A 72,089-nucleotide genomic window follows, 5' to 3' on the forward strand; every position below is an offset into this window, starting at 1 on the left:
CTCTCTATAACATGACCCAGCTGTAATGTCAGCGGTCGCATTGGTTTCATTTTTGGTTTGCTTTTAGGGCGCTTGCACCCACAATCAGTGACCCTAAAAATTTGGCACTACTGTGAATAGTTTAGTCGCAAAGTGATGAATCACGGGTAAAAAGCCCCAAACTTCTAGATAGGTTCTTTTTCAGCTTTCAGCAGCCCTGGGCGAGTTATTTAGAGAAATGTGGCTCTTTTTCATGGTGCTATTTTCTATGTCCAGCTAACCAACGAGATGAGGATGGTCATTGTCATTTTCTAAGCTGCGAACGTGCAGAAAGGTGAGAAAATGGCTGAATTTGACCATTTGTGCTGACCTTCCAATTTCAACGTACCTCTCTATAACATGACCCAGCTGTAATGTCAACGGTCGCATTGGTTTCATATTTGGTTTGCTTGTAGGGCGCTGGCACCCTCAATCAGTGACCCTAAAAATTTGGCACTGCTGTGAATAGTTTAGTCGCAAAGTGAAGATTCACGGGTAAAAAGCCCCAAACTTCTAGATAGGTTCTTTTTCAGCTTTCAGCAGCCCTGGGCGAGTTCTTTAGAGAAATGTGACTCTTTTTCATGGTGCTCTTGTCTATGTCCAGCTAACCACAAGATGATGATGGTCATTGTCATTTTTTAAGCTGCGAACGGGCAAAAAGGTGAGAAAATGTCGGATTTTGACCATTTGTGCTGACCTTCCAATTTCAACGTACCTCTCTATAACATGACCCAGCTGTAATGTCAGCGGTCGCATTGGTTTCATTTTTGGTTTGCTTGTAGGGCGCTGGCAGGCACAATCAGTTACCCAGAGAATTTGGCACTGCTGTGAATAGTTTAGTCGCAAAGTGAAGATTCACGGGTAAAAAGCCCCAAACTTCTAGATAGGTTCTTTTTCAGCTTTCAGCAGCCCTGGGCGAGTTCTTTAGAGAAATGTGACTCTTTTTCATGGTGCTCTTGTCTATGTCCAGCTACACAACGAGATGAGGATGGTCATTGTCATTTTCTAAGCTGCGAACGGGCAGAAAGGAGAGAAAGTGTCGGATTTTGACCATTTGTGCTGAACTTTCAATTTCAACGTACCTCTCTATAACATGACCCAGCGGTAATTTCAGTGGTCGCATTGGTGTCATTTTTGGTTTGCTTGTAGGGCGCTGGCACCTGCATTCAGTGACCCAGAAAATTTGGCACTGCTGTGAGTAGTTTAGTCGCAAAGTCAAGATTCACGGGTAAAAAGCCCCAAACTTCTAGATAGGTTCTTTTTCAGCTTTCAGCAGCCCTGGGCGAGTTCTTTACGGAAATGCGACTCTTTTTCATGGTGCTCTTGTCTATGTCCAGCTACACAACGAGATGAGGATGGTCATTGTCATTTTCTAAGCTGCAAACGTGCAGAAAGGTGAGAAAATGTCGGATTTTGACCATTTGTGCTGACCTTTCAATTTCCTCTCTATAACATGACCCAGCTGTAATTTATGTGGTCGCATTGGTTTCATTTTTGGTTTGCTTGTAGGGCGCTGGCACCCGCATTCAGTGACCTAGAAAATTTGGCACTGCTGTGAATAGTTTAGTCGCAAAGTGAAGATTCACGGGTAAAAAGCCCCAAACTTCTAGATAGGTTCTTTTTCAGCTTTCAGCAGCCCTGGGCGAGTTCTTTACGGAAATGTGGGACTTTTTCTTGGTGCTATTTTCTATGTCCAGCTACACAACGAGATGAGGATGGTCATTGTCATTATCTGAGCGTCGAACGGGCAGAAATGTGAGAAAATGTCGGATTTTGACCATTTGTGCTGACCTTTCAATTTCAACGTACCTCTCTATAACATGACCCAGCTGTAATTTTAGTGGTCGCATTGGTTTCATTTTTGGTTTGCTTGTAGGGCGCTGGCACCCGCATTCAGTGACCCAGAAAATTTGGCACTGCTGTGAATAGTTTAGTCGCAAAGTGAAGATTCACGGGTAAAAAGCCCCAAACTTCTAGATAGGTTCTTTTTCAGCTTTCAGCAGCCCTGGGCGAGTTATTTGGAGAAATGTGAGTCTTTTTCGTGGTGCTCTTGTCTATGTCCAGCTACACAACGAGATGAGGATGGTCATTGTCATTTTTTGAGCTGCGAACGGGCAGAACGGTGAGAAAATGTCGGATTTTGACCATTTGTGCTGACCTTTCAATTTCAACGTACCTCTCTATAACATGACCCAGCTGTAATTTCAGTGGTCGCATTGGTTTCATTTTTGGTTTGCTTGTAGGGCGCTGGCACCCGCATTCAGTGACCTAGAAAATTTGGCAATGCTGTGAATAGTTTAGTCGCAAAGTGAAGATTCACGGGTAAAAAGCCCCAAACTTCTAGATAGGTTCTTTTTCAGCTTTCAGCAGCCTTGGGCGAGTTCTTTAGAGAAATGTGGGTCTTTTTCTTGGTGCTCATGTCTATTTCCAGTCACACAACGAGATGAGGATGGTCATTGTCCTTTTCTGAGCTGCGAACGGGCAGAAAGGTGAGAAAATGTCGGATTTTGACCATTTGTGCTGACCTTTCAATTTCAACGTACCTCTCTATAACATGACCCGGCTGTAATTTCAGTGGTCGCATTGGTTTCATTTTTGGTTTCCTCGTAGGGCGCTGGCACCCGCATTCAGTGACCCAGAAAATTTGTCACTGCTGTGAATAGTTTAGTCGCAAAGTGAAGATTCACGGGTAAAAAGCCCCAAACTTCTAGATAGGTGCTTTTTCAGCTTTCAGCAGCCCTGGGCGAGTTCTTTAGAGAAATGTGAGTCTTTTTCATGGTGCTCTTGTCTATGTCCAGCTAACCAACGAGATGAGGATGGTCATTGTCATTTTTTAAGCTGCGAACGGGCAGAAAGGTGAGAAAATGTCGGATTTTGACCATTTGTGCTGACCTTTCAATTTCAACGTACCTCTCTATAACATGACCCAGCTGTAATGTCAGCGGTCGCATTGGTTTCATTTTTGGTTTGCTTTTAGGGCGCTTGCACCCACAATCAGTGACCCTAAAAATTTGGCACTACTGTGAATAGTTTAGTCGCAAAGTGAAGATTCACGGGTCAAAAGCCTCAAACTTCTAGATAGGTTCTTTTTCAGCTTTCAGCAGCCCTGGGCTAGTTATTTAGAGAAATGTGGGTCTTTTTCTTGATGCTATTGTATATGTCCAGCTACACAACGAGATGAGGATGGTCATTGTCATTTTCTGAGCTGCGAACGGGCAGAAAGGTGAGAAAATGTCGGATTTTGACCATTTGTGCTGACCTTTCAATTTCAACGTACCTCTCTATAACATGACCGAGCTGTAATTTCAGTGTTCGCATTTGGTTTCATTTTAGGTTTGCTTGTAGGGCGCTAGCACCCGCATTCAGTGACCCAGAAAATTTGGCATTGCTGTGAATAGTTTAGTCGCAAAGTGAAGATTCACTCGTAAAAAGCCTCAAACTTTTAGATAGGAGAAATGTGACTCTTTTTCATGAAGCTCTTGTCTATGTCCAGCAAACCAAGGAGATGAGGATGGTCATTGTCATTTTCTAAGCTGCGAACGGGCAGAAAGGTGAGAAAATGTGAAGATTGAAGATTCACGGGTAAAAACCCCAAACTTCTAGATAGGAGAAATGTGACTCTTTTTCATGAAGCTCTTGTCTATGTCCAGCTACACAACGAGATGAGAATGGTCATTGTCATTTTCTGAGCTGCGAACGGGCAGAAAGGTGAGAAAATGTCGGATTTTGACCATTTGTGCTGGCCTTTCAATTTCAACGTACCTCTCTATAACATGACCCAGCTGTAATTTCAGTGGTCGCATTGGTTTCATTTTTGGTTTGCTTGTAGGGCGCTGGCACCCGCATTCAGGGACCCAGAAACTTTGGCACTGCTGTGAATAGTTTAGTCGCAAAGTGAAGATTCACGGGTAAAAAGCCCTGGGCGAGTTCTTTAGAGAAATGTGACTCTTTTTCATGGTGCTAATTTCTATGTCCAGCTACACAACGAGATGAGGATGGTCATTGTCATTTTCTGAGCTGCGAACGGGCAGAAAGGTGAGAAAATGTCGGATTTTGACCATTTGTGCTGACCTTTCAATTTCAACGTACCTCTGTATAACCTGACCCAGCTGTAATTTCAGTGGTCGCATTGGTTTCATTTTTGGTTTGCTTGTAGGGCGCTGGCAACCGCATTCAGTGACCCCTAAAATTTGGCACTGCTGTGAATAGTCGCAAAGTGAAGATTCACGGGTAAAAAGCCCCAAACTTCTAGATAGGTTCTTTTTCAGCTTTCAGCAGCCCTGGGCGAGTTCTTTAGAGAAATGTGGGTCTTTTTCTTGGTGCCCATGTCTATGTCCAGCTACACAACGAGATGAGGATGGTCATTGTCCTTTCCTGAGCTGCGAACGGGCAGAAAGGTGCGAAAATGTTGGATTTTGACCATTTGTGCTGACCTTTCAATTTCAACGTACCTCTCTATAACATGACCTAGCTGTAATTTCAGTAGTCGCATTGGTTTCATTTTTGGTTTGCTTGTAGGACGCTGGCACCCGCATTCAGTGACCCAGAAAATTTGGCGCTGCTGTGAATAGTTTAGTCGCAAAGTGAAGATTCACGGGTAAAAAGCCCCGAACTTCTAGATAGGTTCTTTTTCAGCTTTCAGCAGCCCTGGGCGAGTTCTTTAGAGAAATGTGACTCTTTTTCATGGTGCTCTTGTCTATGTCCAGCTAACCAACGAGATGAGGATGGTCATTGTCATTTTTTAAGCTGCGAACTTGCAGAAAGGTGAGAAAATGTCGGATTTTGACCATTTGTGCTGACCTTTCAATTTCAACGTACCTCTCTATAACATGACCCAGCTGTAATGTCAGCGGTCGCATTCGTTTCATTTTTGGTTTGCTTGTAGGGCGATGGCATTCACAATCAGTGACCCTAAAAATTTGGCACTGCTGTGAATAGTTTAGTCGCAAAGTGAAGATTCACGGGTAAAAAGCCCCAAACTTCTAGATAGGTTCTTTTTCAGCTTTCAGCAGCCCTGGGCGAGTTCTTTAGAGAAATGTGCGCCTTTTTCTTGGTGCTCTTGTCTATGTCCAGCTAACCAACGAGATGAGGATGGTCATTGTCATATTCTGAACTGCGAACGGGCAGAAAGGTGAGAAAATGTCGGATTTTGACCATTTGTGCTGACCTTTCAATTTCAACGTACCTCTCTATAACATGACCCAGCTGTAATTTCAGTGGGCGCATTGGTGTCATTTTTGGTTTGCTTGTAGGGCGCTAGCACCCGCATTCAGTGACCCAGAAAATTTGGCACTGCTGTGAATAGTTTAGTCGAAAAGTGAAGATTCACGGGTAAAAAGCCCCAAACTTCTAGATAGGTTCTTTTTCAGCTTTCAGCAGCACTGGGTGAGTTCTTTAGAGAAATGTGGCTCTTTTTCATAGTGCTATTTTCTATGTCCAGCTACACAACGAGATGAGGATGGTCATTGTCATTAATTTTTCTGAGCTGCGAACGGGCAGAAAGGTGAGAAAATGTCGGATTTTGACCATTTGTGCTGACCTTTCAATTTCAACGTACCTCTCTATAACATGACCCAGCTGTAATTTCAGTGGTCGCATTGGTTTGATTTTTGGTTTGCTTGTAGGGCACTGGCACCGGCATTCAGTGAACCAGAAAATTTGGCTCTGCTGTGAATAGTTTAGTCGCAAGGTGAAGATTCACGGGTAAAAAGCCCCAAACTTCTAGATAGGTTCTTTTCAGCTTTCAGCAGCCCTGGGTGAGTTCTTTATAGAAATGTGGCTCTTTTTCATGGTGCTATTTTCTATGTCCAGCTACACAACGAGATGAGGATGGTCATTGTCATTTTCTGACCTGCGAACGGGCAGAAAGGTGAGAAAATGTCGGATTTTGACCATTTGTGCTGACCTTCCAATTTCAACGTACCTCTCTATAACATGACCCAGCTGTAATTTCAGTGGTCGCATTGGTTTCATTTTTGGTTTGCTTGTAGGGTGCTGGCACCCGCATTCAGTGACCCAGAAAATTTGGCACTGCTGTGAATAGTTTAGTCGCAAAGTGAAGATTCACGGGTAAAAAGCCCCAAACTTCTAGATAGGTTCTTTTTCAGCTTTCAGCAGCCCTGGGCGAGTTCTTTTGAGAAATGTGGGTCTTTTTCTTGGTGCTCTTGTCTATGTCCAGCTACACAACGAGATGAGGATGGTCATTGTCATTTTCTGAGCTGCGAACGGGCAGAAAGGTGAGAAAATGTCGGATTTTGACCATTTGTGCTGACCTTTCAATTTCAACGTACCTCTCTATAACATGACCCAGCTGTAATTTCAGTGGTCGCATTGGTTTCATTTTTGGTTTGCTGTTAGGGCGCTGGCACCCGCATTCAGTGACCCAGAAAAGTTGGCACTGCTGTGAATAGTTTAGTCGCAAAGTGAAGATTCACGGGTAAAAAGCCCCTAACTTCTAGATAGGTTCTTTTTCAGCTTTCAGCAGCCCTGGGTGAGTTCTTTAGAGAAATGTTGCTCTTTTTCATGGTGCAATTTTCTATGTCCAGCTACACAACGAGATGAGGATGGTCATTGTCATTTTCTGAGCTGCGAACGGGCAGAAAGGCGAGAAAATGTCGGATTTTGACCATTTGTGCTGACCTTTCAATTTCAACGTACCTCTCTATAACATGACCCAGCTGTAATTTCATTGGTCGCATTAGTTTCATTTTTGGTTTGCTTGTAGTGCGCGGGCACTCGCATTCAGCGACCCAGAAAATTAAGCACTGCTGTGAATAATTTAGTCGCAAAGTGAAGATTCACGGGTAAAAAGTCCCAAACTTTTAGATAGGTTCTTTTTCAGCTTTCAGCAGCCCTGGGCAAGTTCTTTAGAGAAATGTGAGTCTTTTTCATGGTGCTCTTGTCTATGTCCAGCTACACAACGAGATGAGGATGGTCATTGTCATTTTCTAAGCTGCGAACGGGCAGAAAGGTGAGAAAATGTCGGATTTTGACCATTTGTGCTGACTTTTCAATTTCAACGTACCTCTCTATAACATGACCCAGCTGTAATTTCAGTGGTCGCATTGGTTTCATTTTTGGTTTGCTTGTAGGGCGCTGCCACACGCATTCAGTGACCCAGAAAATTTGGCACTCCTGTGAATAGTTTAGTCGCAAAGTTAAGATTCACGGGTAAAAAGCCCCAAACTTCTAGATAGGTTCTTTTTCAGCTTTCAGCAGCCCTGGGTGAGCTCTTTAGAGAAATGTGAGTCTTTTTCATGGTGCTATTTTCTATGTCCAGCTACACAACCAGATGAGGATGGTCATTGTCATTTTCTGAGCTGCGAACGGGGAGAAAGGTGAGAAAATGTCGGATTTTGACCATTTGTGCTGACGTTTCAATTTCAACGTACCTCTCTATAACATGACCTAGCTGTAATTTCAGTGGTCGCATTGGTTTGATTTTTGGTTTGCTTGTAGGGCACTGGCACCGGCATTCAGTGAACCAGAAAATTTGGCTCTGCTGTGAATAGTTTAGTCGCAAGGTGAAGATTCACGGGTAAAAAGCCCCAAACTTCTAGATAGGTTCTTTTCAGCTTTCAGCAGCCCTGGGTGAGTTCTTTATAGAAATGTGGCTCTTTTTCATGGTGCTATTTTCTATGTCCAGCTACACAACGAGATGAGGATGGTCATTGTCATTTTCTGACCTGCGAACGGGCAGAAAGGTGAGAAAATGTCGGATTTTGACCATTTGCGCTGACCTTCCAATTTCAACGTACCTCTCTATAACATGACCCAGCTGTAATTTCAGTGGTCGCATTGGTTTCATTTTTGGTTTGCTTGTAGGGTGCTGGCACCCGCATTCAGTGACCCAGAAAATTTGGCACTGCTGTGAATAGTTTAGTCGCAAAGTGAAGATTCACGGGTAAAAAGCCCCAAACTTCTAGATAGGTTCTTTTTCAGCTTTCAGCAGCCCTGGGCGAGTTCTTTTGAGAAATGTGGGTCTTTTTCTTGGTGCTCTTGTCTATGTCCAGCTACACAACGAGATGAGGATGGTCATTGTCATTTTCTGAGCTGCGAACGGGCAGAAAGGTGAGAAAATGTCGGATTTTGACCATTTGTGCTGACCTTTCAATTTCAACGTACCTCTCTATAACATGACCCAGCTGTAATTTCAGTGGTCGCATTGGTTTCATTTTTGGTTTGCTTGTAGGGCGCTGGCAGGCACAATCAGTGACCCAGAAAATTTGGCACTGCTGTGAATAGTTTAGTCGCAAAGTGAAGATTCACGGGTAAAAAGCCCCAAACTTCTAGATAGGTTCTTTTTCAGCTTTCAGCAGCCCTTGGTGAGTTCTTTAGAGAAATGTGTGTCTTTTTCATGGTGCTAATTTCTATGTCCAGCTATACAACGAGATGAGGATGGTCATTGTCATTTTCTGAGCTGCGAACGGGCAGAAAGGTGAGAAAATGTCGGATTTTGACCATTTGTGCTGACCTTTCAATTTCAACGTACCTCTCTATAACAAGACCCAGCTGTAATTTCAGTGGTCGGTTTGGTTTCATTTTATGTTTGCTTGTAGGGCGCTGGCACCCGCATTCAGTGACCCCGAAAATTTGGCACTGCTGTGAATAGTTTAGTCGCAAAGTGAAGATTCACGGGTAAAAAGCCCCAAACTTCTAGATAGGTTCTTTTTCAGCTTTCAGCAGCCCTGGGCGAGTTCTTTAGAGAAATTCGACTCTTTTTCATGGTGCTCTTGTCTATGTCCAGCTACACAACGAGATGAGGATGGTCATTGTCATTTTCTAAGCTGCGAACGGGCAGAAAGGAGAGAAAATGTCGGATTTTTGACCATTTGTGCTGACCTTTCAATTTCAACGTACCTCTCTATAACATGACCCAGCTGTAATTTCAGTGGTCGCATTGGTTTCATTTTTTGTTTGCTTGTAGGGCGCTGGCACCCGCATTCAGTGACCCAGAAAATTTGGCACTGCTGTGAATAGTTTAGTCGCAAAGTGAAGATTCACGGGTTAAAAGCCCCAAACTTCTAGATAGGTTCTTTTTCAGCTTTCAGCAGCCCTGGGTGAGTTCTTTAGAGAAATCTGAGTGTTTTTCATGGTGCTATTTTCTATGTCCATCTACACAACGAGATGAGGATGGTCATTGTCATTTTCTGAGCTGCGAACGGGCAGAAAGGTGAGAAAATGTCGGATTTTGACCATTTGTGCAGACCTTTCAATGTCAATGTACCTCTCTATAACAAGACCCAGCTGCAATTTCAGTGGTCGCATTGGTTTCATTTTTGGTTTGCTTGTAGGGCGCTGGCACCCGCATTCAGTGACCCAGAAAATTTGGCACTGCTGTGAATAGTTTAGTCGCAAAGTGAAGATTCACGGGTTAAAAGCCCCAAACTTCTAGATAGGTTCTTTTTCAGCTTTCAGCAGCCCTGGGCGAGTTCTTTAGAGAAATGTGGCTCTTTTTCATGGTGCTATTTTTTATGTCCAGCTACACAACGAGATGAGGATGGTCATTGTCATTTTCTGAGCTGCGAACGGGCAGAAAGGTGAGAAAATGTCGGATTTTGACCATTTGTGCTGACCTTCCAATTTCAGCGTACCTCTCTATAACATGACCCAGCCGTATTTTCAGTGGTCGCATTGGTTTCATTTTTAGTTTGCTTGTAGGGCGCTGGCACCCGCATTCAGTGACCCAGAAAATTTGGCACTGCTGTGAACAGTTTAGTCGCAAAGTGAAGATTCACGGGTAAAAAGCCCCAAACTTCTAGATAGGTTCTTTTTCAGCTTTCAGCAGCCCTGGGTGAGTTCTTTAGAGAAATGTGGCTCTTTTTCATGGTGCTATTTTCTATGTCCAGCTAACCAACGCGATGAGGATGGTCATTGTCATTTTCTAAGCTGCGAACGGGCAGAAAGGTGAGAAAATGTCGGATTTTGACCATTTGTGCTGACCTTCAAATATCAACGTACCTCTCTATAACATGACCCAGCTGTAATGTCAGCGGTCGCATTGGTTTCATATTTGGTTTGCTTGTAGGGCGCTGGCAGCCACAATCATTGACCCAGAAAATTTGGCACTGCTGTGAATAGTTTAGTCGCAAAGTGAAGATTCACGGGTAAAAAGCCCCAAACTTCTAGATAGGTTCTTTTTCAGCTTTCAGCAGCCCTGGGCGAGTTCTTTAGAGAAATGTGACTCTTTTTCATGGTGCTCTTGTCTATGTCCACCTACACAACGAGATGAGGATGGTCATTGTCATTTTCTAAGCTGCGAACGGGCAGAAAGGAGAGAAAATGTCGGATTTTGACCATTTGTGCTGACCTTTCAATTTCAACGTACCTCTCTATAACATGACCCAGCGGTAATTTCAGTGGTCGCATTGGTTTCATTTTTGTTTTGCTTGTAGGGCGCTGGCACCCGCATTCAGTGACCCAGAAAATTTGGCACTGCTGTGAATAGTTTAGTCGCAAAGTGAAGATTCACGGGTAAAAAGCCCCAAACTTCTAGATAGGTTCTTTTTCAGCTTTCAGCAGCCCTGGGCGAGTTCTTTACGGAAATGTGGGTCTTTTTCTTGGTGCTCTTGTCTATGTCCAGCTACACAACGAGATGAGGATGGTCATTGTCCTTTTCTGAGCTGCGAACGGGCAGAACGGTGAGAAAATGTCGGATTTTGACCATTTGTACTGATCTTTCAATTTCAACGTACCTCTCTATAACATGACCCAGCTGCAATTTCAGTGGTCGCATTGGTTTCATTTTTGGTTTGCTTGTAGGGCGCTGGCACCCGCATTCAGTGACCTAGAAAATTTGGCACTGCTGTGAATAGTTTAGTCGCAAAGTGAAGATTCACGGGTAAAATGCCCCAAACTTCTAGATAGGTTCTTTTTCAGCTTTCAGCAGCCCTGGGCGAGTTCTTTAGAGAAATGTGGCTCTTTTTCATGGTGCTATTTTCTATGTCCAGCTACACAACGAGATGAGGATGGTCATTGTCATTTTCTCAGGTGCGAACGGGCAGAAAGGTGAGAAAATGTCGGATTTTGACCATTTGTGCTGACCTTCCAATTTCAACGTACCTCTCTATAACATGACCCAGCCGTATTTTCAGTGGTCGCATTGGTTTCATTTTTAGTTTGCTTGTAGGGCGCTGGCACCCGCATTCAGTGACCCAGAAAATTTGGCACTGCTGTGAACAGTTTAGTCGCAAAGTGAAGATTCACGGGTAAAAAGCCCCAAACTTCTAGATAGGTTCTTTTTCAGCTTTCAGCAGCCCTGGGTGAGTTCTTTAGAGAAATGTGGCTCTTTTTCATGGTGCTATTTTCTATGTCCAGCTAACCAACGCGATGAGGATGGTCATTGTCATTTTCTAAGCTGCGAACGGGCAGAAAGGTGAGAAAATGTCGGATTTTGACCATTTGTGCTGACCTTCAAATATCAACGTACCTCTCTATAACATGACCCAGCTGTAATGTCAGCGGTCGCATTGGTTTCATATTTGGTTTGCTTGTAGGGCGCTGGCAGCCAAAATCAGTGACCCAGAAAATTTGGCAATGCTGTGAATAGTTTAGTCGCAAAGTAAAGATTCACGGGTAAAAAGCCCCAAACTTCTAGATAGGTTCTTTTTCAGCTTTCAGCAGCCCTGGGCGAGTTCTTTAGAGAAATGTGACACTTTTTCATGGTGCTTTTGTCTATGTCCAGCTACACAACGAGATGAGGATGGTCAATGTCATTTTCTAAGCTGCGAACGGGCAGAAAGGAGAGAAAATGTCGGATTTTGACCATTTGTGCTGACCTTTCAATTTCAACGTACCTCTCTATAACATGACCCAGCTGTAATGTCAGCGGTCGCATTGGTTTCATTTTTGGTTTGCTTGTAGGGCGCTGGCAGCCACAATCATTGACCCAGAAAATTTGGCACTGCTGTGAATAGTTTAGTCGCAAAGTGAAGATTAACGGGTAAAAAGCCCCTAACTTCTAGATAGGTTCTTTTTCAGCTTTCAGCAGCCCTGGGTGAGTTCTTTAGAGAAATGTGGCTCTTTTTCATGGTGCTATTTTATATGTCCAGCTAACTAACGAGATGAGGATGGTCATTGTCATTTTCTAAGCTGCGAACGTGCAGAAAGGTGAGAAAATGTCGGATTTTGACCATTTGTGCTGACCTTCCAATTTCAACGTACCTCTCTATAACATGACCCAGCTGTAATGTCAGCGGTCGCATTGGTTTCATATTTGGTTTGCTTGTAGGGCGCTGGCACCCTCAATCAGTGACCGTAAAAATTTGGCACTGCTGTGAATAGTTTAGTCGCAAAGTGAAGATTCACGGGTAAAAAGCCCCAAACTTCTAGATAGGTTCTTTTTCAGCTTTCAGCAGCCCTGGGCGAGTTCTTTAGAGAAATGTGACTCTTTTTCATGGTGCTCTTGTCTATGTCCAGCTAACCAACGAGATGATGATGGTCATTATCATTTTCTAAGCTGCGAACGGGCAAAAAGGTGAGAAAATGTCGGATTTTGACCATTTGTGCTGACCTTCCAATTTCAACGTACCTCTCTATAACATGACCCAGCTGTAATGTCAGCGGTCGCATTGGTTTCATTTTTGGTTTGCTTGTAGGTCGCTGGCAGGCACAATCAGTGACCCAGAAAATTTGGCACTGCTGTGAATAGTTTAGTCGCAAAGTGAAGATTCACAGGTAAAAAGCCCCAAACTTCTAGATAGGTTCTTTTTCAGCTTTCAGCAGCCCTGGGCGAGTTCTTTAGAGAAATGTGACTCTTTTTCATGGTGCTCTTGTCTATGTCCAGCTACACAACGAGATAAGGATGGTCATTGTCATTTTCTAAGCTGCAAACGGGCAGAAAGGAGAGAAAGTGTCGGATTTTGACCATTTGTGCTGAACTTTCAATTTCAACGTACCTCTCTATAACATGACCCAGCGGTAATTTCAGTGGTCGCATTGGTTTCATTTTTGGTTTGATAGTAGGCCGCTGGCACCGGCATTCAGTGACCCAGAAAATTTGGCACTGCTGTGAGTAGTTTAGTCGCAAAGTCAAGATTCACGGGTAAAAAGCCCCAAACTTCTAGATAGGTTCTTTTTCAGCTTTCAGCAGCCCTGGGCGAGTTCTTTAGAGAAATGTGGCTCTTTTTCATGGTGCTCTTGTCTATGTCCAACTAGACAACGAGATGAGGATGGTCATTGTCATTTTCTAAGCTGCAAACGTGCAGAAAGGTGAGAAAATGTCGGATTTTGACCATTTGTGCTGACCTTCCAATTTCAACGTACCTCTCTATAACATGACCCAGCTGTAAAGTCAGCGGTCGCATTGGTTTCATATTTGGTTTGCTTGTAGGGCGCTGGCACCCACAATCAGTGACCCTAAAAATTTGGCACTGCTGTGAATAGTTTAGTCGCAAAGTGAAGATTCACGGGTAAAAAGCCCCAAACTTCTAGATAGGTTCTTTTTCAGCTTTCAGCAGCCCTGGGCGAGTTCTTTACGGAAATGTGGGTCTTTTTCTTGGTGCTATTTTCTATGTCCAGCTACACAACGAGATGAGGATGGTCATTGTCATTTTCTGAGCTGCGAACGGGCAGAAAGGTGAGAAAATGTCGGATTTTGACCATTTGTGCTGACCTTTCAATTTCAACGTACCTCTCTATAACATGACCCAGCTGTAATTTTAGTGGTCGCATTGGTTTCATTTTTGGTTTCCTTGTAGGGCGCTGGCACCCGCATTCAGTGACCCAGAAAAATTGGCACTGCTGTGAATAGTTTAGTCGCAAAGTGAAGATTCACGGGTAAAAAGCCCCAAACTTCTAGATAGGTTCTTTTTCAGCTTTCAGCAGCCCTGGGCGAGTTCTTTGGAGAAATGTGAGTCTTTTTTTGGTGCTCTTGTCCATGTCCAGCTACACAACGAGATGAGGATGGTCATTGTTATTTTTTGAGCTGCGAAATGGCAGAAAGGTGAGAAAATGTCGGATTTTGACCATTTGTGCTGACCTTTCAATTTCAACGTACCTCTCTATAACATGACCCAGCAGTAATTTCAGTGGTCGCATTGGTTTCATTTTTGGTTTGCATGTAGGGCGCTGCCACTCGCATTCAGTAACCCAGAAAATTTGGCACTGCTGTGAATAGTTTAGTCGCAAAGTGAAGATTCACGGGTAAAAAGCCCCAAACTTCTAGATAGGTTCTTTTTCAGCTTTCCAAAATGAAACCAATACGACCACTGAAATTACAGCTGGGTAATGTTATAGAGAGGTACGTTGAAATTGAAATGTCAGCACAAATGGTCAAAATCCGACATTTTCTCACCTTTCTGCCCGTTCGCAGCTCAGAAAAGGACAATGACCATCCTCATCTCGTTGTATGGCTTGACATAGACATGAGCACCAAGAAAAAGACCCACATTTCTCTAAAGAACTCGCCCAAGGCGAGTCGCAAAGTCGCAAAGTGAAGATTCACGGGTAAAAAGCCCCAAACTTCTAGATAGGTTCTTTTTCAGCTTTCAGCAGCCCTGGGCGAGTTCTTTAGAGAAATATGGTGCTTTTTCATGGTGCTCTTGTCTATGTCCGGCTAACCAACGAGATGAGGATGGTCATTGTCATTTTGTAAGGTGCGAACGTGCAGAAAGGTGAGAAAATGTCGGATTTTGACCATTTGTGCTGACCTTCCAATTTCAACGTACCTCTCTATAACATGACCCAGCTGTAATGTCAGCAGTCGCATTGGTTTCATATCTGGTTTGCTTGTTGGGCGCTGGCACCCACAATCAGTGACCCTAAAAATTTGGCACTCCTGTGAATAGTTTAGTCGCAAAGTGAAGATTCACGGGTAAAAAGCCCCAAACTTCTAGATAGGTTCTTTTTCAGCTTTCAGCAGCCCTGGGCGAGTTCTTGAGAGAAATGTGGCGCTTTTTCATGGTGCTCTTGCCTATGTCCAGCTACACAACGAGATGAGAATTGTCATTGTCATTTTCTAAGCTGCGAACGGGCAGAAAGGTGAGAAAAATCGGATTTTGACCATTTGTGCTGACCTTCCAATTTCAACGTACCTCTCTATAACATGACCCAGCTGTAATTTCAGTGGTCGCATTGGTTTCATTTTTGGTTTGCTTGTAGGGCGCTGGCACCCACATTCAGTGACCCAGATAATTTGGCACTGTTGTGAATAGTTTAGTCGCAAAGTGAAGATTCACGGGTAAAAAGCCCCAAACTTCTAGATAGGTTCTTTTTCAGCTTTCAGCAGCCCTGGGTGAGTTCTTTAGAGAAATGCGGCTCTTTTTCATGGTGCTATTTTCTATGTCCAGCTAACTAACGAGATGAGGATGGCCATTGTTATTTTCTAAGCTGCGAACGTGCAGAAAGGTGAGAAAATGTCTGATTTTGACCATTTGTGCTGACCTTCCAATTTCAACGTACCTCTCTATAACATGACCCAGCTGTAATGTCAGCGGTCGCATTGGTTTCATATTTGGTTTGCTTGTAGGGCGCTGGCACCCTCAATCAGTGACCCTAAAAATTTGGCACTGCTGTGAATAGTTTAGTCGCAAAGTGAAGATTCACGGGTAAAAAGCCCCAAACTCCTAGATAGGTTCTTTTTCAGCTTTCAGCAGCCCTGGGCGAGTTCTTTAGAGAAATGTGACTCTTTTTCATGGTGCTCTTGTCTATGTCCAGCTAACCAACGAGATGATGATGGTCATTGTCATTTTCTAAGCTGCGAAAGGCCAAAAAGGTGAGAAAATGTCGGATTTTGACCATTTGTGCTGACCTTCCAATTTCAACGTACCTCTCTATAACATGACCCAGCTGTAATGTCAGCGGTCGCATTGGTTTCATTTTTGGTTTGCTTGTAGGGCGCCGGCAGGCACAATCAGTGACCCAGAAAATTTGGCACTGCTGTGAATAGTTTAGTCGCAAAGTGAAGATTCACGGGTAAAAAGCCCCAAACTTCTAGATAGGTTCTTTTTCAGCTTTCAGCAGCCCTGGGCGAGTTCTTTAGAGAAATGTGACTCTTTTTCATGGTGCTCTTGTCTATGTCCAGCTACACAACGAGATAAGGGTGGTCATTGTCATTTTCTAAGGTGCGAACGGGCAGAAAGGAGAGAAAGTGTGGGATTTTGACCATTTGTGCTGACCTTCCAATTTCAACGCATCTCTCTATACCATGACCCAGCTGTAATGTCAGCGGTCGCATTGGTTCCATATTTGGTTTGCTTGTAGGGCGCTGGCACCCACAATCAGTGACCTTAAAAATTTGGCACTGCTGTGAATAGTTTAGTCGCAAAGTGAAGATTCACGGGTAAAAAGCCCCAAACTTCTAGATAGGTTCTTTTTCAGCTTTCAGCAGCCCTGGGCGAGTTCTTTAGAGAAATGTGACTCTTTTTCATGGTGCTCTTGTCTATGTCCAGCTAACCAACGAGATGAGGATGGTCATTGTCATTTTCTAAGCTGCGAACGGGCAAAAGGTGAGAAAATGTCGGATTTTGACCATTTGTGCTGACCTTTCAACTTCAACGTACCTCTCTATAACATGACCCAGCTGTAATTTCAGTGGTCGCATTGGTTTCATTTTTGATTTGCTTGTAGGGCGCTGGCAAGCGCATTCCGTGACCCAGAAAATTTGGCACTGTTGTTAATACTTTAGTCGCAAAGTGAAGATTCACGGGTGAAAAGCCCCAAACTTCTAAATAGGTTCTTTTTCAGCTTTCAGCAGCCCTGGGCGAGTTCTTTACGGAAATGTGGGTCTTTTTCTTGTTGCTCTTGTCTATGTCCAGCTACACAACGAGACGAGGATGGTCATTGTCATTTACTGAGCTGCGAACGGGCAGAACGGTGAGAAAATGTCGGATTTTGACCATTTGTGCTGACCTTTCAATTTCAACGTACCTCTCTATAACATGACCCAGCTGTAATTTCAGTGGTCGCATTGGTTTCATTTTTGGTTTGCTTGTAGGGCGCTGGCACCCGCATTCAGTGACCTAGAAAATTTGGCACTGCTGTGAATAGTTTAGTCGCAAAGTGAAGATTCACGGGTAAAAAGCCCCAAACTTCTAGATAGGTTCTTTTTCAGCTTTCAGCAGCCCTGGGTGAGTTCTTTAGAGAAATGTGGCTCTTTTTCATGGTGCTATTTTTTATGTCCCGCTAACCAACGAGATGAGGATGGTCATTGTCATTTTCTAAGCTGCGAACGTGCAGAAAGGTGAGAAAATGTCTGATTTTGACCATTTGTGCTGACCTTTCAATTTCAACGTACCTCTCTATAACATGACCCAGCTGTAATTTTAGTGGTCGCATTGGTTTCATTTTTGGTTTCCTTGTAGGGCGCTGGCACCCGCATTCAGTGACCCAGAAAAATTGGCACTGCTGTGAATAGTTTAGTCGCAAAGTGAAGATTCACGGGTAAAAAGCCCCAAACTTCTAGATAGGTTCTTTTTCAGCTTTCAGCAGCCCTGGGCGAGTTCTTTGGAGAAATGTGAGTCTTTTTTTGGTGCTCTTGTCCATGTCCAGCTACACAACGAGATGAGGATGGTCATTGTTATTTTTTGAGCTGCGAAATGGCAGAAAGGTGAGAAAATGTCGGATTTTGACCATTTGTGCTGACCTTTCAATTTCAACGTACCTCTCTATAACATGACCCAGCTGTAATTTCAGTGGTCGCATTGGTTTCATTTTTGGTTTGCATGTAGGGCGCTGCCACGCGCATTCAGTAACCCAGAAATTTGGCACTGCTGTGAACAGTTTAGTCGCAAAGTGAAGATTCACGGGTAAAAAGCCCCAAACTTCTAGATAGGTTCTTTTTCAGCTTTCAGCAGCCTTGGGCGAGTTCTTTAGAGAAATGTGGGTCTTTTTCTTGGTGCTCATGTCTATGTCAAGCCACACAACGAGATGAGGATGGTCATTGTCCTTTTCTGAGCTGCGAACGGGCAGAAAGGTGAGAAAATGTCGGATTTTGACCATTTGTGCAGACATTTCAATTTCAACGTACCTCTCTATAACATTACCCAGCTGTAATTTCAGTGGTCGTATTGGTTTCATTTTTGGTTTGCTTGTAGGGCGCTGGCACCCGCATTCAGTGACCCAGAAAATTTGTCACTGCTGTGAATAGTTTAGTCGCAAAGTGAAGATTCACGGGTAAAAAGCCCCAAACTTCTAGATAGGTTCTTTTTCAGCTTTCAGCAGCCCTGGGCGAGTTCTTTAGAGAAATATGGTGCTTTTTCATGGTGCTCTTGTCTATGTCCGGCTAACCAACGAGATGAGGATGGTCATTGTCATTTTCTAAGCTGCGAACGTGCAGAAAGGTGAGAAAATGTCGGATTTTGACCATTTGTCCTGACCTTCCAATTTCAACGTACCTCTCTATAACATGACCCAGCTGTAATGTCAGCAGTCTCATTGGTTTCATATTTGGTTTGCTTGTTGGGCGCTGGCACCCACAATCAGTGACCCTAAAAATTTGGCACTCCTGTGAATAGTTTAGTCGCAAAGTGAAGATTCACGGGTAAAAAGCCCCAAACTTCTAGATAGGTTCTTTTTCAGCTTTCAGCAGCCCTGGGCGAGTTCTTTAGAGAAATGTGGCGCTTTTTCATGGTGCTCTTGCCTATGTCCAGCTACACAACGAGATGAGAATTGTCATTGTCATTTTCTAAGCTGCGAACGGGCAGAAAGGTGAGAAAAATCGGATTTTGACCATTTGTGCTGACCTTCCAATTTCAACGTACCTCTCTATAACATGACCCAGCTGTAATTTCAGTGGTCGCATTGGTTTCATTTTTGGTTTGCTTGTAGGGCGCTGGCACCCGCATTCAGTGACCCAGATAATTTGGCACTGCTGTGAATAGTTTAGTCGCAAAGTGAAGATTCACGGGTAAAAAAGCCCCAAACTTCTAGATAGGTTCTTTTTCAGCTTTCAGCAGCCCTGGGTGAGTTCTTTAGAGAAATGCGGCTCATTTTCATGGTGCTATTTTCTATGTCCAGCTAACCAACGAGATGAGGATGGTCATTGTCATTTTCTAAGCTGCGAACGTGCAGAAAGGTGAGAAAATGTCTGATTTTGACCATTTGTGCTGACCTTCCAATTTCAACGTACCTCTCTATAACATGACCCAGCGGTAATGTCAGCGGTCGCATTGGTTTCATATTTGGTTTGCTTGTAGGGCGCTGGCACCCTCAATCAGTGACCCTAAAAATTTGGCACTGCTGTGAATAGTATAGTCGCAAAGTGAAGATTCACGGGTAAAAAGCCCCAAACTCCTAGATAGGTTCTTTTTCAGCTTTCAGCAGCCCTGGGCGAGTTCTTTAGAGAAATGTGACTCTTTTTCATGGTGCTCTTGTCTATGTCCAGCTAACCAACGAGATGATGATGGTCATTGTCATTTTCTAAGCTGCGAAAGGGCAAAAAGGTGAGAAAATGGCGGATTTTGACCATTTGTGCTGACCTTCCAATTTCAACGTACCTCTCTATAACATGACCCAGCTGTAATGTCAGCGGTCGCATTGGTTTCATTTTTGGTTTGCTTGTAGGGCGCTGGCAGGCACAATCAGTGACCCAGAAAATTTGGCACTGCTGTGAATAGTTTAGTCGCAAAGTGAAGATTCACGGGTAAAAAGCCCCAAACTTCTAGATAGGTTCTTTTTCAGCTTTCAGCAGCCCTGGGCGAGTTCTTTGGAGAAATGTGACTCTTTTTCATGGTGCTCTTGTCTATGTCCAGCTACACAACGAGATAAGGATGGTCATTGTCATTTTCTAAGCTGCGAACGGGCAGAAAGGAGAGAAAGTGTGGGATTTTGACCATTTGTGCTGACCTTCCAATTTCAACGCATCTCTCTATACCATGACCCAGCTCTAATGTCTGCGGTCGCATTGGTTTCATATTTGGTTTGCTTGTAGGGCGCTGGCACCCACAATCAGTGACCCTAAAAATTTGGCACTGCTGTGAATAGTTTAGTCGCAAAGTGAAGATTCACGGGTAAAAAGCCCCAAACTTCTAGATAGGTTCTTTTTCAGCTTTCAGCAGCCCTGGGCGAGTTCTTTAGAGAAATGCGACTCTTTTTCATGGTGCTCTTGTCTATGTCCAGCTAACCAACGAGATGAGGATGGTCATTGTCATTTTCTAAGCTGCGAACGGCCAGAAAGGTGAGAAAATGTCGGATTTTGACCATTTGTGCTGACCTTTCAATTTCAACGTACCTCTCTATAACATGACCCAGCTGTAATTTCAGTGGTCGCATTGGTTTCATTTTTGGTTTGCTTGTAGGGCGCTGGCAGCCACAATCAGTGACCCAGAAAATTTGGCACTGCTGTGAATAGTTTAGTCGCAAAGTGAAGATTCACGGGTAAAAAGCCCCAAACTTCTAGATAGGTTCTTTTTCAGCTTTCAGCAGCCCTGGGCGAGTTCTTTAGAGAAATGTGACACTTTTTCATGGTGCTCTTGTCTATGTCCAGCTAACCAACGAGATGAGGATGGTCATTGTCATTTTCTAAGCTGCGAACGGGCAGAAAGGTGAGAAAATGTCGGATTTTGACCATTTGTGCTGACCTTCCAATTTGAACGTACCTCTGTACAACATGACCCAGCTGTAATGTCAGCGGTCGCATTGGTTTCATTTTTGGTTTGCTTGTAGGGCGCTGGCACCCACAATTAGTGACCCTAAAAATTTGGCACTGCTGTGAATAGTTTAGTCGCAAAGTGAAGATTCACGGGTAAAAAGCCCCAAACTTCTAGATAGGTTCTTTTTCAGCTTTCAGCAGCCCTGGGCGAGTTCTTTAGAGAAATGTGGGTCTTTTTCTAGGTGCTCATGTCTATATCCAGCTACACAACGAGATGAGGATGGTCATTGTCCTTTTCTGAGCTGCGAACGGGCAAAATGTCGGATTTTGACCATTTGTGCTGACCTCTCAATTTCAATGTACCTCTCTATAACATGACCCAGCTGTAATTTCAATAGTTGTATTGCTTTCATTTTTGGTTTGCTTGTAGGGCGCTGGCACCCGCATTCAGTGACCCAGAAAATTTGGCACTGCTGTGAATAGTTTAGTCGCAAAGTGAAGATTCACGGGTAAAAAGCCCCAAACTTCTAGATAGGTTCTTTTTCAGCTTTCAGCAACCCTGGGCGAGTTCTTTAGAGAAATGTGGCTCTTTTTCATGGTGCTATTTTCTATGTCCCGCTACACAACGAGATGAGGATGGTCATTGTCATTTTCTGAGCTGCGAACGGGCAGAAAGGTGAGAAAATGTCGGATTTTGACCATTTGTGCTGACCTTTCAATTTCAACGTACCTCTCTATAACATGACCCAGCTGTAATGTCAGCGGTCGCATTGGTTTCATATTTGGTTTGCTTGTAGGGCGCTGGCACCCACAATCAGTGACCTTAATAATTTGGCACTGCTGTGAATAGTTTAGTCGCAAAGTGAAGATTCACGGGTAAAAAGCCCCAAACTTCTAGATAGGTTCTTTTTCAGCTTTCAGCTGCCCTGGGTGAGTTCTTTAGAGAAATGTGGCTCTTTTTCATGGTGCTATTTTCTATGTCCAGCTACACAACGAGATGAGGATGGTCATTGTCATTTTCTAAGCTGCGAACGGGCAGAAAGGTGGGAAAATGTCGGATTTTGACCATTTGTGCTGACCTTTCAATTTCAACGTACCTCTCTATAACATGACCCAGCTGTAATTTCAGTGGTCGCGTTGGTTTCATTTTTGGTTTGCTTGTAGGGCGCTGGCACCCGCATTCAGTGACCCAGAAAATTTGGCACCGCTGTGAATAGTTTAGTCGCAAAGTGAAGATTCACGGGTGAAAAGTCCCAAACTTCTAGATAGGTTCTTTTTCAGCTTTCAGCAGCCCTGGGCGAGTTTTTTAGAGAAATGTGGGTCTTTTTCTTGGTGCTCTTGTCTATGTCCAGCTACACAACGAGATGAGGATGGTCATTGTCATTTTCTGAGCTGCGAACGGGCAGAAAGGTGAGAAAATGTCGGATTTTGACCATTTGTGCTGACCTTTCAATTTCAACGTACCTCTCTATAACATGACCCAGCTTTAATTTCAGTGGTCGCATTGGTTTCATTTTTGGTTTGCTTGTAGGGCGCTGGCACCCGCATTCAGTGACCCAGAAAATTTGGCACTGCTGTGAATAGTTTAGTCGCAAAGTGAAGATTCACGGGTAAAAAGTCCGAAACTTCTAGATAGGTTCTTTTTCAGCTTTCAGCAGCCCTGGGCGAGTTCTTTAGAGAAATGTGGGTCTTTTTCTTGGTGCTCTTGTCTATGTCCAGCTACACAACGAGATGAGGATGGTCATTGTCATTTTCTGAGCTGCGAACGGGCAGAAAGGTGAGAAAATGTCGGATTTTGACCATTTGTGCTGACCTTTCAATTTCAACGTACCTCTCTATAACATGACCCAGCTGTAATTTCAGTGGTCGCATTGGTTTCATTTTTGGTTTGCTTGTAGGGCGCTGGCACCCGCATTCAGTGACCCAGAAAATTTGGCACTGCTGTGAATAGTTTAGTCGCAAAGTGAAGATTCACGGGTAAAAAGCCCCAAACTTCTAGATAGGTTCTTTTTCAGCTTTCAGCAGCCCTGGGTGAGTTCTTTAGAGAAATATTGCTCTTTTTCATGGTGCTATTTTCTATGTCCAGCTACACAACGAGATGAGGATGGTCATTGTTATTTTTTGAGCTGCGAACGGGCAGAAAGGTGAGAAAATGTCGGATTTTGACCATTTGTGCTGACCTTTCAATTTCAACGTACCCCTCTATAACATGACCCAGCTGTAATTTCAGTGGTCGCATTGGTTTCATTTTTGGTTTGCTTGTAGGACGCTGGCACTCGCATCCAGTGACCCAGAAAATTTGGCACTGCTGTGAATAGTTTAGTCGCAAAGTGAAGATTCACGGGTAAAAAGCCCCAAACTTCTATATAGGTCCTTTTTCAGCTTTCAGCACCCCTGGGCGAGTTCTTTAGAGAAATGTGGCTCTTTTTCATGGTGCTATTTTCTATGTCCAGCTACACAACGAGATGAGGATGGTCATGGTCATTTTCTGAGCTGCGAACGGGCAGAAAGGTGAGAAAATGTCGGATTTTGACCATTTGTGCTGACCTTTCAATTTCAATGTACCCCTCTATAACATGACCAAGCTGTAATTTCAGAGGTCGCATTGGTTTCATTTTTGGTTTGCTTGTAGGGCGCTGGCACTCGCATTCAGTGACCCAGAAAATTTGGCACTGCTGTGAATAGTTTAGTCGCAAAGTGAAGATTCACGGGTAAAAAGCCCCAAACTTCTAGATAGGTTCTTTTTCAGCTTTCAGCAGCCCTGGGCGAGTTCTTTAGAGAAATGTGGGTCTTTTTCTAGGTGCTCATGTCTATGTCCAGCTACACAACGAGATGAGGATGGTCATTGTCCTTTTCTGAGCTGCGAACGGGCTGAAAGGTGAGAAAATGTCGGATTTTGACCATTTGTGCTGACCTCTCAATTTCAACGTACCTCTCTATAACATGACCCAGCTGTAATTTCAGTGGTCGCATTGGTTTCATTTTTTGTTTGCTTGTAGGGCACTGGCAGCCACAATCAGTGACCCAGAAAATTTGGCACTGCTGTGAATAGTTTAGTCGCAAAGTGAAGATTCACGGGTAAAAAGCCCCAAACTTCTAGATAGGTTCTTTTTCAGCTTTCAGCAGCCCTGGGCGAGTTCTTTAGAGAAATGTGACTATTTTTCATGGCGCTCTTGTCTATGTCCAGCTAACCAACGAGATAAGGATGGTCATTGTCATTTTCTAAGCTGCGAACTGGCAGAAAGGTGAGAAAATGTCGGATTTTGACCATTTGTGCTGACCTTCCAATTTCAACGAACCTCTCTATAACATGACCCAGCTGTAATTTCAGCGGTCGCATTGGTTTCATATTTGGTTTGCTTGTAGGGCGCTGGCACCCACAATCAGTGACCCTAAAAATTTGGCACTGCTGTGAATAGTTTAGTCGCAAAGTGAAGATTCACGGGTAAAAAGCCCCAAACTTCTAGATAGGTTCTTTTTCAGCTTTCAGCAGCCCTGGGCGAGTTCTTTAGAGAAATGTGGGTCTTTTTCTTGGTGCTCTTGTCTTTGTCCAGCTACACAACGAGATGAGGATGGTCATTGTCATTTTCTGAACTGCGAACGGGCAGAAAGGTGAGAAAATGTCGGATTTTGACCATTTGTGCTGACTTTTCAATTTCAACGTACCTCTCTATAACATGACCCAGCTGTAATGTCAGCGGTCGCATTGGTTTCATTTTTGGTTTGCTTGTAGGGCGCTGGCAGCCACAATCAGTGACCCAGGAAATTTGGCACTGCTGTGAATAGTTTAGTCGCAAAGTGAAGATTCACTTGTAAAAAGCCCCAAACTTCTAGATAGGTTCTTTTTCAGCTTTCAGCAGACCTGGGCGAGTTCTTTAGAGAAATGTGGGTCTTTTTCTAGGTGCTCATGTCTATGTCCAGCTACACAACGAGATGAGGATGGTCATTGTCCTTTTCTGAGCTGCGAACGGGCAGAAAGGTGAGAAAATGTCGGATTTTGACCATTTGTGCTGACCTCTCAATTTCAACGTATCTCTCTATAACATGACCCAGCTGTAATTTCAGTATTCGTATTGCTTTCATTTTTGGTTTGCTTGTAGGGCGCTGGCACCCGCATTCAGTGACCCAGAAAATTTGGCACTGCTGTGAATAATTTAGTCGCAAAGTGAAGATTCACGGGTAAAAAGCCCCAAACTTCTAGATAGGTTCTTTCTCAGCTTTCAGCAGCCATGGGGGAGTTCTTTAGAGAAATGTGGCTCTTTTTCATGGTGCTATTTTCTATGTCCAGCTACACAACGAGATGAGGTTGGTCATTGTCATTTTCTGAGCTGCGAACGGGCAAAAAGGTGAGAAAATGTCGGATTTTGACCATTTGTGCTGACCTTTTAATTTCAACGTACCTCTCTATAACATGACCCAGCTGTAATTTCAGTGGTCGCATTGATTTAATTTTTGGTTTGCTTTTAGGGCGCTGGCACCCGCATCCATTGCCCCAGAAAATGTGGCACTGCCGTGAATAGTTTAGTCGCAAAGTGAAGATTCACGGGTAAAAAGCCCCAAACTTCTAGATAGGTTCTTTTTCAGCTTTCAGCAGCCCTGGGCGAGTTCTTTAGAGAAATGTGACTCTTTTTCATGGCGCTCTTGTCTATGTCCAGCTAACTAACGAGATGAGGATGGTCATTGTCATTTTCTAAGCTGCGAACTGGCAGAAAGGTGAGAAAATGTCGGATTTTGACCATTTGTGCTGACCTTCCAATTTCAACTTACCTCTCTATAACATGACCCAGCTGTAATTTCAGCGGTCGCATTGGTTTCATATTTGGTTTGCTTGTAGGGCGCTGGCACCCACAATCAGTGACCCTAAAAATTTGGCACTGCTGTGAATAGTTTAGTCGCAAAGTGAAGATTCACAGGTAAAAAGCCCCAAACTTCTAGATAGGTTCTTTTTCAGCTTTCAGCAGCCCTGGGCGAGTTCTTTAGAGAAATGTGGGTCTTTTTCTTGGTGCTCTTGTCTATGTCCAGCTACACAACGAGATGAGGATGGTCATTGTCATTTTCTGGGCTGCGAATGGGCAGAAAGGTGAGAAAATGTCGGATTTTGACCATTTGTGCTGACCTTTCAATTTCAACGTACCTCTCTATAACATGACCCAGCTGTATTTTCAGTGGTCGCATTGGTTTCATTTTTGGTTTGCTTGTAGGGCGCTGGCACCCGCATTCAGTGACCCAGAAAATTTGGCACTGCTGTGAATAGTTTAGTCGGAAAGTGAAGATTCACGGGTAAAAAGCCCCAAACTTCTAGATAGGTTCTTTTTCAGCTTTCAGCTGCCCTCGGTAAGTTCTTTAGAGAAATGTGGCTCTTTTTCATGGTGCTATTTTCTATGTCCAGCTACACAACGAGATGAGGATGGTCATTGTCATTTTCTAAGCTGCGAACGGGCAGAAAGGTGAGAAAATGTCGGATTTTGACCATTTGTGCTGACCTTCCAATTTCAACGTACCTCTCTATAACATGACCCAGCTGTAATGTCACTGGTCGCATTTGTTTCATTTTTGGTTTGCTTGTAGGGCGCTGGCACCCGCATTCAGTGACCCAGAAAATTTGGCACTGCTGTGAATAGTTTAGTCGCAAAGTGAAGATTCACGGGTAAAAAGCCCCAAACTTCTAGATAGGTTCTTTCTCAGCTTTCAGCAGCCCTGGGCGAGTTCTTTAGAGACATGTGGCTCTTTTTCATGGTGCTATTTTCTATGTCCAGCTACACAACGAGATGAAGTTGGTCATTGTCATTTTCTGAGCTGCGAACGGGCAAAAAGGTGAGAAAATGTCGGATTTTGACCATTTGTGCTGACCTTTTAATTTCAACGTACCTCTCTATAACATGAACCAGCTGTAATTTCAGTGGTCGCATTGATTTGATTTTTGGTTTGCTTTTAGGGCGCTGGCACCCGCATCCATTGACCCAGAAAATGTGGCACTGCCGTGAATAGTTAAGTCGCAAAGTGAAGATTCACGGGTAAAAAGCCCCAAACTTCTAGATAGGTTCTTTTTCAGCTTTCAGCAGCCCTGGCCGAGTTCTTTAGAGAAATGCGACTCTTTTTCATGGTGCTCTTGTCTATGTCCAGCTACACAACGAGATGAGGATGGTCATTGTCATTTTCTGAGCTGCGAACGGGCAGAAAGGTGAGAAAATGTCGGATTTTGACCATTTGTGCTGACCTTTCAATTTCAACGTACCTCTCTATAACATGACCCAGCTGTAATTTCAGTGGTCGCATTGGTTTCATTTTTGGTTTGCTTGTGGGGCGCTGGCACCCGCATTTAGTGACCCAGAAAATTTGGCACTGCTGTTAATAGTTTAGTCGCAAAGTGAAGATTCACGGGTAAAAAGCCCCAAACTTTTAGATAGGTTCTTTTTCAGCTTTCAGCAGCCCAGGGCAAGTTCTTTAGAGAAATGTGAGTCTTTTTCTTGGTGCTCTTGTCTATGTCCAGCTACACAACATGACCCAGCTGTAATGTCAGCGGTCGCATTGGTTTCATTTTTCGTTTGCTTGTAGGGCGCTGGCAGCCACAATCAGTGACCCAGGAAATTTGGCACTGCTGTGAATAGTTTAGTCGCAAAGTGAAGATTCACTTGTAAAAAGCCCCAAACTTCTAGATAGGTTCTTTTTCAGCTTTCAGCAGCCCTGGGCGAGTTCTTTCGAGAAATGTGGGTCTTTTTCTTGGTGCTCTTGTCAGCGGTCGCATTAGTTTCATATTTGGTTTGCTTGTAGGGCGCTGGCACCCACAATCAGTCACCGTAAACATTTGGCACTGCTGTGAATAGTTTAGTCGCAAAGTGAAGATTCACGGGTAAAAAGCCTCAAACTTCTAGATAGGTTCTTTTTCAGCTTTCAGCAGCCCTGGGTGAGTTCTTTAGAGAAATGTTGCTCTTTTTCATGGTGCTATTTTCTATGTCCAGCTACACAACGAGATGAGGATGGTTATTGTCATTTTCTGAGCTGCGAACGGGCAGAAAGGTGGGAAAATGGCGGATTTTGACCATTTGTGCTGACCTTTCAATTTCAACGTACCTCTCTATAACATGACCCAGCTGTATTTTCAGTGGTCGCAATGGTTTCATTTTTCGTTTGCTTGTAGGGCGCTGGCACCCGCATTCAGTGACCCAGAAAATTTGGCACTGCTGTGAATAGTTTAGTCGCAAAGTGAAGATTCACGGGTAAAAAGCCCCAAACTTCTAGATAGGTTCTCTTTCAGCTTTCAGCAGCCCTGGGCGAGTTCTTTAGAGAAATGTGGGTCTTTTTCTTGGTGCTCTTGTCTATGTCCAGCTACACAACGAGATAAGAATGGTCAGTGTCATTTTCTGAGCTGCGAACGGGCAGAAAGGTGCGAAAATGTCGGATTTTGACCATTTGTGCTGACCTTTCAATTTCAACGTACCTCTCTATAACATGACCCAGCTGTAATTTCAGTAGTCGCATTGGTTTGATTTTTGGTTTGCTTGTAGGGCGCTGGCACCCGCATTCAGTGACCCAGAAAATTTGGCACTGCTGTGAATAGTTTAGTCGCAAAGTGAAGATTCACGGGTAAAAAGGCCCAAAATTCTAGATAGGTTCTTTTTCAGCTTTGAGCAGCCCTGGGCGAGTTCTTTAGAGAAATGTGACTCTTTTTCATGGTGCTCTTGTCTATGTCCAGCTAACCAACGAGATGAGGATGGTCATTGTCATTTTCTAAGCTGCGAACGGGCAGAAAGGTGAGAAAATGTCGGATTTTGACCATTTGTGCTGACCTTCCAATTTCAACGTACCTCTCTATAACATGACCCAGCTGTAATGTCAGCGGTCGCATTGGTTATATATAGGGCTCAAACGATTAGTCCGATTAACCGGTTGCAGACCGGTTACGAAGAATTAACGGTTAGCTGATAAAGATAACGGTTACGCAGTAACTTTTCAGTCAATTTTTCAAGTATCAGGTCGTTGCAAAGTGTGCACTTTCGCGGGCTGTCGCACGCGTACGCAATTTCTGGGCTGTCAACTCGGTCATATCTGGTCTCTTGGTGTGAGAGTATGTATGAATGAGCATGCAAGAGAATGTACAAGTGTGCGTTGTACTGAATAGGGTGCATTTTTTTTGAATGAGCATAGTCAAATATATGGTTAAAAAAGAATCCGCAGGATTGCCGTGGCTTATAGGTTATAACCGGTTAACCGACCGTTAGCTTAGCAGTTAACCGTCAGGGGTAAAACCGTGACCGTTTGAGCCCTAGTTATATATTTGGTTTGCTTGTAGGGCGCTGGCACCCACAATCAGTGACCCTAAATATTTGGCACTGCTGTGAATAGTTTAGTCGCAAAGTGAAGATTCACGGGTAAAAAGCCCCAAACTTCTAGATAAGTTCTTTTTCTGCTTTCAGCAGCCCTGGGTGAGTTCTTTAGAGAAATGTGGCTCTTTTTCATTGTGCTATTTTCTATGTCCAGCTACACAACGAGATGAGGATGGTCATTGTCTTTGTGTGAGCTGCGAACGAGCAGAAGGGTGAGAAAAAGTTGGATTTTGACCATTTGTGCTGACCTTCCAATTTCAACGTACCTCTCTATAACATGACCCAGCTGTAATTTCAGTGGTTGCATAGGTTTCATATTTGGTTTGCTTGTAGGGCGCTGGCACCCACAATCAGTCACCGTAAACATTTGGCACTGCTGTGAATAGTTTAGTCGCAAAGTGAAGATTCACGGGTAAAAAGCCCCAAACTTCTAGATAGGTTCTTTTTCAGCTTTCAGCAGCCCTGGGCGAGTTCTTTAGAGAAATGTGGCTCTTTTTCTTGGTGCTCTTGTCTATGTCCAGCTACACAACGATATGAGGTTGGTCATTGTCATTTTCTGAGCTGCGAACGGGCAGAAAGGTGAGAAAATGTCGGATTTTGACCATTTGTGCTGACCTTTCAATTTCAACGTACCTCTCTATAACATGACCCAGCTGTAATTTCAGTGGTCGCATTGGTTTCATTTTTGGTTTGCTTGTAGGGCGCTGGCACCCGCATTCAGAGACTCAGAAATTTTGGCACTGCTGTGAATAGTTTAGTCGCAAAGTGAAGATTCACGGGTAAAAAGCCCCAAACTTCTACATAGGTTCTTTTTCAGCTTTCAGCAGCCCTAGGCAAGTTCTTTAGAGAAATGTGGCTCTTTTTCATGGTGCTCTTGTCTATGTCCAGCTAACCAACGAGATGAGGGTGGTCATTGTCATTTTCTGAGCTGCGAACGGGCAGAAAGGTGAGAAAATGTCGGATTTTCTCACCTTTATGCCCGTTCACAGCTCAGAAAATGACAATGACCATACTCATCTGGTTGTGTAGCTGGACATAGACAAGGGCACAAAGAGAAACAGTCACATTTCTCTAAAGAACTCGCCCAGGGCTGCTGAAAGCTGAATAATAACCTATCTCCAAGTTTAGGGCTTGGTACCCCTGAATCTTCACTTTGCGACTAAACTATTCACAGCAGTGCCAAATTTTCTGGGTCACTGAATGTGGGTGCCAGCGCCCTACAAGCAAACCAAAAATCAAATCAATGCGACCACTGACATTACAGCTGGCTCATGTTATAGGTAGGTACATTGAAATTGGAAGGTGAGCAAAAATGGTCAGAATACGACATTTTCTCACCTTTATGTTCGTTTACAGCTCAGGAATTGACAATAACCATCCTCATCTCGTTGTGTAGCTGGACATAGACAAGGGTACCCAGAAAAAGACCCCCATTTCTCTAAAGAACTCGCCAGGACTGCTGAAAGCTGAATAATAACCTATAGCAAAGTTTGAGGCTTTTTACCCATGAATCTTCACTTTGCGACTAAAATATTCACAGCAGTGCCAGTTTTTCTGGGTCACTGAATGTGGGTGCCAGCGCCCTACAATGAAACCAAAAATCAAACCAATGCGACCACTGACATCATAGCTGGCTAATGTTATAGAGAGGTATGTTGATATTCAAAGGTGAGCACAATTGGTCAAAATCCGACATTTTCTCACCTTTATGCCCGTTCACAGCTCAGAAAATGACAATGACCATACTCATCTGGTTGTGTAGGTGGACATAGACAAGGCCACAAAGAGAAACAGTCACATTTCTCTAAAGAACTCGCCCAGGTTTGCTGAAAGCTGAATAATAAAATATCTCCAAGTTTAGGGCTTGGTACCCCTGAATCTTCACTTTGCGACTAAACTATTCACAGCAGTGCCAAATTTTCTGGGTCACTGAATGTGGGTGCCAGCGCCCTACAAGCAAACCAAAAATCAAACCAATGCGACCACTGACATTACAGCTGTGTCATGTTATAGAGACGTACGTTGAAATTGGAAGGTGAGCACAAATGGTCAAAATCCGACATTTTCTTACCTTCATGCCCGTTCGCAGCTCAGAAATTGACAATGACCATCCTCATATTGTTGTGTAGCTGGACATAGACAAGGGCACCAAGAAAAATACCCACATTTCTCTAAAGAACTCGCCCATGGCTGCTGAAAGCTGAATAATAACCTATATCAAAGTTTGGGGCTTTTTACACATGAATCTTCACTTTGCGACTAAACTATTCACAGCAGTGCCAAATTTTCTGGGTCACGGAATGTGGGTGCCAGCGCCCTACAAGCAAACAAAAAATCAAACCAATGCGACAACTCACATTACAGCTGGCTCATGTTATAGAGAGGTACGTTGATATTCAAAAGTGAGCACAAATGGTCAAAATCCGACATTTTCTCACCTTTCGACCCGTTCGCAGCTCAGAAAATGACAATGACCATCCTCATCTCGTTGTGTAGCTGGACATAGACAAGGGCACCAAGAGAAACAGTACCATTTCTCTAAAGAACTCGCCCAGGGCTGCTGAAAGCTGAATAATAACCTATCTCCTAGTTTAGGGCTTGGTACCCGTGAATCTTCACTTTGTGACTAAACTTTTCATAGCAGTTCCAAATTTTCTGGGTCACATAATGTGGGTGCCAGCGCCCTACAAGCAAACCAAAAATCAAACCAAAGAGACGACTCACATTACAGCTGGCTCATGTTATAGAGAGGTACGTTGAAATTCAAAGGTGAGCACAATGGCCAAAATCCGACATTTTCTCACCTTTCTGCCCGTTCGCAGCTCAGAAATTGACAATAACCATTATCATATCGTTCTGTAGCTGGACATAGACAAGGGCACCCAGAAAAAGACCCACATTTCTCTAAAGAACTAGCGCAGGCCTGCTGAAAGCTGAATAATAATCTATCTCAAAGTTTGGGGCTTTTTACCCATTAATCTTCACTTTGCGACTAAACTATTCACAGCAGTGCCAAATTTTCTGGGTCACTGAATGTGGGTGCCAGGGCCCTACAAGCAAACCAAAAATCAAACCAATGCGACCACTGACATTACAGCTGGCTCATGTTATAGAGAGGTACGTTGAAATTCAAAGGTGAGCACAAATGGTCAAAATCCGAAATTTTCTCACCTTTCGGCCCGTTCGCAGCTCAGAAAATGACAATGACCATACTCATCTCGTTGTGTAGCTGGACATAGACAAGGGCACCAAGAGAAACAGTCACATTTCTCTGAAGAACTCGCCCAGGGCTGCTGAAAGCTGTATAATAACCTATCTCAAAGTGTAGGGCTTGGTACCCATGAATCTTCACTTGGCGACTAAACTATTGACAGCAGTGCCAAATTTTCTGATTCACTGAATTTGGGTGCCAGCGTCCTACAATCAAACCAAAAATCAAACCAATGCGACCACTGACATTACAGCTGTGTAATGTTATAGAGACGTACGTTGAAATTGGAAGGTGAGCACAAATGGTCAAAATCCGACATTTTCTTACATTTATGCCCGTTCACAGCTCAGAAATTGACAATGAACATCCTCATATTGTTGTGTAGCTGGACATAGACAAGGGCACCCAGAAAAATACCCACATTTCTCTAAAGAACTCGCCGATGGCTGCTTACAGCTGAATAATAACCTATATCAAAGTTTGGGGCTTTTTATACATGAATCTTCACTTTGCGACTAAACTATTCACAGCAGTGCCAAATTTTCTGGGTCACTGAATGTGGGTGCCAGCGCCCTACAAGCAAACCAAAAATCAAACCAATGCGACCACTCACATTACAGCTGGCTAATGTTATTGAGAGGTATGTTGATATTCAAAGGTGATCACAATTGGTCAAAATCCGACATATTCTCACCTTTATGCCCGTTCGCAGCTCAGAAAATGACAATGACCATACTCATCTCGTTGTGTAGCTGGACATAGACAAGGGCACCAAGAGAAACAGTCACATTTCTCTGAAGAACTCGCCCAGGGCTGCTGAAAGCTGTATAATAACCTATCTCAAAGTGTAGGGCTTGGTACCCATGAATCTTCACTTGGCGACTAAACTATTGACAGCAGTGCCAAATTTTCTGATTCACTGAATTTGGGTGCCAGCGTCCTACAATCAAACCAAAAATCAAACCAATGCGACCACTGACATTACAGCTGTGTAATGTTATAGAGACGTACGTTGAAATTGGAAGGTGAGCACAAATGGTCAAAATCCGACATTTTCTTACATTTATGCCCGTTCACAGCTCAGAAATTGACAATGAACATCCTCATATTGTTGTGTAGCTGGACATAGACAAGGGCACCCAGAAAAATACCCACATTTCTCTAAAGAACTCGCCGATGGCTGCTTACAGCTGAATAATAACCTATATCAAAGTTTGGGGCTTTTTATACATGAATCTTCACTTTGCGACTAAACTATTCACAGCAGTGCCAAATTTTCTGGGTCACTGAATGTGGGTGCCAGCGCCCTACAAGCAAACCAAAAATCAAACCAATGCGACCACTCACATTACAGCTGGCTAATGTTATTGAGAGGTATGTTGATATTCAAAGGTGATCACAATTGGTCAAAATCCGACATATTCTCACCTTTATGCCCGTTCGCAGCTCAGAAAATGACAATGACCATACTCATCTCGTTGTGTAGCCGGACATAGACAAGGGCACCAAGAGAAACAGTCACATTTCTCTAAAGAACTCGCCCAGGGCTGCTGAAAGCTGAATAATAACCTATCTCCAAGTTTAGGGCTTGGTACCCGTGAATCTTCACTTTGCGACTAAACTATTCACAGCAGTGCCAAATGTTCTTGGTCACTGAATTTGGGTGCCAGCGCCCTACAAGCAAACCAAAAATCAAACCAATGCGACCACTGACATCACAGCTGGCTCATGTTATAGAGAGGTACGTTGAAATTCAAAGGTGAGCAAAAATGGTCAAAATCCGACTTTTTCTCACCTTCCTGCCCGTTCGCAGCTCAGAAAATGACAATGACCATCCTCATCTTGTTGTGTAACTGGACATAGACACGGGCACAAAGAAAAACAGTCACATTTCTCTAAAGAACTCGCCAAGGGCTGCTGAAAGCTGTATAATAACCTATCTCCAAGTTTAGGTCTTGGTACCCGTGAATCTTCACTTTGCGACTAAACTATTCACAGCAGTGCCAAATTTTCTGGGTTACTGAATGTGGGTGCCAGCGCCCTACAAGCAAACCAAAAATCAAACCAATGCGACCACTGACATTACAGCTGTGTCATGTTATAGAGAGGAACGTTGAAATTGGAAGGTGAGCACAAATGGTCAAAATCCGACATTTTCTTAACTTTATGCCTGTTCTCAGCTCAGAAATTGACAATGACCATCCTCATATTGTTGTGTAGCTTGACATAGACAAGGGCGCCCAGAAAAAGACCCACATTTCTCAAAACAACTCGCCCATGGCTGCTGAAAGCTGAATAATAACCTATCTAGAAGTTTGGAGCTTTTTACCCGTGAATCTTCACTTTGCGACTAAACTATTCACAGCAGTGCCAAATTTTCTGGATCACTGAATGTGGGTGCAAGCGTCCTACAAGCAAACCAAAAATCAAACCAATGCGACCACTGACATTACAGCTGGCTCATGTTATAGATAGGTACGTTGAAATTGGAAGGTGAGCACAAATGGTCAGAATCCGACATTTTCTCACCTTTATGCCCGTTCACAGCTCAGAAATTGACAACTACCATCCTCATCTCGTTGTGTACCTGGACATTGACAAGGGCACCCAGAAAAAGACCCACATTTCTCTAAAGAACTCGCGCAGGGCTGCTGAAAGCGGAATAGTAACCTATCTCAAAGTTTGGGGCTTTCACCCGTGAATCTTCACTTTGCGACTAAACTATTCACAGCAGTGCCAAATATTCTGGGTCACTGAATGTGGGTGCCAGCGCCCTACAAGCAAACCAAAAATCAAACCAATGCGACCACTGACATTACAGCTGGCTCATGTTATAGAGAGGTACATTGAAATTCAAAGGTGAGCACAAATGGTCAAAATCCGACATTTTCTCACCTTTCTGCCCGTTCGCAGCTCAGAAAATGACAATGACCATACTCATGTCGTTGGTTAGCTGGACATAGACAAGGGCACCAAGAGAAACAGTACCATTTCTCTAAAGAACTCACCCAGGGCTGCTGAAAGCTGAATAATAACCTATCTCCTAGTTTAGGGCTTGGTACCCGTGAATCTTCACTTTGCGACTAAACTATTGACAGCAGTGCCAAATTTTCTGGGTCACTGAATGTGGGTGCCAGCGCCCTACAAGCAAACCAAAAATCAAACCAATGCGAGCACTGACATTACAGCTGGGGCATGTTATACTTCCTCCGCCCAGGCAAAATTTTCGCCTATCTCCTTCAGCCCAATGACAGGTGTCTGACAGCAATTTTTGCATCTTGTGCACTTCACCATCACACAAATCTGCTCGGTCAGGCGTACCAGTTCCAAATAAGTCGGCGAAGTCGGCAAAGAGTAAAGAAACATCTAGAGTAGAGCGCGTTGAATGCGAGTGAACTGGTAAAAAAGACACGAAGTCAGTCACTAGTCAAGGTGGGTGCTGCTAGAGTACCACTGCTGGCACTGGAGTAAAGAGCAGAGGTTTCATGTTGCGAAAGGCTAGTGTGTTTGATTGCATCCTGCTCAAGGTCTGTGTACGGTAAAAATGCACGCGAGCTTGAAGCTGAGAAAGCCACTCAGCGACGCTTGCCCACATACTGCAAAATGAACCAGAATCGGCACTGGGCAAAACAGTTGGAAAAGAAAGGCTTCGATGACAGGGTTGTCACTCGCCCAGCTCATTCGCCTGATGTCAACGTGAACGGTCCAGCAAAGCGACGCTGACTGAGCTCGCCAGCTTCGGCTGGAAAGAAACACAACCGATCATACTCGTGAAGGAGGTGAAGCGCTTGGGAAAAAAAGTGTCGATAGAAAATATTTGCGCTTCTGGAAAGTGCGAAGTACTACCCGACAACAAGTGCTGCGTCGGCTGATGACAAAGGATGCCTGCTACATTTTTCGACTTGGAGAGTTTCTCTTGATGTTCAACGACTCCTCAACTCATTCTGAGTCGTTATAAGCCGTTCTGAGAACCTGGAATGTATCAGTAAAAACTGTAAAGATAAGCGAAAATTTTGCTTGGGCGGAGGAACTTGAATTTTTGGCAGTCTTGGTCATGCTGTCCATTTCCAGCTTCCTGCATGCCAACACGATCATAACCATCATCAGCAGTGCAGTGGTTATTCTATACACATACCAGTATATGATCCTATAGTCCCAATTCCTCATTTACTTGTACACTGATACAGGAAGGAATGCGCACCACTAAGCAGCCGAGACCGAGTAATTCTAGTTTCGGAGATTTTCCAGGGCTATGATGTACATAAGATACTGGACTCGGGAGAGAGATAAAGGGTGCGTTTGGTTGGTACGATCTAGAACAGGATCGAACAGCTGGTGCACACGGAGCAGCCTCATGCCAACCAAACGGTACTCCAGAAACAGAGCATATTTTTGTGAAAAATATGCCAAACTTGGTGCATTCTTCAAAATGTGTATGGGTCACCATGGTCACTGTGTACGGTACGACGAGTCCAACCCAAAAGCGTATGCACGTGATCATTTCGGACCAAAATCGATGTTCCCGCCAGGTTTCACTGTGAAAAAGTGAAACTGCTCGGTCTGCTCCGGCCTCGAGGCCGGAGCAAGCAGAACATGTTCTGGCCGACCCAGAACAGGTGCAGTCCCAACCAAACGCGCTGTTCTGGTGAATCCTGTTCTAGTTCGTACCAACCAAACGCACCCAAAGACACCAGGCAGAGATTGACCAATAACATGGCGGGAGACAAAACAGGATGAAGGGGTCATGTACCTGCAATGTACTAAATTGCAAATATATTCCGACATGGAATTAGGCCCGGGTATAGTCTGAGAAACGACACAACTGTTACACGTAGGTCAGTAAATGCTGCAGAGCAGAAACAACCATCTGCCACTGTGTACTTAGCGTGGTTCTAGCAGAATTAGTACTGTGACAAGGTTTCAATAGAGATACAGTGCACTAGGTATTGCAAGTCCAATGCACATGACTGGAAACTGGTACGAACCGTAGTTTGCCAAGGTCTTCTTCGTACGACTCCAACAATTTCTCCTTTCGCTTGACCTTCTCTCGAATGGCTGATATTCGAGTAGCAAGAGTTTCTTGTATCTATGTCAATACCCGAATGAGCATGTGGACACACACATGCACACACATGCACACACACACACACACACACACACACACACACACACACACACACACACACACATACACACACACACCTTAGACCTTAGACATGCCCATCGCGGGAGCGATGATAGCGAACAGCTATGTTAGACATAGCAACTTGTGCTGGGATTACACCATTCAACACACACACACACACACACACACACACACACACACACGTGCGCGCATATTGTTACATGCCATTATTTTATCTTGACGGCACACACAGCCTGCCAGCAGTAACGGAAGTGACAATTGATGGTACAGTCCTGATCATGTGAATGGTTCCCGAGACTTCAAAGCATGCGTACCACTCAGGCGACAGCCAAAAGGAGACAAGACTAGACTGTGCTTACCTTGCTTCTATCGTTCATAACAGGTTGGCGTTGTGGCGGGGTCAGGCCCACAATGGAACGAGCACCTTGCAGAGGCTCTATATCCAGGCTGTGTGTAATAGCTCTCACTAAGCCACAGTACTGCATGTCGGCACGGCAACAACAAGACGGGCATGTCATTAGATACTGACTGGAATATGCTACATGTATTGGTATGCATGTACATGCATTGGTATGCATGTACATGCATACCAATGCATGTACATGACTGCCAGACAGTGGCACACTGCATTGGCAAAAACGATTACACTCTTCACCGAAAGTTATAATACACCCTATACAGAACAGATACACCCTATATAACAGATACACCCTATATAACAGATACACCCTATATAACAGATACACCCTATATAACAGATACACCCTATATAACAGATACACCCTATATAACAGATACACCCTATATAACAGATACACCCTATATAACAGACTAGCAGCATCCGGCCAGCGTTGCCTGGCCGAACGTGGCATGCGGGTGAAGCAAGTACATGACCAGCACACGTGCTCAGCACGTGGTGGTGGCTACACGATTCGCACGCTTCGCGTGCTCAGTGCTTCTGTGGCTGCTTCCGCTAGCTACACGATTCGCACGCTTCGCGTGCTCAGTGCTTCTGCGGCCGCTAGCTACACTGTTCGCACGCTTCGCGTGCTCAGGGCAGCGCTGCTCCGCAGCGAACACACAGACAACCACACAGACAAACACACGTCACAGGTGCCTCTTCTTTATAGTATATATACACCCTATATAACACATACACCCTATATAACAGATACACCCTATATAACAGATACACCCTATATAACAGATACACCCTATATAACAGATACACCCTATATAACAGATACACCCTATATAACAGATACACCCTATATAACAGATACACCCTATATAACAGATACACCCTATATAACAGATACACCCTATATAACAGATACACCCTATATAACAGATACACCCTATATAACAGATACACCCTATATAACAGATACACCCTATATAACAGATACACCCTGTATAACAGATACACCCTGTATAACAGATACACCCTGTATAACAGATACACCCTGTATAACAGATACACCCTATATAACAGATACACCCTATATAACAGATACACCCTATATAACAGATACACCCTATATAACAGATACACCCTATATAACAGATACACCCTATATAACAGATACACCCTGTATAACAGATACACCCTGTATAACAGATACACCCTATATAACAGATATACCCTATATAACAGATACACCCTATATAACAGATACACCCTATGTGAGAAAAGGGAGAGAGTGTGGGTGTATGTTTGTGTAGTGGTGTGGGCATGTGTGGATTTGGCATTTGTCCCCAGCTCTTTTCTATATCATTCATGCCGGAAATACTGCTGCATAGCCCCAAGTCTGAAGACTTGGCAACTTCACGCCTGCACCTGACTCTTGCGCTATGATACGCGTCGCCTATGACACCCCTCGGAATTTCCCACCTTGCTCCCCCTTATGTTCTGGCTGCCCGTTTTGGATCCATCAGTTGCCTGATGATCGTAGAGATACGTGAAACTCGGAGTTGTGACAAAGCTTCCAAACTCTCTCTTGTGTAACAGATACACCCTATATAACAGATACACCCTGTATAACAGATACACCCTATATAACAGATACACCCTATATAACAGATATATCCCGTTTTGGATCCATCAGTTGCCTGATGATCGTAGAGATACGTGAAACTCGGAGTTGTGACAAAGCTTCCAAACTCTCTCTTGTGTAACAGATACACCCTATATAACAGATACACCTTATATAACAGATGCACCCTATATAACAGATACACCCTATATAGCAGATACACCCTATATAACAGATACACCCTATATAACAGCTACACCCTATATAACAGATACACCCTATATAACAGATACACCCTATATAACAGATACACCCTATATAACAGCTACACCCTATATAACAGATACACCCTATATAACAGATACACCCTATATAACAGATACACCCTATATAACAGATACACCCTATATAACAGATACACCCTATATAACAGATACACCCTATATAACAGATACACCCTATATAACAGATGCACCCTATATAACAGATACACCCTATAATAACAGATACACCCTATATAACAGATACACCCTATATAACAGATAGTGCTGAAACGATTACGTTTTTTCCTTAGTGGCTTAGCTGATACCATAACGATCGGCTTATCGGCTAAACGATTATTATTGTAACTACATCGGTACGTGTACATTCTGTGAATTCCAAAAAAATTACGAGTCCAACATCGCCAACGACGAAAAGCGGGCGCATAGATCCGATGATCCCGCAACAAGTCCGTCAGCTGTTCGGACTGACCAGACGAATACAGACCAGACAGAGGCAACTCACTGGTTGCAACCCAAGTGCTGATGGTGCCCTTCGCCTGTGACTTCGCTGACTCAGACGATGAAGTCAGAGAAGCCGGCCAGGAGTGCAGACCGGTGGATTTCGACGGATGAGCTGACTTGAGGCGCACCAACAAGTAACTAGTTGCTTTTCCTGTCTATGCTCAAAATAGGCCCAGACGCCAGGCCTAGCTCGTCGTCGAGCAAACTGGTTCGGGAACCGTCGACAGAACGGAAAACATGAAACTGAAGACCACTTTACTGTCTTTAGCTCAAGACTACTCGCACGTGGAGGGAACTCCAGCCCCTGCAGCTAGTGAGTGGTGTAGACACATACTTAGTACCGGTACTGAGCCTGCTCGTCCTGCATGCTGTATGGAAAGTAGATCTACGTAGTCAGCTCAAAAGACGGCGACGATGATCGCGTCGATGTTTCACAGATCGCGCTTGTGCTTTTACACGTACATCGATGTTGCAAGTGTACATGGTGTACAGTCATGTACATATTCATGTCGTACTCGCAACACTTTCGATGCATGCACGCTTTGTGCGACCCCCAAAGGGGGGAAATCCCATGCCGAGCGTGAGTACCATTCTACTCGTTTAGCCGATAAAATCGAAATAACCGTTCGATCTATTTCTTATCGAGTAAGTAACGAGTAATCGATATAATCGTTTCAGCACTAATAACAGATAAACCCTATATAACAGATACACCCTATATAACAGATACACCCTATATAACAGATACACCCTATATAACAGATACACCCTATATAACAGATACACCCTATATAACAGATACACCCTATATAACAGATATACCCTATATAACAGATACACCCTATATAACACATGACTGTAATACTTGATCCTCTTCCTAATATTAGGCCCTCTTCCTTAGAAGTGTTTGGCACTTTCTGAATGTATACAGATACCACAGATATCTGCATATCACGTTAGTTTCAACATGACACGACCAGCCTGATGTCCACATCCATGTGCTGAGCATCACCTAGCTGATATATCCCTTGCTGTCAGAACTTACCACTTTCTCGCTCTCCTCTAGCGTGGCCAAGAGTTCATGCTGAGCGTGGCGCTCTGCCTCTAGTTGGTTGCGAATTAGCTCATACTCACTGTTGTTGGAAGATGTCTGCAATGTACAGGGTTCAAGACATGACAACAGTAGACCACAGACTCAGTAGAAATAGGAAGGCAGGATATAACAACACAAACAAAATAGTCCCATGTGTGATCTTTCACTATGCCCGATCTTGAAAGGACTTGCTTACAAGTAGAAAGTCGGTGCACTACGGTAGTGGCCAAAAGGAGACTCTGCTTTGGTAGCTTTAGTATTTCTCTCTTGCTTTTTTTCAACAACCAACCCCAGAGCTCTGGGAAGCTCCATGAAAACATGAACACATGATACTATGATACGTACACACAGCAGCAAGGTCGCCACATGTACATGAATACATGATACTATGATACGTACACACAGCAGCAAGGTCGCCACATGTACATGAACACATGATACTATGATACGTACACACAGCAGCAAGGTCGCCACATGTACATGAACACATGATACTATGATACGTACACACAGCAGCAAGGTCGCCACATGTACATGAATACATGATACTATGATACGTACACACAGCAGCAAGGTCGCCACATGTACATGAACACATGATACTATGATACGTACACACAGCAGCAAGGTCGCCACATGTACATGAACACATGATACTATGATACGTACACACAGCAGCAAGGTCGCCACATGTACATGAATACATGATACTATGATACGTACACACAGCAGCAAGGTTGCCACATGTACATGTAACGGTTACATTTAAAAAGAAGCACCACATATTTATGTGACCATGCTGAAATGTGTGTGTGTGTGTGTGTGTGTGTGTGTGTGTGTGTGTGTGTGTGTGTGTGTGTGTGTGTGTGTATGTGTATGCCCACGGCTCACACACCACTCACATGCATGCACATGCACGCTACACGCACCCATCCATGTTTAACCGGCATGTAGATATGCACACTGTCTGTCAACTCACCGTGGTTAGAAGCTCAGCGGTGGTGGCCAGTGCAGCTTTGTTCTGCAATGCAAGCTGACCCCGTGTGTCCTGGAGCTGTTGGCTGTCAACATCCATACGTGCTGAAGAGGATAGACCTGGATATTTCAAAAGCAGTGCACAGAAGACGTACTAAATAGCACATTGAATGAGTCATGCAGGACAATGGGTACACACTGCTACACTAGTGTTGGTAGATTAAACATCTTTCATACAGGGGATCCTGAGTGTGGCAACAAATATTATCAGAGGATAGTAAAGAACGGCCACATGAAGAAAATGAACGCTATGCTATTACATTGTACATACCGTATTTTACCGGTTGTAAGTCGACCCCGGTTATAGGTCGACCCCGTATCCGGAGGTCTCAATTCTGCATTTTAAAGTTTTCACCCAAAGAAGCACTACTAACCACCTCCTGCTACTAACACATCAACAAATCATGTAAACATTCCTTATTGGAGGGCATAACGTCCCAATCCATGAAAAAATGCCAATAAACTGGCAACAATGTGTACACATGGTGCACTCGTGCATGCAGTGCAGGTCATTTTTGTAAGATACTGATATTTCCCGGTTATAAGTCGAATCCCGGTTGTAAGTCGACCCCCACCCTTTCTCCGTCTATTTTAAGTCGTAAAAGGTCGACTTACAACCGGCAAAATACGGGATGTATGTCACCATAGAACCTCCCGCTACACTATTCACAGGCTCTATAAGTTAGTTAGTAGTGGTGGAGTTTTCACACGTTTTACACTACGCCACTATGCAACTACCCTGTAAGTATATCTGAGAGCTGTTTGGACGGACTCACCGGGCGTAGTCGCTGCAGGACTCCGTGTTTCTCCGCGCCTTAGCGTTGCCAATGCTGCACTCTGATCCCGAATGACTCGATCATGGTTCTGTGCCTGGCAGCGCGCTCCCACTTCAGCCAAGCTAAAGGTTTTCTGATGCTGCCAAGGAAGAGATTGGCAAGCACAAAGCCGAGTGGCATTCATTTCCTGACCCATTACTAGTCTAGCACATGTATTTATATCCTGCTCCTGTATCATTTCCTTGTGTTGGATTGCCTATGCATGTACCTGTTTATATACACACGAAGGGCAGAACACGCATGTAATGGTAAATTACCCAACATAACCCCCCCCCCAATAGAGTCTTGAATAAAGTAACTGACCAGAACCATTGAGCCATTATGCATTTCACTACCAGCATCAACTGGTACTGGCACTAGGTACTGTAAGCCACTCTTCCTTCAAACACATCCTGACAGCAAATCTGAGCAGCAGTTTGGACAGCAAACATTGCTGCTTCACATCATAGTGCAGTCAAGGTTAAATGGCATGTGCCAAGCACCGGCGGCACTTTCAATAAAATTACCTTCTCGTTCAGATGAGATAACCGCACAACGCAGAGCAGCATAGCATGGCACATGGCAGCACAGCGCGAGCACAGCACAGCACAATATGCGGGATCAACAGAGTGATCAGGAACTGAACACCCTTGCAGTAACAGTCAGGTTTCACATCATCTCAGCAATGGTTCCAACTCAAGTACACACAGTGCACCACAGCACACACTATACCTGGAAACTTCCAAGAGGCGCACCAGGTTGTCGAACTCAGACTCCAACTCGTCCTGGCTCATGTCATCACAGGAAACAAGGCTGTCTGACACACCATCATCGACTTTCTGCATTATCACCGGCCCACCGTCATCTGCGGACACAGTATGCACTGACGGCTGTGCTGCAAAGCTGACATGCTGGGACGTGTCCACTGGTCTAAGTAACTCCACGGCAGCTGACCGGCTAGAAGCGCCTGTATTGCCATGCAGCAAAAAACAAACAAACAAACACACACACACGGACATGCACACACACACACACACACACACACACACACACACACACACACACACACACGTATACACACAGAGTATGCAAACATACAGCCAGCGTCTGGCCACCAACATATGTTCCAGTGAGGGGAAAAGGATGAGGAATCTGGGAGCCTAGCTGGCAGAGTGACGTCTTGCTGATGAGTGCCATGTCGATGGAGATTTGGACTTCTGCCGACTCCGTTGAAAGTTGGTGGCGGCCTGGAAGCGTGTGAATCTACTTTTCCACCAAGTCCAAACCACCGGTGGCTGAATTTTTGCAGCGGTGAGCAGGTCCAGTGCCAAGGGTTCTGGTACTAATCGGGAACAAACGCTTCAGACGTTTCATTTCATTTCATTGATCTTCCCAAGGCAAGTAAATACCTGTCGAGTGAATCCTAGCATGCTGTTACCTACCTAATGCAATACTTCCTCCGCCCAGGCAACATTTTCGCTTATCTCCTTCAGCCCAATGACAGGTGTCTGACAGCAGTTTTTGCATCTTGTGCACTTCGCCATCACACAAATCTGCTCGTTCAGGCGTACCAGTTCCAAACAAGTCGGCGAAGTCGGCAAAGAGTAAAGAAACATCTAGAGTAGAGCGCGTTGAATGCGAGTGAACTGGTAAAAAAAAGACACGAAGTCAGTCACTAGTCAAGGTGGGTGCTGCTAGAGTACCACTGCTGGCACTGGAGTACAGAGCAGAGGTGTCATGTTGCGAAAAGTTAGTGTGTTTGATTGCATCCTGCTCAAGGTGTGTGTACGGTAAAAATGCACGCGAGCTTGAAGCTGAGAAAGCCACTCAGCGACGCTCGCCCACATACTGCAAAATGAACCAGAATCGGCACTGGGCAAAACATTTGGAAAATAAAGGCTTCGATGACAGGGTTGTCACTCGCCCAGCTTATTCGCCTGATGTCAACGTGAACGGTCCAGCAAAGCGACGCTGACTGAGCTCGCCAGCTTCGGCTGGAAAGAAACACAACCGATCGTACTCGTGAAGGAGGTGAAGCGCTTGGGAAAAAAGTGTCGATAGAAAATATTTGCGCTTCTGGAAAGTGCGAAGTACTACCCGACAACAAGTACTGCGTCGGCTGATGACAAAGGATGCCCTCTACATTTTTCGACTTGGAGAGTTTCTCTTGATGTTCAACGACTCCTCAACTCATTCTGAGTCGTTATAAGTCGTTCTGAAACCCTGGAATGTATCAGTAAAAACTGTAAAGATGAGCGAAAATTTTGCTTGGGCGGAGGACGTAGATAGGTACGTTGAAATTGGAAGGTCAGCAAAAATGGTCAGAATCCGACATTTTCTCACCTTTATGCCCGTTCACAGCTCAGAAATTGGCAATCCCCATCCTCATCTCATTGTGTAGCTGGACATAGACAAGGGCACCCAGAAAAAGACCCACATTTCTCTAAAGAACTCGCCCAGGGCTGCTGAAAGCTGAATAATAACCTATCTCCAAGTTTGGGGCTTTTACCCATGAATCTTCACTTTGCGACTTAACTATTCACAGCAGTGCCAAATTTTCTGGGTCACTGAATGTGAGTGCCAGCGCCCTAACAGCAAACCAAAAATTAAACCAATACGACCACTGACATTACAGCTGGCTCATGTTATAGAGAGGTACGTTGAAATTCAAAGGTGAGCACGAATGGTCAGAATCCGACATTTTCTCACCCTTATGCCCGTTCGCAGCTCAGAAAATGACAATGACCACACTCATTTGGTTGTGTAGCTGGATATAGACATGGGCACTAAGAGAAAATGTCACATTTCTCTAAAGAACTCGCCCAGGGCTGCTGAAAGCTGAATAATACCCTATCTCCAAGTTTAGGTCTTGGTACCAGTGAATCTTCACTTTGCGACTAAACTATTCACAGCAGTGCCAAATTTTCTGGGTCACTGAATGTGGGTGCCAGCGCCCTACAAGCAAACCAAAAATCAAACCAATGCGACCACTGACATTACAGCTGTGTCATGTTATAGAGACGAACGTTGAAATTGGAAGGTGAGCACAAATGGTCAAAATCCGACATTTTCTTACCTTTATGCCCGTTCACAGCTCAGAAATTGACAATGACCATCCTCATATTGTTGTGTAGCTGAACATAGACAAGGGCACCCAGAAAAATACCCACATTTCTCTAAAGAACTCGCCCATGGCTGCTGAAAGCTAAATAATAACCTATATCAAAGTTTGGGGCTTTTTACCCATGAATCTTCACTTTGCGACTAAACTATTCACAGCAGTGCCAAATTTTCTGGGTCACTGAATGTGGGTGCCAGCGCGCTACAAGCAAACCAAAAATCAAACCAATGCGACCACTGACATTACAGCTGGGACATGTTATAGATAGGTACGTTGAAATTGGAAGGTGAGCAAAAATGGTCAGAATCCGAAATTTTCTCACCTTTATGCCCGTTCACAGCTCAGAAATTGACAAAAACCATCCTCATCTTGTTGTGTAGCTGGACATAGACAAGGGCACCCAGAAAAAGACTCACATTTCTCTAAAGAACTCGCGCAGGGCTGCTGAAAGCTGAATAATAACCTATCTCAAAGTTTGGGGCCTTTTATCCGTGAATCTTCACTTTGCGACTAAACTATTCATAGCAGTTCCAAATTTTCTGGGTCACGGAATGTGGGTGCCAGCGCCCTACAAGCAAACCAAAATTCAAACCAATGCGACCACTGACATCATAGCTGGCTCATGTTATAGAGAGGTACATTGAAATTCAAAGGTGAGCACAAATGGTCAAAATCCGACATTTTCTCACCTTTCGGCCCGTTCGCAGCTCAGAAAATGACAATGACCATACTCATCTCGTTGTGTAGCTGGACATAGACAAGGGCACCAAGAGAAACAGTACCATTTCTCTAAAGAACTCGCCCAGGGCTGCTGAAAGCTGAATAATAACCTATCTCCTAGTTTAGGGCTTGGTACCCGTGAATCTTCACTTTGCGACTAAACTATTCATAGCAGTTCCAAATTTTCTGGGTCACGGAATGTGGGTGCCAGCGCCCTACAAGCAAACCAAAAATCAAACCAATGCGACCACTCACATAACAGCTGGCTCATGTTCTAGAGAGGTATGTTGAAATTCAAAGGTGAGCACAAATGGTCAAAATACGACATTTTCTCACCTTTCGGCCCGTTCGCAGCTCAGAAAATGACAATGACCATACTCATCTCGTTGTGTAGCTGGACATAGACACGGGCACCAAGAGAAACAGTCACATTTCTCTAAAGAACTCGCCCAGGGCTGCTGAAAGCTGAATAATAACCTATCTCCAAGTTTGGGGCTTTTACCCGTGAATCTGTTGAGACCCTGGCTGCTTGACTTAGGAGTAGTGGTGGACCGTTTTTTCAGCTCGTAGATTCTCGCTCCTGGAGAGCCCAGTCGGCATCAGGCCGGTCTGGAGGTGGATATATCTCAGCAGTAGTAGTAGTAGTGGTAGGGCAGTGTAGTGGTGGTAGGTTCGCCATCAACGGCGATTAGAGACAATACCAGAAAACACAAAAACAAAAAATGTCGAAGGAGAAACCGACACGAAGATCGAGCTCCCTTCCGCGTGGCTCCAACAAACGAGGCCGAGGTGATCTCTCGATGGATTCCTCACCCGAGGGTTCCGCTAAGACCAACAAGAGGCTGTTCTCAGCGGAGGAGGCCGCAGAGTTTGTCTCAAGTGACTGTGCCGGATCCCTCGAATCCCTGAGAAAAGACTCTCAGCTTGAAAATTCTCCGCTGGGAGAAAATTCTCAATTTGAAAATTCCCGGCTGCAGGAACTTGTGCGGGATGAGGTCGTGAAAGCCCTCCCATCGTGTATTTCCTATCTCCGAGATGCTGTTGTGGCGGAGGTAACGGCAGCATTGCAGCCCCAACTCCAGCGTCTCATAGAGAGGCTGCTGGTCAAGCTCAGTCCTACACCCAGTGATGCTGCGACTCAGTCCAGTCGTCTGCCAGTTTCTGTCACTGAGCAGCAGCAATCTGTCCTGGATGCGCCAACATTTGCCTCGGTGGTCAGTCCTACACCCAGTGATGCTGCGACTCAGTCCAGTCGTCAGCCAGTTTCTGCCACTGAGCAGCAGCAATCTGTCCAGGATGCACCAACATTTGCCTCAGTGGTCACTCAGAACTCTGCGGACATGACTAAACAGCCCTGCAAATTACTGCTGCAGCAGCCGGCTGCAGAAATCCCAGCAAACCCAAGGCCACCTGAGCCACGGCAGATTGAAGACCTGGTCCAGGCTGCCAGAGCGGCAGCTACATCCCCATCGACAACACCTGTTCCGGAGGAGCCGTGGCAGGATGTATGTGCTCCTCGCAGGAAAGTCGTTCTGTATGTTGGAGGGCTGTCACCAACAGTGACAGAAGAACGACTCCGTGGCTACGTGACACGGAATGCCAACAACCCAGCTGTTATTGTCGTCTACAAGTGTCAAATACAAAGTGCGAAACCTGAGAAGTCGACCGCATTCGCTCGGCTCACTGTGAGCGCACCCACAGCTGCGGTGCTGCTTTCTAAGGGTTTCTGGCGGGGTCGAGCATACTGTCGTCGCTGGGTGTTCAATGCTCCCGAATCCAAGGCCTCCCAAACTCCTGTCAGCAAGGACAAGGGCAGGACGACGACTGACGATGCGTCCACAGACACTGAACTCAGTTCCCAATGATAGCGGCGGTAAATCGTTCACCACAAGTCATGAGCCAGGCTATGCTTGCCGTATCCTTTCTCAATATATGTAGTCTACAGAGAAAAGTCGGCGAAGTGCAACAGTACCTTGCTGTGCGTGGAATCCATGTCCTCGGCCTGGCTGAAACTTGGCTGAAGCCATGCATTAGCGACGGCGAGATTTCGATTCCGAATTACAAGCTGTTCCGAAAGGACCGTTATTGTCAACATGGAGGAGGCGTCGCTGTGTACTGTCATGATTCTGTCCATGCCAGAAGGCGCACGGACCTGGAGTGTCCAGAGCTAGAGATGATGTGGATCGAAATTACAAGTAATGGGCGAACCACTGTTCTCGGGTGTACATATCGCCCACCAAACAAACCTGTATCGTACTGGGATGGTTTTGAGAATAACATTGAGCAAGCTTGTCAAGGACGGCAACATTCCACAGTACTCGTTGGTGACTTTAACGTGGATTTCAGCATGCCTGGTAATGCTGCCCACCCTCTTCAGCATATTCTGACGAGATTTGATCTGAAGAATTACGTATCCTCTGCAACACGAGTGACAGCACATTCCCAGACCATTCTCGACCTTTTCCTCTCAACAACAGCTATAAGTGGAACATGTGAAATAATTTACCTCGATATAAGTGATCACTATGCCATACTCGCTCATCTACCGATTCCTTCTAAACCTGCTCGCAAGAGAACATCAACTGTCACGGGTCGTCGTCTCCATCAGATTGACTGGGGCTGCTTTCAAACTGATTTACATGGCATACTGTCTGTCGGCTTCGATGATCAAGATGTTGACTCCATGACAACTTCCTTTAACAATGCTATTCTCTCCACCCTTGACCAACATGCACCCATCACCACCCGCCGCCGTGCAGACCGGCGTCCATGTCCCTGGCTGACTCGCGAGCTGGTTGAGTGTGTCCGGAACCGAAACAGACTGCACCGCCGTCTAATGCAAGATAGAGCAAACGAGGCACTCCAGCAGGAGCACCGAGCTGCACGTGCCAAGGCCAGAAAGCTAGATAGACAGTTGAAGAATGCTTACTTTATGGATCAATGCTATACGTCTGATCAGAGGAAACTTTGGTCCGTGATGAACACTGTCACCGGACGAAAGAAGACCCGCCGAGTACCCCAGGTATCAGCTGACCAGCTGGGCGACTTCTTTGCAGATGTTGTTCATGACCCCAGTCGACCTACGCACCTACAGATGCCAGTTGGCCCTACGAAATCTGATGCCCTTACAGCCTTCCAACCTGTGTCGTTGTATGATGTCGCAAAGCGTTTGCAATGTGTGGATCCACATAAAGCTACAGGAAGTGATGGAATCCCAGGTATTGTGTTGAAACGTTGCTCGGACACCCTCTCCCCATACCTGATGAAGATCGTCAACTTATCTCTTGCGTCTGGTATAGTGCCATCAACTTTCAAACATTCTCTTATCAGCCCATTGTATAAAAATGGCGACCCACTGTCAGCTCGTAACTATCGGCCCGTCTCGCTACTGCCTATTGTTTCTCGCATACTGGAACACTTTGTCAAGAAACAGCTGACAACTTTCCTAGATGATCACTCCTTGTTACCTTCAAGTCAATTTGCATACCGAAGAAATCACTCAACAGAAGATGCTCTTATCCTTGCCTCCAACCGCTGGAAATTGGCCAAATCGGAACGAAAACACACCGGGGTAGTAATGGTAGATCTATCGAAGGCATTTGATAGAGTCCAGCATGCCAGGCTTGTGCAAGTGCTGTTTGACCTTGGCATTTGTGACACACCACTGGAATGGTTCCTCAGTTATCTCTCGGAGCGGCAGCAGTGTGTACGGGTGGAACACTCAGTTTCGCAATATGTTGGATGCTCCCGAGGAGTGTCTCAAGGCAGCGTTCTGGGCCCTCTTCTTTTTGTACTGTACACCAGTGATATGTCGTCAGTTCTACCAGGTAGTGTATGCCACCAGGAATTCGCTGATGATGTGGCTCTGGACTACTCCGACTATCAGCCTGATTTAGTGTGCTCTGTTCTCTCTAACGCCGTAACACGACTCGCTGAGTACTTGGACAACATTGGTCTGCTATTAAATGCCAGTAAAACCCAAGTTATGTTTGTGAGACCCCGTGGGTGTCTGGATGGACCATCTGAAGTGAAGTGTGGTACCACAGTGCTTGATGTTACTCCAGTCACGAAGTATCTCGGTGTCATGCTTGATGACCAACTGTCCTGGAAGCCCCAAGTGGACTTTATTGCCAGCAAGACTGCTACTACAATCGGGCAGCTCTGGCGCCATGCACGGTGCCTTTCACTCAATGCCCGCCGGGCCTGGTACATGAGTATGATCCAGTCTGTTCTCTGCTATGCCTCAAACTGTTTCTTTCCTGCTCTATCCAAACTGCTGCTACATCGACTGCTACGCATTGCTAAGTCTGGCATACGAGCCATCTTCCAACTCCCCAGAAGGACCCCCACTGCTCCCCTATTTGCCAGACTATCAATGCCTCAGCTCCACCAGCTGTACGTGCAACGTCTGCTTCTCTTCGTCTTCCGCTGCCTTCATGGCAGAGCCAGCTCACTGTTCCAATCCTACTACTCCCTCATTGCCACGGATGTGGACAGAAGTTGTGTCACGCGTGGTCAGGTCAGCCAGCTGCTCAGAGTGCCGTTCCTACCTGGTCCCTCAGGCCGTAGCTCTATCGCCTTTGTTGGCAGTACCACATGGAACTCTCTCCCTGCTGATATTCGCGCTTGCGACGTACGCCACACGTTTCAAGCATTGCTGTCTGGCTATGACCTCATCTCCCTCGTCAACTAGCTCTCCGATGTTGTGCCTACTATGTCTTCTTCGCAGATTCTGCCTGAACAGATGCTCATCAATTATGTTCTTGTCCTCTATCCTAGTCCAAATCCTGCCTTGCCCATGCATGACTCTCATGAAATGCCTGTACTAAATAGTCTATAGAACAAGAATATTGTATATCATACTTCTCTCATCAACTATGATAATACCCATTTCATACCCCCCCCCCCCTTCATAAAATTAATACCTACTGTTTTCTTTCCTTTCATTTCATCATCTTTTCCGTTCCTTTCTTCTTCATACACATTTTAAACATTTTCATCATATTGTGAGAGCCGTGGGCCAACAGCCCCGGTGAGAAGGCAGTCTTGCCTGTTCATATGGTGAAGTAAAATAAAGAAACAACAACAACAATCTTCACTTTGCGACTACACTGTTCACAGCAGTGCCAAATTGTCTGCGTCACTGAATGTGGGTGCCAGCGCCCTACAAGCAAACCAAAAATCAAACCAATGCGACCACTGACATCATAGCTGGCTAATGTTATAGAGAGGTATGTTGATATTCAAAGGTGAGCACAATTGGTCAAAATCCGACATTTTCTCACCTTTTTGCCCGTTCGCAGCTCAGAAAATGACAATGACCATACTATTCTGATTGTGTAGCTGGACATAGACAAGGGCACAAAGAGAAACAGTCACATTTCTCTAAAGAACTCGTCCAGGGCTGCTGAAAGCTGAATAATAACCTATCTCCAAGTTTGGGGCTTTTTACCCGTGAATCTTCACTTTGCGACTACACTATTCACAGCAGTGCCAAATTTTCTGCGTCACTGAATGTGGGTGCCAGCACCCTACGAGCAAACCAAAAATCAATCCAATGCGACCACTGACATTACAGCTGGGGCATGTTATAGATAGGTACGTTGAAATTGGAAGGTGAGCACAAATGGTCAAAATCCGACATTTTCTTACCTTTATGCCCGTTCACAGCTCAGAAATTGACAATGACCATCCTCATATTGTTGTGTAGCTGGACATAGACAAGGGCACCCAGAAAAATACCCACATTTCACTAAAGAACTTGCCCATGGCTGCTGAAAGCTGAATAATAACCTCTATCAAAGTTTGGGGCTTTTCACCCATTTTCTCACCTTTATGCCCGTTCAAAGCTCAGAAATTGACAAAAACCATCCTCATCTCGTTGTGTAGCTGGACATAGACAAGGGCACCCAGGAAAAGACCTGCATTTCTCTAAAGAACTAGCGCAGGGCTGCTGAAAGCTGAATGATAACCACAGCAGTGCCAAATTTTCTGGGTCACTGAATGTGGGTGCCAGCGCCCTACAAGCAAACCAAAAATCAAACCAATGCGACCACTGACATTACAGCTGTGTCATGTTATAGAGACGAACGTTGAAATTGGAAGGTGAGCACAAATGGTCAAAATCCGACATTTTCTTACCTTTATGCCCGTTCACAGCTCAGAAATTGACAATGACCATCCTCATATTGTTGTGTAGCTGAACATAGACAAGGGCACCCAGAAAAATACCCACATTTCTCTAAAGAACTCGCCCATGGCTGCTGAAAGCTAAATAATAACCTATATCAAAGTTTGGGGCTTTTTACCCATGAATCTTCACTTTGCGACTAAACTATTCACAGCAGTGCCAAATTTTCTGGGTCACTGAATGTGGGTGCCAGCGCGCTACAAGCAAACCAAAAATCAAACCAATGCGACCACTGACATTACAGCTGGGGCATGTTATAGATAGGTACGTTGAAATTGGAAGGTGAGCAAAAATGGTCAGAATCCGAAATTTTCTCACCTTTATGCCCGTTCACAGCTCAGAAATTGACAAAAACCACCCCGAGTCATCTTGTTGTGTAGCTGGACATAGACAAGGGCACCCAGAAAAAGACTCACATTTCTCTAAAGAACTCGCGCAGGGCTGCTGAAAGCTGAATAATAACCTATCTCAAAGTTTGGGGCCTTTTATCCGTGAATCTTCACTTTGCGACTAAACTATTCATAGCAGTTCCAAATTTTCTGGGTCACGGAATGTGGGTGCCAGCGCCCTACAAGCAAACCAAAATTCAAACCAATGCGACCACTGACATCATAGCTGGCTCATGTTATAGAGAGGTACATTGAAATTCAAAGGTGAGCACAAATGGTCAAAATCCGACATATTCTCACCTTTCGGCCCGTTCGCAGCTCAGAAAATGACAATGACCATACTCATCTCGTTGTGTAGCTGGACATAGACAAGGGCACCAAGAGAAACAGTACCATTTCTCTAAAGAACTCGCCCAGGGCTGCTGAAAGCTGAATAATAACCTATCTCCTATTTTAGGGCTTGGTACCCGTGAATCTTCACTTTGCGACTAAACTATTCATAGCAGTTCCAAATTTTCTGGGTCACGGAATGTGGGTGCCAGCGCCCTACAAGCAAACCAAAAATCAAACCAATGCGACCACTCACATAACAGCTGGCTCATGTTCTAGAGAGGTATGTTGAAATTCACAGGTGAGCACAAATGGTCAAAATACGACATTCTCTCACCTTTCGGCCCGTTTGCAGCTCAGAAAATGACAATGACCATACTCATCTCGTTGTGTAGCTGGACATAGACAAGGGCACCAAGAGAAACAGTCACATTTCTCTAAAGAGCTCGCCCAGGGCTGCTGAAAGCTGAATAATAACCTATCTCCAAGTTTGGGGCTTTTACCCGTGAATCTTCACTTTGCGACTACACTGTTCACAGCAGTGCCAAATTGTCTGCGTCACTGAATGTGGGTGCCAGCGCCCTACAAGCAAACCAAAAATCAAACCAATGCGACCACTGACATCATAGCTGGCTAATGTTATAGAGAGGTATGTTGATATTCAAAGGTGAGCACAATTGGTCAAAATCCGACATTTTCTCACCTTTTTGCCCGTTCGCAGCTCAGAAAATGACAATGACCATACTATTCTGATTGTGGAGCTGGACATAGACAAGGGCACAAAGAGAAACAGTCACATTTCTCTAAAGAACTCGTCCAGGGCTGCTGAAAGCTGAATAATAACCTATCTCCAAGTTTGGGGCTTTTTACCCGTGAATGTTCACTTTGCGACTACACTATTCACAGCAGTGCCAAATTTTCTGCGTCACTGAATGTGGGTGCCAGCACCCTACGAGCAAACCAAAAATCAATCCAATGCAACTACTGACATTACAGCTGGGGCATGTTATAGATAGGTACGTTGAAATTGGAAGGTGAGCACAAATGGTCAAACTCCGACATTTTCTTACCTTTATGCCCGTTCACAGCTCAGAAATTGACAATGACCATCCTCATATTGTTGTGTAGCTGGACATAGACAAGGGCACCCAGAAAAATACCCACATTTCACTAAAGAACTTGCCCATGGCTGCTGAAAGCTGAATAATAACCTCTATCAAAGTTTGGGGCTTTTTACCCATTTTCTCACCTTTATGCCCGTTCAAAGCTCAGAAATTGACAAAAACCATCCTCATCTCGTTGTGTAGCTGGACATAGACAAGGGCACCCAGGAAAAGACCTGCATTTCTCTAAAGAACTAGCGCAGGGCTGCTGAAAGCTGAATAATAACCACAGCAGTGCCAAATTTTCTGGGTCACTGAATGTGGGTGCCAGCGCCCTACAAGCAAACCAAAAATCAAACCAATGCGACCACTGACATTACAGCTGTGTCATGTTATAGAGACGAACGTTGAAATTGGAAGGTGAGCACAAATGGTCAAAATCCGACATTTTCTTACCTTTATGCCCGTTCACAGCTCAGAAATTGACAATGACCATCCTCATATTGTTGTGTAGCTGAACATAGACAAGGGCACCCAGAAAAATACCCACATTTCTCTAAAGAACTCGCCCATGGCTGCTGAAAGCTAAATAATAACCTATATCAAAGTTTGGGGCTTTTTACCCATGAATCTTCACTTTGCGACTAAACTATTCACAGCAGTGCCAAATTTTCTGGGTCACTGAATGTGGGTGCCAGCGCCCTACAAGCAAACCAAAAATCAAACCAATGCGACCACTGAAATTACAGCTGGGGCATGTTATAGATAGGTACGTTGAAATTGGAAGGTGAGCAAAAATGGTCAGAATCCGAAATTTTCTCACCTTTATGCCCGTTCACAGCTCAGAAATTGACAAAAACCATCCCGAGTCATCTTGTTGTGTAGCTGGACATAGACAAGGGCACCCAGAAAAAGACTCACATTTCTCTAAAGAACTCGCGCAGGGCTGCTGAAAGCTGAATAATAACCTATCTCAAAGTTTGGGGCCTTTTATCCGTGAATCTTCACTTTGCGACTAAACTATTCATAGCAGTTCCAAATTTTCTGGGTCACGGAATGTGGGTGCCAGCGCCCTACAAGCAAACCAAAATTCAAACCAATGCGACCACTGACATCATAGCTGGCTCATGTTATAGAGAGGTACATTGAAATTCAAAGGTGAGCACAAATGGTCAAAATCCGACATTTTCTCACCTTTCGGCCCGTTCGCAGCTCAGAAAATGACAATGACCATACTCATCTCGTTGTGTAGCTGGACATAGACAAGGGCACCAAGAGAAACAGTACCATTTCTCTAAAGAACTCGCCCAGGGCTGCTGAAAGCTGAATAATAACCTATCTCCTAGTTTAGGGCTTGGTACCCGTGAATCTTCACTTTGCGACTAAACTATTCACAGCAGTTCCAAATTTTCTGGGTCACGGAATGTGGGTGCCAGCGCCCTACAAGCAAACCAAAAATCAAACCAATGCGACCACTCACATAACAGCTGGCTCATGTTCTAGAGAGGTATGTTGAAATTCAAAGGTGAGCACAAATGGTCAAAATACGACATTTTCTCACCTTTCGGCCCGTTCGCAGCTCAGAAAATGACAATGACCATACTCATCTCGTTGTGTAGCTGGACATAGACAAGGGCACCAAGAGAAACAGTCACATTTCTCTAAAGAACTCGCCCAGGGCTGCTGAAAGCTGAATAATAACCTATCTCCAAGTTTGGGGCTTTTACCCGTGAATCTTCACTTTGCGACTACACTGTTCACAGCAGTGCCAAATTGTCTGCGTCACTGAATGTGGGTGCCAGCGCCCTACAAGCAAACCAAAAATCAAACCAATGCGACCACTGACATCATAGCTGGCTAATGTTATAGAGAGGTATGTTGATATTCAAAGGTGAGCACAATTGGTCAAAATCCGACATTTTCTCACCTTTTTGCCCGTTCGCAGCTCAGAAAATGACAATGACCATACTATTCTGATTGTGTAGCTGGACATAGACAAGGGCACCAAGAGAAACAGTCACATTTCTCTAAAGAACTCGTCCAGGGCTGCTGAAAGCTGAATAATAACCTATCTCCAAGTTTGGGGCTTTTTACCCGTGAATCTTCACTTTGCGACTACACTATTCACAGCAGTGCCAAATTTTCTGCGTCACTGAATGTGGGTGCCAGCACCCTACGAGCAAACCAAAAATCAATCCAATGCGACCACTGACATTACAGCTGGGGCATGTTATAGATAGGTACGTTGAAATTGGAAGGTGAGCACAAATGGTCAAAATCCGACATTTTCTTACCTTTATGCCCGTTCACAGCTCAGAAATTGACAATGACCATCCTCATATTGTTGTGTAGCTGGACATAGACAAGGGCACCCAGAAAAATACCCACATTTCACTAAAGAACTTGCCCATGGCTGCTGAAAGCTGAATAATAACCTCTATCAAAGTTTGGGGCTTTTTACCCATTTTCTCACCTTTATGCCCGTTCAAAGCTCAGAAATTGACAAAAACCATCCTCATCTCGTTGTGTAGCTGGACATAGACAAGGGAACCCAGGAAAAGACCTGCATTTCTCTAAATAAATAGCGCAGGGCTGCTGAAAGCTGAATAATAACCACAGCAGTGCCAAATTTTCTGGGTCACTGAATGTGGGTGCCAGCGCCCTACAAGCAAACCAAAAATCAAACCAATGCGACCTCTGACATTACAGCTGGGTCATGTTATAGAGAGGGACGATGAAATTAAAAGGTGAGCACAATGGCCAAAATCCGACAATTTCTCACCGTTATGCCCGTTCGCAGCTCAGAAATTGACAATAACCAACCTCATCTCGTTGTGTAGCTGGATATAGACAAGGGCACCCAGAAAAATACCCACATTTCTCTAAAGAACTCGCGCAGGGCTGCTGAAAGCTGAATAATAACCTATCTCAAAGTTTGGGGCTTTTTACCCATGAATCTTCACTTTGCGACTACACTATTCACAGCAGTGCCAAATTTTCTGCGTCACTGAATGTGGGTGCCAGCGCCCTACAAGCAAACCAAAAATCAAACCAATGCGACCACTGACGTTACAGCTGGCTCATTTTATAGAGAGGTACGTTGAAATTCAAAGGTGAGCACAAATGGTCAAAATCCGACTTTTTCTCACCTTTCTGCCCGTTCGCAGCTCAGAAAATGACAATGACCATCCTCATCTCCTTGTGTAGCTGGACATGGACACGGGCACAAAGAAAAACAGTCACATTTCTCTAAAGAACTCGCCCAGGGCTGCTGAAAGCTGTATAATAACCTATCTCCTAGTTCAAGGCTTGGTGCCCGTGAATCTTCACTTTGCGACTAAACTATTCAAAACAGTGCCAAATTTTCTGGGTTAGAGAATGTGGGTGCCAGCGCCCTACAAGCAAACCAAAAATCAAACCAATACGACAACTGACATTAAAGCTGTGTCATGTTATAGAGACGAACGTTGAAATTGGAAGGTGAGCACAAATGGTCAAAATCTGACATTTTCTTACCTTTATGCCTGTTCACAGCTCAGATATTGACAATGACCATCCTCATATTATTGTGTAGCTGGACATAGACAAGTGCACCCAGAAAAAGACCCAAATTTCTCTAAAGAACTCGCCTGTGGCTGCTGAAAGCTGAATAATAGCCTATATCAAAGTTTGGGGCTTTTTACCCATGAATCTTCACTTTGCGACTAAACTATTTACAGCAGTGCCAAATTTTCTGGGTCACTGAATGTGGGTGCCAGCGCCCTTCCAGCAAACCAACAATCAAACCGATGCGACCACTGACATTACAGCTGGGGCATGTTATAGATAGGTACGTTGAAATTGGAAGGTGAGCAAAAATGGTCCGAATCCGACATTTTCTTCGTTGTGTAGCTGGACATAGACAAGGGCACCCAGACAAAGACCCACATTTCTCTAAAGAACTCGGTTCGGGCTGCTGAAAGCTGAATAATAACCTATCTCAAAGTTTGGGGCTTTTTACCCGTGAATCTTCACTTTGCGACTAAACTATTCACAGCAGTGCCAAATTCTCTGGGTCACTGAATGTGGGTGCCAGCGCCCTACAAGCAAATCAAAAATCAAACCAATGCGACCACTGACATTACAGCTGGGTTATGTTATAGAGAGGTACGTTGAAATTCAAAGGTAAGCACAAATAGTCAAAATCCGACATTTTCTCACCTTTCGGCCCGTTCGCAGCTCAGAAAATGACAATGACCATACTCATCTGAGGGTACCAGGTTCAAGTCCTGCTTGGAGGCGGAAGGAATTTTTCCAGCCGTGCTGCGACCCACAGTTAATTGGGAACTCGTGGCCTGGCACGAGGGTAACATGGATGCAGCTAATGGGATTTCGGTCTTTGACCACTTGGTGGTGGGTCTGATCTACTCACCTCCCACCGTTTAGGCGCTGCATTTGCGCCTTTGATCCTAGAGGGTGGTGGCGTTCCCACGGCGGATGCGGAAAACTCGGCTTCCAGCCGAGTCTCACGCGAACCGTGAAATTTATTTTTTTAATTTATACTCATCTGGTTATGTAGCTGGACATAGACAAGGGCACCAAGAGAAAAAGTACCATTTCTCTAAAGAACTCGCCCAGGGCTGCTGAAAGTTGAATAATAACCAACCTCCTAGTTTAGGGCCTAGTACCCCTGAATCTTCACTTTGCGACTAAACTCAACACAGCAGTGCCAAATTTTCTGGGTCACTGAATGTGGGAGCCAGCGCCCTACAAGCAAACCAAAAATCAAACCAATGCGACCTCTGACATTACAGCTGGGTCATGTTATAGAGAGGGACGACGAAATTCAAAGGTGAGCACAATGGCCAAAATCCGACATTTTCTCACCTTTATGCCCGTTCGCAGCTCAGAAATTGACAATAACCATCCTCATCTCGTTGTGTAGCTGGACATAGACAAGGGCACCCAAAAAAAGACCCACATTTCTCTAAAGAACTCGCGCAGGGCTGCTGAAAGCTGAATAAAAACCTATCTCAAAGTTTGGGGCTTTTTACCCATGAATCTTCACTTTGCGACTAAACTATTCACAACAGTGCCAAATTTTCTGCGTCACTGAATGTGGGTGCCAGCGGCCTACAAGCAAACCAAAAATCAAACCAATGCGACCACTGACTTTACAGCTGGGTCATGTTATAAAGAGGTATGTTGAAATTAAAAGGTGAGCACAAATGGTCAAAATCCGATATTTTCTAACCTTTCTGCCCGTTCGCAGCTCAGAAAATGACAATGACCATCCGCATCTCGTTGTGTAGCTGGACATAGACACGGGCACAAAGAAAAACAGTCACATTTCTCTAAAGAAGTCGCCCAGGGCTGCTGAAAGCTGAATAATAACCTCAAAGTTTGGAGCTTTTTACCAATGAATCTTCACTTTGGGACTAAACTATTCACAGCAGTGCCAAATTTTCTGGGTCACTGAATGTGGGTGCGAGCGCCCTACAAGCAAACCAAAAATCAAACCAATGCGACCACTCACATTACAGCTGGATTATGTTATAGAGAGGTACGTTGAAATTCAAAGGTGAGCACAAATGGTCAAAATCCGACATTTTCTCACCTGTATGCCCGTTCGCAGCTCAGAAAATGACAATGACCATACACATCTCGTTGTGTAGCTGGACATAGACAAGGGTACAAAGAGAAACAGTACCATTTCTCTAAAGAACTCGCCCAGGGCTGCTGAAAGCTGAATAATCTATCTCCAAGTTTAGGGCTTGGTACCCGTGAATCTTCACTTCGTGACTAAACTATTCACAGCAGTGCCAAATTTTCTGGGTCACTGAATGTGAGTGCCAGCGCCCTAAAAGCAAACCAAAAATTAAACCAATGCGACCACTGACATTACAGCTGGCTTATGTTATAGAGAGGTACGTTGAAATTCAAAGGTGAGCACAAATGGTCAAAATCCGACATTTTCTTACCTTTATGCCCGTTCGCAGCTCAGAAAATGACAATGACCACACTCATCTGGTTGTGTAGCTGGACATAGACATGGGCACAAAGAGAAACAGTCACATTTCTCTAAAGAACTCGCCCAGGGCTTCTGAAAGCTGAATAATACCCTATCTCCAAGTTTAGGTCTTGGTACCCCTGAATCTTCACTTTGCGACTAAACTATTCACAGCAGAGCCAAATTTTCTGGGTCACTGAATGTGGGTGCCCGCGTCCTACAAGCAAACCAAAAATCAAACCAATGCGACCACTGACATTACAGCTGGCTTATGTTATAGATAGGTACGTTGAAATTGGAAGGTGAGCAAAAATGGTCAGAATCCGACATTTTCTCACCTGTATGCCCGTTCACAGCTCAGAAATTGACAAAAACCATCCTCATCTCGTTGTGTAGCTAGACATAGACAAGAGCACCCAGAAAAAGACCCACATTTCTCTAAAGAACTCGCGCAGGGCTGCTGAAAGCTGAATAATAACCTATCTCCTAGTTTAGGGCTTGGTACCCGTGAATCTTCACTTTGCGACTAAACTATTCACAGCAGTGCCAAATTTTCTGGGTCATTGAATGTGGGTGCCAGCGCCCTACAAGCAAACCAAAAATCAAACCAATGTGACCACTCACATTACAGCTGGCTCATGTTATAGATAGGTACGTTGAAATTGGAAGGTGAGCAAAAATGGTCAGAATCCGACATTTTCTCACCTTTATGCCCGTTCACAGCTCAGAAATTGACAATAACTATCCTCATCTCGTTGTGTAGCTGGACATAGACAAGGGCACCCAGGAAAAGACCCACATTTCTCTAAAGAACTCGTCCAGGGCTGCTGAAAGCTGAATAATAACCTATATCAAAGTGTGGGGCTTTTTACTAGGGGTCAAAGGGGTGTTCCGGGTACCCGGGTACCCGCCCGTTAATCTCAGGTACCGTTAGTAAAAGGGTACCCGTTTGGATTTCGGTGATCAGGTCAGGACGGAGCAACACTGCTGGGATTGTGCATTCCAGGCGGGAGTCAATTATTTACAACTCCAAGCTGCATGCCTGCATTGTTGTTGCATTTTCGCACCTAGTAGATCTACCTCTGCAACTATCAGACTCAAATCAATTGGCGAATCACAATGTGATATCAAAATGCAACCTGAGAACAGATAAATTACTATCATGGTTTATATGAAAATTGCGCAAAAAATAAAACATGGCTGCTAAAGGGTACCCGTTAACCCGCCCGTTAAGAAAATTACCCGTTCGTTAGTTAAAGGTACACCCGTTTGACCCCTACTTTTTACCCATGAATCTTCACTTTGCGACTAAACTATTCACCGCAGTGCCAAATTTTCTGGGTCCCTGAATGTGGGTGCCAGCGCCCTATAAGCAAACCAAAAATCAAACCAATGCGACCACTGACATTACAGCTGGGGCATGTTATAGATAGGTAAGTTGAAATTGGAAGGTCAGCACAAATGGTCAGAATCCGACATTTTCTCACCTGTATGCCCGTTCACAGCTCAGAAATTGACAAAAACCATCCTCATCTCGTTGTGTAGCTAGACATAGACAAGGGCACCAAGAGAAACAGTACCATTTCTCTAAAGAACTCGCCCAGGGCTGCTGAAAGCTGAATAAAAACCTATTGTGGTGTAACGCACGCACAACAATTATTCACCACTACTACTCCGCACATGCACACAGCACTCACAACGGCGGACTCTGACAGTAGTGTAAATAAAAGGACTGATACTTGGAAATGAATTAGTTAGGTAAGGATATAGAAAACAACAACTCACTCAATCTTGGGAGAGTCATCAACAAGGAGGAATAAAACCGGAACTCCACGGAACCGGCGGGGGCGGGGCAAGGCGACGTGGAGAAGCCCGGCTGACGTGTGCGAGTACGCACGCGGCGCGGTCAATGGGGCTTCGGCCAGCAAGCGTGGGGACGCTAACCTTTGCAGCAAGCGCAGCATGCAAATAAGGCAGAAGGCAAAAGCAATGCGCATGCTCGCAATAATGACGCGTAGCTGAAAGCGCATGACGTCAACATAACTCATGAAAATGCCTACGCAAAAATGTGTTCGAAAAGTAACCGTGAGCTACGATGCAGGAAACGATCTCGCGATCTGGCGGACAATGAAACAATTCGCAACTAGACAAGTTGACAGTCAGTGAGTCAGAGAAGAAAGGAAACATGATAATAGCAAGAGAAGAAAGGAACAGAGCAGGCGCGGAAAATGCAGAATATGGATAACAGAACAGAACGGTAAGCAAAGTCTCAAAACGAAGAACACGACGTACAAATTCAAAATCTATAACTTGAAGCAATAAATAAACGTGCAGTATGGTATCAAATATTTGTGGAGAGAGAGAGGCGAACTATTCTACTTCACTATCTCCAAGTTTGGGGCTTTGTACCCGTGAATCTTCACTTTGCGACTACACTATTCACAGCAGTGCCAAATTTTCTGCGTCCCTAACTGTGGGTGCCAGCGCGCTACAAGCAAACCAAAAATAAAACCAATGCAACCACTGATATCATAGCTGGCTAATGTTATAGAGAGGTATGTTGATATTCAAAGGTGAGCACAAATTGTCAAAATCCGATATTTTCTCACCTTTATGCCCGTTCGCAGCTCAGAAAATGACAATGGCCATACTCATTTGGTTGTGTAGCTGGACATAGACAAGGGCACAAAGAGAATCAGTCACATTTCTCTAAAGAACTCGCCCAAGGCTGCTGAAAGCTCAATAATAACCTATCTCCAAGTTTAGGGCTTGGTACCCGTGAATCTTCACTTTGCGACTAAACTATTCACAGCAGTGCCAAATTTTCTGGGTCACTGAATGTAGGTGCCAGCGCCCTACAAGCAAACCAAAAATCAAACCAATGCGACCACTGACATTACAGCTGGCTCATGTTATAGAGAGGTACATTGAAATTCAAAGGTGAGCACAAATGGTCAAAATCCGACATTTTCTAACCTTTCGGCCCGTTCGCAGCTCAGAAAATGACAATGACCATCCTCATCTCGCTGTGTAGCTGGACATAGACAAGGGCACCATGAGAAACAGTCACATTCCTCCAAAGAACTCGCCCAGGGCTGCTGAAGGCTGAATAATAACCTATCTCCAAGTTTAGGGCTTGGTACCCATGAATCTTCACTTTGCGACTAAACTATTCACAGCAGTGCCAAATTTTCTGGATCACTGAATGTGGGTGCCAGCGCCCTACAAGCAAACCAAAAATCAAACCAATGCGACCACTGACTTTACAGCTCGGTCATGTTATAGAGAAGTACGTTGAAATTAAAAGGTGAGCACAAATGGTCAAAATCCGACTTTTTCTCACCTTTATGCCCGTTCGCAGCTCAGAATATGACAATGGCCATCATCATCTTGTTGTGTAGCTGGACATAGACAAGGGCACCAAGAAAAACAGCCACGTTCCTCTAAAGAACTGGCCCAGGGCTGCTGAAAGCTGAATAATAACCTATCTCAAAGCTTGGGGCTTTGTACCCGTGCATCTTCACTTTGCGACTAAACTATTCACAGCAGTGCCAAATTTTCTGGGTCACTAAATGTTGGTGCCAGCGCGCTGCAAGCAAACCAAAAATCTAACCAATGCGACCACTGACATTACAGCTGGCTCATGTTATAGAGAGGTACGTTGAAATTCAAAGGTGAGCACAAATGGTGAAAATCCGACATTTTCTCACCTTTCAACCCGTTCGCAGCTCGGAAAAGGACAATGACCATCCTCATCTCGTTGTGTAGCTGAACATAGACAAGGGCACCAAGAGAAACAGTCACATTCCTCCAAAGAACTCGCCCAGGGCTGCTGAAAGCTGAATAATAACCTATCTCCAAGTTTAGGGCTTGGTACCCATGAATCTTCACTTTGCGACTAAACTATTCACAGCAGTGCCAAATTTTCTGGGTCACTGAATGTGGGTGCCAGCGCCCTACAAGCAAACCAAAAATCAAACCAATGCGACCACTGACATTACAGCTGTGTCATGTTATAGAGACGTATGTTGAAATTGGAAGGTTGCTCAAATGGTCAAAATCCGACATTTTCTTACCTTTATGCCCGTTCGTAGCTCAAAAATTTACAATGACCATCCTCATATTGTTGTGTAGCTGGACATAGACAAGGGCACCCAGAAAAAGACCCACATTTCTCTAAACAACTCGCGCATGACTGCTGAAAGCTGAATAATAACCTATATCAAAGTTTGGGGCTTTTTACCCATGAATCTTCACTTTGCGACTAAACTATTCACAGCAGTGCCTAATTTTCTGGGTCACTGAATGTGGGTGCCAGCGCCCTACAAGCAAACCAAAAATCAAACCAATGCGACCACTGAAAGCTGAATAATAACCTCAAAGTTTGGGGCTTTTTACCTATGAATCTTCACTTTTGGACTAAACTATTCACAGCAGTGCCAAATTTTCTGGGTCAGTGAATGTGGGTGCCAGCGCTCTACAAGCAATCCAAAAATCAAACCAATGCGACCACTGACATAACAGCTGGCTCATGTTATAGAGAGGTACGTTGAAACTGGAAGGTGAGCACGAATGGTCAAAATCCGACATTCTCTCACTTGTATGCCCGTTCACAGCTCAGAAATTTACAATGACCATACTCATCTCGTTGTGTAGCTGGACATAGACAAGGGCACCAAGAGAAACAGTACCATTTCTATAAAGAACTCGCCCAGGGCTGCTGAAAGCTGAATAATAACCTATCTCCAAGTCTGGGGCTTTTTACCCGTGAATCTTTACTTTGCGACTACACTATTCACAGCAGTGCCAAATTTTCTGCAGCACTGACTGTGGGTGCCAGCGCCCTACAAGCAAACCAAAAATCAAACCAATGCGACCACTGACATCATAGCTGGCTAATGTTATAGAGAGGTATGTTGATATTCAAAGGTGGGCACAATGGGTCAAAATCCGACATTTTCTCACCTTTATGCCCGTTCGCAGCTCAGAAAATGACAATGACCATACTCATCTGGTTCTGTAGCTGGACATAGACAAGGGCACAAAGAGAAACAGTCACATTTCTCTAAAGAACTCGCCCAGGGCTGCTGAAAGCTGAATAATAACCTATCTCCAAGTTTAGGGCTTGGTACCCGTGAATCTTCACTTTGCGACTAAACTATTCACAGCAGTGCCAAATTTTCTGGGTCACTGAATGTGGGTGCCAGCGCCCTACAAGCAAACCAAAAATCAAACCAATGCGACCACTCACATTACAGCTGGCTCATGTTATAGAGAGGTACGTTGAAATTCAAAGGTGAGCACAAATGGTCAAAATCCGACATTTTCTCACCTTTCGGCCCGTTCGCAGCTCAGAAAATGACAATGACCATCCTCATGTCGTTGTGTAGCTGGACATAGACAAGGGCACCAAGAGAAACAGTACCATTTCTCTAAAGAACTCGCCCAGGGCTGCTGAAAGCTGAATAATAACCTATCTCCTAGTTTAGGGCTTTTTACCCATGAATCTTCACTTTGCGACTAAACTATTCACAGCAGTGCCAAATTTTCTGGGTCACTGAATGTGGGTGCCAGCGCCCTACAAGCAAACCAAAAATCAAACCAATGCGACCACTGACATTACAGCTGGCTCATGTTATAGAGAGCTACGTTGAAATTCAAAGGTGAGCACAAATGGTCAAAATCCAACATTTTCTCACCGTTCGCAGCTCAGAAAATGACAATGACCATACTCATCTCGTTGTGTAGCTGGACATAAACCACCCTATTCAGGTGATCTACGGATATTTCACCTAGTTTGAGGGGATTATGGCTCATAATTAGGGCTCAAACGATTAGTCCGATTAACCGGTTGCAGACCGGTTACGAAGAATTAACGGTTAACCGATAAAGATAACGGTTACGCAGTGACTTTTCAGTCAATTTTTCAAGTATCAGGTCGTTGCAAAGTGTGCACTTTCGCGGGCTGTCGCACGCGTACGCAATTTCTGGGCTGTCAACTCGGTCATATCTGGTCTCTTGGTGTGAGAGTATGTATGAATGAGCATGCAAGAGAATGTACAAGTGTGCGTTGTACTGAATAGGGTACATTGTTTGAATGAGTATAGTCAAATATACGGTTAAAAAAGAGTCCGCAGGATTGCCGTGGCTTATAGGTTATAACCGGTTAAAGGGGAAGTTAAGGCAAAAATTAAAATTTCACCAGTTGTAGTCTTCGGGGTGCTCAGTCGAATGGTCTTGGTCCGAGAAAGCTGAGACGCTCCCTTCCTACTTGAATCCCAATCGAACTCGCGCACTTCCACCGAAACTGGGTGACTGCGCCCTACGAGATGGGGATTTGTATGCAAAATGTCACTAAAAGCGCCATTTCGTTCTTATAAAAGCACGGATGACCGCGATTGGCCCATATGTTGTAGTCCTTTGGACGCTGAGTCGACTGGTTTTGGTCCGAAAAGGCTGCGATGCAGCGTTCCTCCTTTATTCCCAATCGAACATGGTTGAAGAAGCGGTCACGTGCTCCTGGGTGCCAAAATCACCTGGTCACCACGCCAGCAGGCGACAACTTTCACACCAAGGTTCAACTCGAGTGACAGGACTGCACCCAAAAAAGGTCAAAACAGGCTGTAAGTTGTACCCTGCAGGCACGGTGACCAGGTGACTGGTGTACGCAGGAGCACGTGACCACTTGTTCAACCATGTTCGATTGGGAATTAGGGGCGAACGCTGCATCGCAGCCTTTTCGGACCAAAACCAGTCGACTCAGCGTCCAAAAGACTACAACATATGGGCCAATCGCGGTCATCCGTGCTTTTATAAGAACGAAATGGCGCTTTTAGTGACATTTTGCATACAAATCCCCATCTCGTAGGGCGCAGTCACCCAGTTTCGGTGGAAGTGCGCGAGTTCGATTGGGATTCAAGTAGGAAGGGAGCGTCTCAGCTTCCTCGGACCACGATCATTCGACTCAGCACCCCGAAGACTACAACTGGTGAAATTTTAATTTTTGCCTTAACTTCCCCTTTAACCGACCGTTAGCTTAGCAGTTAATCGTCAGGGGTAAAACCGTGACCGTTTGAGCCCTACTCATAATCCCCTCAAACGAAGGGATCTCATATCCACAGGAAATCCTGTGGATCCCCTCGGACGGTGGGTCGGACCCAGTCCTTCTACCAGCATAACCATAAGAGCTAGCTCCCTCGGCTGCTGCTTGAATATGCAAGAATGGGCCTTCCAGATAAGGTCTAAAAAGGGGAAGTGGCTATAGTTGTCAAAAGAAAAGCATATTGGTGAAACAAAACTAGGGAAGTGGCAATCTTTCTATCAGCAACAAACAAGAGCATCTTAATTTGCAACATGCTACATGAACCGGGTGTGCCGAACACCCGTAACCATAGAGACACACCACACTCTCATATAGATACTTGTTATAAATAGACCGAGTAAGGAAAATAATCCAATAGCCTATGGAAAGTAAAAGAAATTGAGTCAATGACAACAAATGCTCGTCCAGCACACGAGTTGTCATAGCAACATTGAACGAAATGACAAAAACGCATAGTAATGAGCATCGCCGTTCAATGCAAACTTTGGTTTCTAGTACAGTGTTTGAAAAATTCCTTCTTTCACAGACCTGAAAGATAAATCTTTGCAGCAGTTAGCCTACTACTAAGGCTGCGTTTACACGGAGACGAAACGAAACGAAACGGAACGAAACGGAACGAAAACGGGCTGGCCTCGAATCGTTTTCAAACCGTTTACACGAGAACGGCAAATCGTTTTGAACCGTTCACACGAAAACGGAAAACGGGCGATCAGGCTGGAGTTAGCACGTGCTGGCTTGGCGCAAGGGCGGGAAGTAGCACGTTAGTTGGAGTTGGTACGCGCTGGTGGTCGCAAAGGTCAGGTATTTCCCGCGAAATATAGTCCCGCGCGGAATGGTTTCCATGACCGCGCTCCGTTTCCATTCGTTTTCACTGTTTTCACCGTTTACACGAGAACGAAAACGTTTTGAAAACGTTTTGAAAACGTTTCAAAACACTTTGAAGTGCGTTTCCATTTCGTTCCGTTTAGGTATCGTTTTCGGGCGTTGTCGTGTAAACGATAGTAGTAAACGCAACGATTTCGTTCCGTTTAGGTCCTATTTCGTTGTCGTGTAAACGCAAATCGTTTTCAATCGTTGTCGTGTAAACGCAGCCTAACTCAATGTCATTGGTTCTACATGTACGTGTAGATGTGTACGTGTAGATGTACCCATTCACGCTCTACTGGTATTGTCAAATTTGTTCCACACGATCACAAACAATCCATCTTATTTCGAATACTCTTACACCATTTGACTAAGCCATAGGACGGACGTCAGTGCCTGACCAGTCTTCATTGTAGTCTTTGATTTGTAGGGAATATATCGCCTCCACGCCGGTAGGTGACAGACGAGCAGAGCACCTCAAATTATTTTCAAATAATTACAATATCTACTATTTCGTGATCTTCACTTGATCGCTATCAGTATCGCTTTTCCCCACGGTGTTGTCAGCTACCAACAAGCAACAGAGTTCATGAGGCTTCGTCTTGGGAGACAAACCAAAGAAAGTGTGTGACAATCCGCATTCGCCTCAGTCAAACCAATAAGTGGATCAAAACCTGGAGAGGCGACGAACAAACGACTATATCAGAACTACCGGTACTTCGCGTTCGGTGTTCCGTTCACAGACTCAGTGCACTGGTTCATGCTGCATGCAGCGCTACTCATCACCCGAAAAGTGTGGTCTATACAGGATATTGCACAGTGTCCGCGAGGATTATTTTTCATAATCCCCGCGGCGCTGCGCGCCTTGGGGATTTGAAAAATAATCCCCTCGGAACCGTGCAATATCCTATACGTAGATCTAGTAGATCTACTACATGTAGTAGATCTACTACTACTAGTCGGACGAGACCTTGTAAATCATGTTATCGCACCCCACGTGAGTGTCTCCATGGTTTGAGCCAATCAGCGGCCTTACTGAGCGTGCAATATTCCCCAGTACACCGCCAGCCAATGTGGATGCACTGCAGTGCGATATTGCACCCCGGCGAGTGAGCGTGCAAATAACCTATATTTGCACCCTCACTTCGAAGTGAGCGTGCAAATATAGGTTATTTGCACGCTCACTTCGAAGCGAGCGTGCAAATATAGGTTATTTGCACGCTCGCTTCGAAGTGAGCGTGCAGATATAGGTTATTTGCACGCTCGCTTCGAAGTGAGCGTGCAGATATAGGTTATTTGCACGCTCACTCGCCGGGGTGCAATATCGCACTGCAGTGCATCCACATAGTCATCTGGTCATTGGCTGGCGGTGTACTGGGGAATATTGCGAGTCGCTCCGCCAAGCTGTCGCTGCTGACACTTACGGCTTCGCCGTTCGTGCAGATATCGGCCGGTATTGCACTGGTCCTTGTGCAGTAATACATACGTACAACATGACTACATCATGTGGGCATGAATCGCTAGCCTGGGTCTGGCCCTGCTGGCCTGCATGGGCCTGGCTGCTAGTGCTGGCCTTCGCTTCCAGGAGCGGAAGTCAAAACTCAAAGTCCTGGTTACCGTGTTACAGACAGTGCAGTGTGACTCAATCGAAGCCTGAAAGAAACAACCAAGCTCCCCAAGCATAGGCGTAGCGCTAGCGGAGAGTGCGTGCGTGAGAGTAGATGCATGCTTCGGTCACTACTGTCTGACACCAGTCACCAGGTCGCGGCGGTGACCGGCAGTGAGCTCGCAGCTGCACTGAGCGGGACATGCGGAAACGTAGATCTGCGCACTGCCGCCTAACCCATACTGTAAAATTAATAATCATGCCCACTACAGCTCTAGCTCTGCGGACAGTCACACAGACCTGCACAGCGAGCACAGCTACGCCGAGCTAGCACTAGTAGCAGCAAAGTTGAGAAGTAAAAACTAAAGAAGTAAAGAAGTAAAGAAGTAAAGACTCAAGTATGAGAAGTATAGCGGTAGGAGTAGAGGCTTGTCGTCGTGCTGCTTCCTGCCTTCGACCAGACTATGTCATCCTGAGTATCTACACTGCAAGCGTTTCCTCGGCGAAGCAAGCTAGAATTTATTTGTGGTGAAGCAAGCTAGAATTTATTTGTGGTGAAGCAAGCTAGAATTTATAATCTTACTACTAGTATTTGCCTCTTCGTGACCAGAACATAGTGGTCAGAACAGGCCGGTTATTGGCAAGCGTGGTGCGTACTCCGTAAATAACTTAGTCATGAAGGGATGCAGCAGGTCCTGACTATTTCTACCTTCAAATGATACACCTGTGGAAGAGGATAGGTTTCTAGCGGGTTCACGGATTTATTCAGACATGGACTTGGAAGAAAGGTGAGGTTGAAACATAGCTGTACAAATACACAACTAGTTACCTGGACATGAATGCTGCTAAATTTATCACTGGATAAATATCAAGGTGAAGCTAGCTGTTGGTATCAGCACCGCCGCTACTGTTGCTGCTGTCACCACCAGCAGCACTGCTGCTGCTGCTGACGCCCCACACCATCGCTACTGCTGCTGCTGTCACCACCAAATCACTGCTGCTGCTGTCACCACCAAATCACCGCTGCTGCTGTGGCTGTCGCCACCAGCAACGCCTCTACTGCTGCTGTTGTCACCACCAGCACCACTGCCACACTGCCGCTACCGCTGCTGCTGTTGCTGCTGTCACCACCAAATCACGGCTGCTGCGGCTGTCGCCACCAGCAACGCGTCTATTGCTGCTGTTGTCACCACCACCGCCACCGCTATTGCTGCTGTAGCCATCAGAACTGCTGCTGTTGCTGTTGCTGCTGCTGTCGCCTCCAGCACTACCGCTGCTGCTGCTGTTGTCGCCTAGCACTACCGCTGCTGCTGCTGCTTTCGTCGCCCACACCTCCCCTTCGGCTACTGTCCCCACCAGCACCTCTGCTACTGCTGTCCCAATCAGCACTGCCTCTGCTGCTGCTGCAGCCACCAACACAGCTGCTGCTTGAGAAGGGGTTTATTCACAACACCAATTGGGCCAATCGCGTGAAACCATGAAGTAAGAGACTGAGTCAAAGCCAAAAGACAACCCAAATTCGGAAATATATAGAACACTCATTTGAAATGTAAGATTGAACACAAAAGCTTCACAAGAAATCGTTATCTAATAAGATTGCCTACCGGCATGCAAAGGCGAAGTCACGCCTCTGCCCGTGTCAGCACAGCCGGCGGCAATATGCTGCAAAGGGGCTCCCGAACTTG

At 44.9% G+C, this 72,089-nt stretch overlaps 1 protein-coding gene and 2 long non-coding RNA genes across 3 annotated transcripts in view; 1 reads left to right on the plus strand and 2 right to left on the minus strand.

The window, feature by feature from the left end:
- Window positions 1-31,313: 31,313 nt before the first annotated feature.
- LOC135806966 (uncharacterized) lies at window positions 31,314-60,113 on the minus strand. The gene is made up of 3 exons (XR_010551386.1): window positions 60,077-60,113; window positions 57,993-58,050; window positions 31,314-31,365 (listed from the first exon to the last, which is right to left on the minus strand). It is a non-coding gene; the product is annotated as an uncharacterized LOC135806966 (long non-coding RNA).
- Window positions 36,020-43,151, minus strand: LOC135806721 (forkhead-associated domain-containing protein 1-like). The gene is made up of 6 exons (XM_065320947.1): window positions 42,952-43,151; window positions 42,120-42,235; window positions 41,093-41,197; window positions 37,586-37,705; window positions 37,066-37,166; window positions 36,020-36,155 (listed from the first exon to the last, which is right to left on the minus strand). The coding sequence occupies exons 1-6, from the start codon at window positions 43,145-43,147 to the stop codon at window positions 36,020-36,022; spliced, it is 774 nt and encodes a 257-aa protein (XP_065177019.1). The 5' UTR covers window positions 43,148-43,151.
- A 10,712-nt stretch (window positions 60,114-70,825) lies between the features above and the next one.
- Window positions 70,826-72,089, plus strand: part of LOC135806967 (uncharacterized) — a 7,409-nt gene continuing 6,145 nt past the window's right edge. Inside the window, exon 1 of the long non-coding RNA XR_010551387.1 lies at window positions 70,826-71,192. This is a non-coding gene — a long non-coding RNA (uncharacterized LOC135806967). The remainder of the gene's footprint in view (window positions 71,193-72,089) is intronic.

This window comes from Sycon ciliatum, chromosome 1 (genome assembly GCF_964019385.1).
Source record: "Sycon ciliatum chromosome 1, ocSycCili1.1, whole genome shotgun sequence".
Classification (NCBI taxonomy): Eukaryota; Metazoa; Porifera; class Calcarea; order Leucosolenida; family Sycettidae; genus Sycon; species Sycon ciliatum.

Bases quoted from the DNA above. Each gene is read 5' to 3' on its own strand.
- LOC135806721 (XM_065320947.1), bottom strand. From the start codon at position 43,147: ATGGGTCAGGAAATGAATGCCACTCGGCTTTGTGCTTGCCAATCTCTT. The intron at 42,236-42,951 runs GTGAGTCCGTCC...TGAAATATCCAG, and splicing joins TCCTGCAGCGACTACGCCCG to GTCTATCCTCTTCAGCACGT. The intron at 37,167-37,585 runs GTAAGCACAGTC...GTATTGACATAG, and splicing joins TTATGAACGATAGAAGCAAG to ATACAAGAAACTCTTGCTAC.